We start from the raw sequence: 70843 nt of genomic DNA, 5'->3' as shown, positions 1-70843 counted from the left end.
ACAGTGAAAGGCCCGCGCACCATGATGAAGAGTGGCCCCTGCTTGCCTCAGCTAGAGAAAGCCCTCGCACAGAAACGAAGACCCAACACAGCCAAAAATAAATAAATAAATTAATTAATTCAAAAAAACAAAAAAACAAAAAACAGTGGCTCAGGCCCATCAGTCCCAGAGGTTTTGATCTGGACAGGGGCCCAAGATGTGTATTTGAGGGGGAATAAAGGAAATTAATACATGTAAAGTGCTTAGAAGGGCTCCCATAAGCACTCAATAAATCTTAGCTGTTTTATTCATTAGTTTCCAAAAAGCCTCCATATTTTGAGTATCTGCGCTGCACTGGAAATGCCAACACTGATAAGCCAACCCCTCTGCCAGCTTACAGAAGGAGAGATTGAAACTAGGGAATTCAGGGAGTGCTAGATCCAACCTTTCATCGAGGCCTGTCTTTCCTGCCTCCAGACCCATCCACTGCTCTCCATCCGCATCAGGCACAGCCATGGTCCAGGCCAGCGTCCCCTCTCACCAGCATGGCTCCGACAGCCCTCTGCCTCACGTCCTGCAACCGTTCATCCAGAGAGATTGTCTAAAGGCACGTCTTCCTCCTCTCCTGCCAGCCCCCACATCTCTTCTAGAGCATTCTGCCAGGAAACAAAACAAGACGACCAAACTGGGGTGGATTAGATCTTTCTTTCATCAACATCAGGCTTAGTTGTGCAGTTCCAGTGATGCATGTGTAGGGGGTGTGTATTGGACACCATCTAGTGGACAGTAGGACAACCTATTTCCAGGCTATGGAATGAACTCCCCAAGCCCTAGTCAGACTTCCTAATATCAAAGATTTAGGACATAGCCAGATTTTCAGAGCAAAGATTGCTTTGGCTCCACAATAAGGTCAATGTAGCAAAGGTGACTTACAGCCTTCTTGGAAGGCCCTGGCAGTAGCTCCAGGGAAGGGAAGATTAGGGTTGTTCCACACAGAGGGTGACCTGGCCTCAGGGCTGGCTCTGCCTCTAAATGCCTGACCATGAGCAATTTTCCTAGTGCCCAGGCCCTCCACTGCCTCATCTGTAAGCAAGCAGCTTATACTAGATGACTCCAAAATCCCTTCCAGCTCTAACAGCCTATGGTCCGATGAGATCACACTCCTCCTGCCAAGCACAGGTATCCTGGAAGTGGGGTGACCATACCATTTATCATCCAAGCCAGGACAGTGTCTTCCAAGAGAAATGCTAAACCAGATGGACACCAGCACTGCAGGTATAAGTTGGACTGTCCTATGCAAACCAGGACGAATGGCTGTCCACTTATAAAGAGGCAACTCTTTGGAACCGTCAGTCATAGGATAAGGGCATACACTCATAACCTCAATACTTTCCATGCTTGTCCCAACGATAGAATGAAGAGGGAGAGAGTCCCTCTTTCCAGAGTGCCTTGGTTTGGGTTCCCTCAGAAGCGAACCTGACACAAGGATTTGGGTGGTGGTTTATTTCGGAGTGGGAGGGAGGTGGGTACGAAGTGAAACAGAAGAGGGACCATCACCAAAATAGGCTGCTTTAGGTTCCCTCTGAGGGCAATTGAAGCTTAATCCGGATGGGAAACCCTGGGAGCTTCGGAATGATCCCACCCCAGGGCAAGGGAGCTGGGGTATTTCTAGTCGTCAACCAGAGCAGATCCCAGCTGCTGGAATGGAGGTGGGCGCATGCTGAATAGAGGAGATGAGGGAACGTGCTGGGAGCACCCCCAGAGTCTACTACACTGGGCTTTGGGGACGTTTTCATGGTATATAGGCAATGTTTTCAAGAGAAAAGAAGGAAGGAATAAGAGATAGCTTTGCCTCATACTTATTTAATAAAAAGCTGGGACTCATAAATGTACAATGAACCCATGAGCATCCCCAAACCCACCACCATCACTGTTAAGAGGGAAGGATTCTTCCTCACTCCTGATGGGAAAGATTTTCTAAGCACATTCTTGGCCTTTCTTTCCTCCTTAAGGATGCTCGAAGTGGTCCTATGGGGTGATATCTGGTTCCTCCTGGGCCAAGGACACCTGCCCCTCCATGTCCTTGTTTACGCTACAGACAGACCCCTGCAATCAGAGGGACAGCACTCAACAGACAGGCACTGAAATGGATAGGGTTTCAAACCCCAGCAGACAAACCCACTACAGGTAGAGTCAGACTGTTCAAGGGCCATGGGCTCCCCAATAGGTTCCTTCCCACTTCTGTGGATAGACTGGGTCAAAAGTGTTATGGAGAGCTTCCATCTAGGTTTGTTTGGCGGTGGTGTGTTGTTTGAAATTGTTTATTATGAACTATGTGAATGTGTACATTATGTGTAACCCTTTTAAAGAATAATAATAGTCATGTACTCATCATCCAGCTTGATAAATAGAATTACACCAATAACTTTGAAACTCTCTGAGTTGTGTTTCCCTCTATCTTCCCAGAAATAACCACTATTGAATATGTGTTAATCATTTCCTTGCTTTTCTTTAATGTATCATAACATATGTGTGCAATATATTGTTAAACAATATATTGTTTAGTTTCCCACTGTTTTGAATTTTATATAAATGGATGCAGTCTAAATGAATTATTCTCTGACTTTTTTCACTCAGCATTGTGTTTTTGAGGTTCATATATATTGATACGTAGGCTGTAATTCATTCAGTTACATTGCTGTATAGTATTCCATTGAAAGATGGGTGCTTTCCATTTGGGACTGTTATGAAGAATCCTACTACCAACATTTTTGTAATGTTCTAGTCTTCCTGATGCTCATGGGCAAGTATTTTTCTAGCAATGGAATTATGGGTCAGAGGGGTGAACAAGTTCAACTTTATTAGGCAATGGCTGGTTGTGGTTTTATTCTGCACTGGGATTGGCTCTAAATGGGGCAGTCACCGTTGTTCATTTATTTTGCAAATATTTGTTGAGTTCTCTTTGTGTCAGTCACTGTGCTAGGTAGAATTTCAAAAATGAGCCAGATACTGCCTTTGTCCTCAAGGATTCACAGGTTAGAAGGGAAAGCCAGCTATGTGAGCAGATTATTATAAAACAAGATTCAGCACATGGTTAAGGAGAGTCCATGAGTTTAGACTCTGGGCAGCTTTGAGAGAAGCCCTCTTTGGTTGTGTCTCCAGGGCACTGTCCCTGGGTCTGGAGAGGGGCTTTGCCCTCCATGCCCCATCTATGGTATAATCCAGGTGACCAAGCCTGTCTTGGGGTTGACCTGGCTTCCTGAGTCTCCATCATCACTGGTTTGCTCACTGCTGCTTCTTTATACCCTTGCCCACACCTTTGTCTCGCAATAAGAGAATGCTTCTTTCCAGAACACTAGCCCTTGACTCATATAAATTAATCTTGTTCCTTACTGGGGCAGAGTGGGGAAAGCCTGGCTGGAACAGCTGTGCTCTCTCCACTCTGCCCTCACTAGCTGGGTGACCTTTGGGAAATCACATTACCTCTGGCCTCAGCTGTAAATCCAGGAGACCAGACACAACTCCAAGATCCCTCCCTGTTTAAAAAGTCTGGGGGTGGAGAGTGGGGCTGTTGGGCTGCTATTAATGTATTCCAGGGAATTAAATTCCACTCAGTTATTTCTCAGTAAGTCAAATAACAAATCACACTACAATAGTGTTCTACTGTAATTCAAACAACCAAATCTTAAAACATTAAATTATTTGTGTGTATTTAGTTCTAACTAAATTTTCTGCCCTCTGAAATTGTACAGAAAGGAGAATCACTGATTTTGATGCTATTTTTTAAAAAAAATAGTTATTGAACAATAAATCATAACAGTTGAAAGGCGCCTCTGTGTGAACGCGGTTAGGAAATCTGCACTCTGATGAGAATTACGCAATGATTTCCAAAGCAGCTCTGTTTCATAAACACAAAGATTCCCAACTGCATCGTAATGTAACTGTGGCTTGGGGAAGCTATTACCCTCTTGAATTGGGAAGCTACCCCTAACTTTAATTTCTTCCCTTTCCTCCTTTATATGTTTTGTAAAAGCACAAAGGAGTAAAATAAGATCGGCTTAGTCACTAAGAGAACAGGGACAGAGATCTTCAAACTAGAAACAAGGGAATGAAAATGTACATTATTCGTGGCTTTGCTCTCACTCGAGAAATGAGCTTGCTGCCAGCTCTTAAGTTCCTGCATCGGCCCCAGACCTACAGATCAAGCTTTGATCTTCATCTTTCTAGAATATTTCAGTCCATCCCAACAAAGTCCCGTTCTTGACAGAAAATCAGCGTCCAGGACAATTGCGTGGGCTTAGCAGGGAACATAATTTTCTGAGGCAATTGTGAGTCTCTTTATGTCAGCCTCGTGGTTCAAAATAACGAGGCTTATTTCCTTTGTGAGAAATGCGCTCAGGAGACGGGCACAGGCCAGGGCTCAAACCCGCCGGCTGAACTGCATCCTCCTCTGGCGGGCTCTGCTTTTCACCAGGCCCTGTTGGACTTGCCCTCACTTCTTTAAAGGCAAGTCAAAATAACTTTTTTTTACATATTTATATATGTATTCAATCATTGATTCATTCATTCAGCAAAGGTTCACTAGGTGCCCACCATGTGCAGATGCGAGGCTAAGGGTAAAGAATACAAAAGAATTCATGTGTTAAAGCCTACCTCTGCTGCCAAGTAGGAGAGCTGTGTTATTCACTCACTCATTCGTTCATTCATTCATTCACAGGGCACCGCGGGTATAATATGAGTAAGACTCTCAAGGAGCGAGTGCCAGTCCTCAAAGGATTTACAGTTTAGTAGGAAATGCGATTGGCACGATGAGGGTCACTGTAGGGGGGCTGCCTTCCATTCATTCATTCGTTCACTTCTAGAGAAGTTGTTTTTTCTAAATTGCCTGACCCAGGTGTCCCTTTGGAATAATCTGTGTTATGTGTTGCCAATCACTCAAAAAGTCCAGAGCCCCCCATTACCCCTTTTTGAGGTGAGGCCTCCAAGTGTTCCCTGCCTAGGACTCCTTGGTGTGCGGATCTGGTACTGGGGGGTGGGAGAGAACAAAACTGCAGAGGCCCAAGGAGACTCTTGGGAGAAAAATGCAGACCCCAACCTCTCCACCCACTCATCAAAACTTCTCTGACTGATTGAAATGGTTCCATCCGAGGTCCACAGCAACAATGGCCTTGAGGGCCCCGAAGATGCCAGGGCTCAGACTGATGGGGAGGGGTACCGGTTACAGCACGACTGTGGACTGTATATTAAACTAAACAACTAGTCTCTCATGGAGATTCCCTGTCCCCCACCAGGGGCCCCACGAGGGCTCCGGGCTCAAGGTGCTCCTTCAGCTCAAACTACACGTCTTCCTCTTGCGCGAGGCTTAGGAGGAAGTCTTCAAAATGAGGGGGAGCTCTGAAGTCATCCACGTCGCCGCATTTATGCCAGGCACTGCTCCAGGCGCCAGGGGCCCAGCAGTGAACAAGAACCAGATGCACAGAGGGCCTGCCCGAGGGCACCTCCTTCTGGGGTAGCCATCAAGACGTTAACAGAGCAGGAGTCTTGCATCATTTCTCATCCTCGAAGTCATGTGGCTTTGCTTTGCTTCTACAGGCTGCAAGTATTACTTATATAATCAGGAAAAACAACAAGGCTGTTTATATTGTGGCTTTTTAAAAAGGAAGACAAGAAAAGGATGGTGAGGCCACGTGTGGTGGAGGCAGCCATGGAAACAGCCCTTCTCCGCCTCTCACTCTGCACAGACCCCTGGCTTCAACCGCCCACCCCAGTCTCCCACCATCATTTCTGTCTTCCCTCATCATGCAAGAGCATTATTTTCCTCTAGTCTCACTCTGTTAATAAACCAGGCAACATAACGTATGGTAAAGAGCATTTGGAAGTTAAGAACAAACAGGGAAATAAAGTAAGACATGTTTATATCATTTAAAAAGAACTATGACTCTTAGAGCAAACAAGGTGGGGAATATTTTTTAATAGGCAAAAGGTAGAACAAGAAATTCACAGAAGAAGAAATTGAAACAGCCAACGAATATAAAAAAGATATTCAACCTTACTGGCAATCAAACGCTATTTAAATAAAAATAATATTAAAACCCGATAAGAGCACCAAAAGATATGTACATTCCAGTGGATGGTAATGAGATTTGAACCAGCCAAAAATATTCTAAATATCCATCAACAAAAGAACAGAAGTACATCGAGGTGTGGTCACCCGGTGGAATAGTATATGGCAATCTGATGAACAAAGTGCAAGCACACACAACCATGAGGTGAATCTTAACAGACGTAATGGTAAGCAAAAGAAGGCAAGCACAAAAGAACACAGAGTGTATGTGCCCATTTGCATGAAGCTTAAAAGCAAGCAAAACTATAAAGATAGGATCTGAGCAGTGGTTGGTGGGAGGTGATAGCGGGGAAAGGGCATGATGCTTGTAAGGGGCTGCGAATGTTCTGTATCCTGAATTGCGTGGTGATCATGCAGGTAGATTCACTCAGTAAAATTCATCAAACTGTTCGCTCAAGACGTGTGCACGTCACTGTATGTTGTTCTTCAGTAACATCATTACAAGCAAAACCAGGAAGTCATTATATACTCAGAATTTAATGGATTGTGCATTTCCCCACACTTTCCCAATTTCCAGTGGATATTGTTAGTCTCAAGCACTGCTAGAGGAAGTATAAAGCGGTACAGCCTCCTTGAACAGCAATTTGCCAGAGTCTCTAAAAATGTTTATTTCATCATTCCACTTATAGGAATTCATCTCAGAAATCATAGCAGGGGTGTACAAAGACACACGTGTAAAGGTGAAAATGGCAGCATTATTTTTAAACCAAAAAAACAACAAAAAAACAGTAGGCAACCTAGGTTTTTATAAAAGCCAAGTGAATTAAGGGGAGACAGACTGAGTGCATGTCATCTAATATCCGTCCCACCCCAAATCCATGAAGTTGGAGAAGAAATATTTTAAAGTAATGAATAAGCCCATAATAGCACAGGAAAACAAGAAAGCGTGCTGTCGGTGTATTCTTTTTTTTTTTTTTAAATGGTAAGTTACCTTTTTATTTATTTATTTATTTATTTTTGCTGTGTTGGGTCTTCGTTTCTGTGCGAGGGCTTTCTCTAGTTGCGGTGAGTGGGGGCCACTCTTCATCGCGGTGCGCGGGCCTCTCACTGTCGCGGCCTCTCTTGTTGCGGAGCACAGGCTCCAGACGCGCAGGCTCAGTAGCTGCGGCTCATGGGCCTAGTTGCTCCGTGGCATGTGGGATCTTCCCAGACCAGGGCTCGAACCCGTGTCCCCTGCATTAGCAGGCAGATTCTCAACCACTGCGCCACCAGGGAAGCCCCCACTATCGGTGTGTTCTGATCACCTCCTCATCACCCGATTGGTGAAGGAGGGATCCCCTGCCCTAAACAGTATGAGATGGCTAAACATGTGACAGCTGACACTGGGCAGATGAGGACGACAGCAGTTTATTAATCACCTACATCACAGCCCGGGGTGGAGGACACCCCACACCAGGAAGGGCCACGCCGGGGCTGCACTCGGGAGCAGAGTGAACAAGCAGTGACTGTCAGAGGCAGGCTTTGTAGTGACAAGAAGGTGGGGTGACCTTTGGTTCCCATGCGAGAATGTGATTGGCTTATCTGAGCAAATTTTCAGACTGTCAGGAAGGTGAAACCCCTTAGCGTGAGGCTGTGGACAAAGAATATCGCCTGCCGTTTCGGTAAACAAGGATGTTGTAGCCTTCAAGTCCTCAGCCACTGCAGCCACCCCTGATGGTGCACCCTGAGGGGATTCAAGATGGAGAAAAACAGGATACTGGCCCTAGGGAGTTAAGGCGCATATCAAAGGCATAATTTCATTAAGCTCCGACTCTTGCATCTTCCCAAACATAGAAAAGTACTAAATTCATTAATTTGAGATGTCTGGTTTTTCTTTAATTAACAGTAATCTTTCTATTTATTTGTTTGTTTGTTTGTTTGTTTTTGGCTGCATTGGGTCTTCATTGCTGCACGTGGGCTTTCTCTAGTTGCGGCGAGCAGGGGCTACTCTTCGCTGCGGTACACGGGCGTCTCATTGTGGTGGCTTCTCTTGTTGAGGAGCACGGGCTCTAGGCGTGCAGGCTTCAGTAGTTGTGGCTCGCCGGCTCAGTAGTTGTGGCACATGGGCTTAGTTGCTCGGCGGCATGTGGGATCTTCACGGACCAGGGTTCGAACCCGTGTCCCCTGCATTGGGCGGCAGATTCTAATCACTGCACCACCAGGGAAGTCCCAGCAGTAATCTTTTGATGTTCAACTACCTGTTTTTTTGGTTTTTGTTTTGTTTTTTTTCAAAACCCCCTATATATCCTGGCTCCTCCCTTGTCTCTTTCGAACAGGCCCTCAGAGCTATCTGAGGGAGGCTGGCTGCCTCCTGGGCTTGAGTCCTCAGTAATGCAGCAAATAAAACATAATTCGCAACTTGTAGATTGTGCATTTTTTCCAATCAACGGGGTTCAGGTGGGTGGGGTACTGCTGGTCCAACTGATAGAGGAACTAGCTAGTGGGGAGCCTTTCTTGTCTTGTGGGGGACACATTGGTGAGAGCCGGGGAACTCAGGGTTGGGCCCTGTGAGGCCCAAAGATGGCAAAGCAGCATGTGGCATCCCAGGCCTTACAATACACAGTGGGCCAATACCTCAGGAAATCCTGAATGGTAGAGAGCAGGTAGGGTAGGATGTGTGGGGAGACCCGCAGATGACACCGCAGGAGAAGTTGCCGCAGGGGCAGGACTGGGTGTTGGAGGCTGGAGGGAATGACAAATGCCCACCGAGCTGAGAAGGCATCTTGAGACTGAAAGAATGAGGCCCGCAGCTCCATATTATAGGGTCACCTACTCACAAGGTGGGATCAGGACCGAGTAGACAACAATCAGGAAGCATTTGCAGCTGCACTCTGCACCTGGGACAATTTTATAGTGAACCTAGAGAACGGAGGTAGGTGCTTGGACACAGGACACGCATTCCTAAGTCAAGATTTACAAATGGGTAACTAGTCTCGTGGGCGCCAGGAATATATCAGCGAAGGTTTTCGTCATTGTCTGGGGAATAACAGAGCATAGAGGCTACCTGGTCCTAATGATTATTAAACAATATCTATTAACTGAGAAGCCCTTGACAACAGAGAAGTGATTCACTGCACAGTACAGTCCTGAGTAGGATCAGCAGAAGGACAGGAGAAACTGTAAGTGCCCAAGATGGCGTCAGTTATGCTAACAGCCATACAGTGGGTAAGGAAAGCTGCACACCCAGACAACAGCTGGGAGGAGGAAGAGGGGTTCAGGGGCATTAGTCAAGGCTATGAGGGCACATCTAGGGTAGATGTGGGGACTGGAGAGGCTCTCATGGCTCCAGGCTTCTGCTGGCCCCCGGAGGGGTGTGGGAACTCCTGCAGGCAGAAGACAACCCATGAGCACCCCCATCACAGGAGCATGCACCCACCCTCACCTCCCCCACCTGCTTCCCACACACAAAATCACCAGTCATGGCCATGGAAGACAAAACCGGAGATGAACATATATATAACCTCAAATACACAAATCAGCAGATGACCAAGAACCATTAAACGTTTGAAGACTGCCAACACTACGAAAGCCACACACAGGAAAACCCAGTGACAGCTCTGGCTCAGAGTTCAGGTGATTGGTCATGGTGCCCTTCTTCCCCATGCCTTGATTCTCTAATAGGGGCAAGATAAATCTTAATCTTTGGAGGAGATGGAGGTCGGGGGCATGGAGGAAAGAGCAGCCAGGTAAGGAAAAGGCAAGTGACCCTCTTCAGAAGTGGAAGGCAGAGGTTGGATCCCTCTGTCCCAAGTATTCTTCAAATCCAGATTTCTGGATCAGACTGACAAAAGAGGAGATTCCTGGAAATGCTGCAGCTGTCCAGAAATCCCAGGCAGTTGCAGGACCCGAAACTGCCCTATCAATATGTAAGCCAGAGAGGACAATTGCCACCAGCTGGCTATAGTTGAAAGGCTCAGAGCAGTCCTTTTATTAATCTCACGATTATACAACCTCAACGTTTTACCACTTGCGTTTTTTTGGGGGGACCCTTCCTGGGGTCTATAAGTACCAAACTTAGCAGAAGAACTAACACCTAAAGAAACACTATTAAAAAAGCAATAAATGCAAGAGTATATCCATAAAAACACCAACTAGAGATACTAGAAAGTAAAACGTGTAATGGCTAAAATGAAAAAGCCAATAAAAGGTGGAGTGGAGAGCACAGAGGACACAGCTGAAGCACTCATTAGTGAGCTGGGAAACTGAGCTAAGAAAATCTCTCACCAACCTGCAACAGGTTAAGGAAATAAACAGAAAGTTTTGCAATTGAGGGGATATTTCCAAAATGGAAAAAGGTAAATAGTCAAAGCAATGATAGGGAAAATATTTTCCCAGAACTGAAGACCCAGCTTTTTAGATGCAATGGCCACTTCATACTAAGAAGAATGATTCAGAATGAAACTGTAGCAGACACTGCCGGTTGTCCACAGAAATCTGTTCCGGCCTTCTTTTGGGACCCAGGCTAGACTGCATCCCCACCTCCCTTGTACCTAACATGGCATGTGACTAGTGGAATGGGAACCAAGTGCATATGTGCAACCTCTGCCTTGCTTGCTTGATAGGAAATCCCTGGGTGGGCTTTGGGCCCCCTTTGCAGTCAAAATCCACACCACTATATACAAAATATCTAAACAACAAGGACCTACTATAGCACAGGGAACTATATTCAATATCTTATAATAACCTACAATGGAAAAGAATCTGAAAAGGAATAGATATATATATGTATATATATAATTGAATCACTTTTCTGTACACCTGAAACATTATAAATCAACCATACTTCAACAGAAAAATTAAAAATTTAAATTAAAAAAAATTTTAATTGTGTTTCTGTGTGTCTTCTTTCATCTCTTAATCAATTCTGACAGAGTGTTTGATTTTTTAAAAAACAACTTATGAAAAAGAAGAATAAAGTTGAAGTTCTCACACTTCTTGATTTCAATACATATTACAAAGCTACAGTAATAAAAACTGTGTGGTACCAGCTTGAAAGCAGACATACAGAGCAAAGAATAGAATATAGAGCCCACAAATAAATCCTCACATGTATGGCCCAATGATTTTCAACAAGGATGTCAAGACCATCATTCAATGGGAAAAGAACAGTCTCTTCAACACATGATGCTGGGTATCCACATGCAAAAGAATAAAGTTGAACCCTTCCCTTATACCATATACAAAAATTAACTCAAAATGGATCACAGGCCTAACCATAAGAGCAAAAACTATAAAACTCTTCAGAGAAAACATAGGGGAAAAGCTTCATGAAACTGGATTTAAGAATGATTTTTTGGTTATGACCAAAAGCACAGGCAACAAAAGTAAAAAGAGATAAATTAGACTACAACAAAATTAAAAACTTCTGTGCATTGAGGACACATCCAACAGAGTTGGAAACCTATAGAAAGGGAGAAAATATTTGCAAATCATATATCTAATAAGGGAGATAATATTCAAAATATATATAGAAGTCTTACAACTCAACAGTAAGAAAACAACTCAACTATAAAATGGGCAAAGGACTTGAATAGACATTTCTCCAGACGTACAAATGCTGACAAACATATTAAAGGATGCTCAACATTACTAATCATTTAGGGAAATACAAATCAAGACCACGTTGAGATACCATCTCACACCCTTTAGGATGACTACTATAAAAAAAAAAAACCCCACAGAAAATAACAAGTGTTGATGAGGATGTGGAGAAATTGAAATCCTTAAGCATTGTTGATGAGAATGTAAAATGGTACAGCTGCTGTGAAAAACAGTATGGTTGTTCCTCAAATTTTTTAAAATAGATTTACCATATATACCCAAAATATCAATATATATTCTGGGTATATACCCAAAATAATTGAACATAGGACCTTGAACAGATATTTGTACACCCATGTTCATAGCAGCATTATTCACAATAGCCAAAAGGAGGAAGCAACCCAAGTGTCCATGGACAGATCAACAAAATGTGGTATATACATACAATGGTACATTATTCAGTCTTAAAAATGAAGGAAATTCTGACGCATACTACATTACAACAAGGTTGAACCTTGAGGACACTATGCTGAGTGAAATAAGACAGACACAAAAGGACAAATGCTATATGATTCTACACTTATATGAGGTACCTAGAACATACCTCCAATTCACAGAGACAAAAAGTAGCATGGTAGTTGCCAGGGGCTAGAGGGCTAGAGGGAGGAACAAATGGGAAGTTGTTGTTTAATGGGTATAGACTTTCAGTTTTACAAGACGGCAAGAGATCTGGAGATTGATTGCACAACAACATGAATTTAACACTACAGCTGAATACATTCTCTTTTTTTTATTAATTTTTATTGGAGTGTGGTTACTTTACAATGTTGTGTTAGCCTCCACTGCACAACAAAATGAATCAGCCGTACACATACAGATATCCCCTCCCTTTGGACTTCCTTCCCATTTAGCTTACCACAGTGCATTAGGTAGAGTTCCCTGTGCTGTACAGTATGTTCCCATCAGTTGTCTATTTTATACATAGTATCAATAATGTATATGTGTCAATACCAGTCTCCCAATTCCTCTCCCCCCACCTCTTTCCCTTTAGTATCCATACATTTGTTCTCTACATGTGTCTCTATTTGTGCTTTGCAAATAAGATCATCTATACCATTTTTCTAGATTCCACGTATATGCATTATTATATGATATTTGCTTTTCTCTTACTTACTTCATGCAGTAAGTATGATACTCTCTAGGTCCATCCACATCTAATACATTCTCTTAAAAATGGTTCATATGCTTAAAAATGATTAAGATGGTAAATGTTATGTGTATTTCATCACAGTTAAAATAAATTAAAAAAAACCAACTTTTGGCTAGCTGATATTTTCTATTTTACCTTCATTTTTTATTTCACTGATCACTGATTTCTGCTCTTGTTTATTGTACTCTGTCTTTATACTTACCTTGAGTTTATTCTATTGTTTTTTGTCACTTCCCTTTTTTTACCTATTTTTTTAAATTGAAGTACAGTTGATTTACAATATTATGTTAGTTTCAGGTGTACAGCAAAGCAATTCAGATATATATATTATTTTTTTTCAATTCTTTCAATTCTTTTCCATTATAGGATATTATAAGATATTGAATCTAGCACCCTGTACTATCCTTGTTGTTTATTATTACTTTTTAAAAATCTTTGTTGGAGTATAGTTGATTTACAATGCTGTGTTAGTTTCTGCTGTACAGTAAGGTGAATCAGTTATACACATACATATATCCACTCTTTTAGATTCTTTTCCCATATAGGTCATTACAGAGTATTGAGTAGACTTCCCTGTGCTATACAGTAGGTCCTTATTAGTTACCTATTTTATATATAGTAGTGTGTATATGTCAATCCCAATCTCCCAATTTATCCCTCCCTCTCTTTCCTCCCTGGTAACATAAGTTTGTTTTCTACTTCTGTGACTCTATTTCTGTTTTGTAAATAAGTTCATCTGTATCATTTTTAGATTCCACATATAAGCGATATCATATATTTGTCTTTCTCTGTCTGACTTACCTTACTTAGTGTGATAATCTCTAGGTCCATCCATGTTGCTGCAAATGGCATTTTTCATTCTTTTTTATGGCTGAGTAATATTCCACTGTTATATATACCCCATCTTCTTTATCAATTCGTCTGTTGATGGACATTTATTATCACTTCTTAAATATGGACATTAGCTCACTCGTTTTGAGGCTTTCTTCTTTTCTAATATAAGTATTTAAGATTATAAATTGCCCTTAGAAGGTCAGTCTTGCTGGATTCCACAACTTTGAAACAAAATGTTTTCACTATCATTCAGTTCTGAGCATTTTAATTTTTTATTTAGTCTTTTTTTTAAAAGAATAACCATTTAAAAAAAAATCAAGGTAGGGACTTCCCCGGTGGCGCAGTGGTTAAAACTCTGGGCTCCCAATGCAGGGGGCCCAGGTTCAATCCCTGGTCCGGGAACTAGATCCCACATGCATGCCACAGCTAAGAGTTCCCATGCCACAACTAAGAAGCCATCTGCCACAACTAAGTCCCGATGAGACCTAATTAATTAATTAATTAATTTTAAAAATCAAAGTATAATTTACACACAATAAACTACACAGATCTTAAGTGTTCAGTTTGGTGAGTTTCAGCAGCTGTAAACCCCCAAGTTATTAAAACTCAAAACAAGATGCAAAACATTTCCATCACCCCAGAAAGATGCCACATGCCCCTTCCAGTCAATACCTGCCCACCCACTCCTGCTGCAATTACTGTTCTGATTTCTATCACCAGAATCATATAGTATTAATACTTTGTAGTTGGTTTCTTTTACTCAATATGATGTTTTTAATATTTGTCTTTATTGTTATCAGTAGTTTATTGCCTTTTACTGCTGAGGCATAGTCCTTTGTAAGAATACAGTATAATTTGTTATCTATTAACCTATTGAAGGGTGTTGGGTGGTTTCTAGTGTTTGGCTACTGTAAATAAAGTTGATATGATTCTTTCAGTCTTTTTACGGCCCATGTTTTCATTATTCTTGAGAATATAGGAATGGAATTCCTGGATCATGGCATAGATGTAAATATATAATTTATAAGAAACCGTCAAAGAGTTCTCCAAAGTAGTTGTTCCCTTTATAATCCCACCAGCAATGTAGAGGAGCTCCACTTCCTCTACATCCTCATCAACACTTGGAATTGTCAGCCTTTTTAATAGTAGCTGTTCCGTTGGGTATGAAATAGTATCTCATTATGATTTTAATTTGCACTTCCTGCTGACTCATGCTCCTGAGCTCCTCACATGTGCTTATAAGACATCCACACATTTTCTTTTTTTTTAATTAATTAATTAAGTTATTTATTTATTTAGGCTGCATTGGGTCTTCGTTGCTGCGCTCAGGCTTCCTCTAGTTGCAGCGAGCAGGGGCTACTCTTTGTTGTGGTGCGCGGGCTTCTCATTTCAGTGGCTTCTCCTGTTGCGCAGCACGGGCTCTAGGTGCGCGGGCTTCTGTAGTTGTGGCTCACTGGCTCTAGAGTGCAGGCTCAGTAGTTGTGGCGCACGGGCTCAGTAGCTCCGCAGCATGTGGAATCTTCCCGGACCAGAGCTCGAACCTGTGTCCCCTGCATTGGCAGTCAGATTCTTAACCACTGCGCCACCAGGGAAGTCCCATCCATACATCTGCTTTCCTGAGATGTCTATTCAAGTCTTTTGCTCATCTGTATTAGGTTGCTTGCTTGTTTAATATTAACATATAGAAGCTTTTTATTGATATATAGTCTGGATTCAAATTCCTCGTCAGATACACCTGTTGCAAATATATTCTATAACTTGTTTCTTTGGCGTCTTAATAATGTCATTTGAAAAGCACAAGTTTTAAATTTTGATGACGTACAACTTATCAGTGTTTTCTTTTACGGAAGCTCTCTTGATCATATAGACTGATACTTTTAAAACATAACTCACATTCTTTCTCTATGTCCTCACATCTTTGTCTGTGTTCAGACCCTCCCCAAACTCTACCTCAGATGTTTCTCCAAGTTGAAGCACTCTAAATCATGGGTGGCTCCTTCAAATTGGTGCTTTTTTCACTAGCATGTGGGTTTTTAAGTATAGTATTATTATCACAAGAGGGTTCCTTTGCCAGGCCCATCAGGATGTGCAGTTTCCACTTCCACTGACACCTCAACTCTCTCTGTGTTCTTGCCTTCTTTTTTGTGTGTGATCAAAATGTGGAAAGCCCTCTGAGGCCTTGCCTGTTTTCTCCCTATTTTGTCTCTTTTTCCTCATAAGGTCTGACTAACGTCTACGGTTTATGGTGAATGTGTTAATTTGCTAGTTAATCTTGAGGTCCGTATCTTCTCCTATGAAAGATATCTTTCCCTCTGAAGTCTCTCTCTGATCAATACTACACCATTTTGCTGTTGGAAAATCTGATGGCAAATTGATTCTTGTTTCTTTGTGTGATCTTCTCTTTCTTTACAAAGGTTTTTACAATTTTCTCTTTATTTTTGGTATTCTTACACTTCTGTATGAGTCTATGGGTGGGTTTTTCCTTTTCTTTTCTCTCTGGAATTCTGTGGATCTTGCAACTGAATGTCTTTCATGTTGGTTGCCTTTTTTTTTTTTAATTTTGAGGAATTACCTTCATTATGTCTCGTTTCCTTTCTTTAATTTTATTTTTTTTATTGAAGTAGAGTTGATTTACAATGCTGTGCCAATCTCTGTTGTACAGCAAAGTGACTCAGTTATACACATATAGACATTCTTTTTTTAAAATATTCTTTTCCATCATGGTTTATCACAGGATATTGAATATAGTTCCCTGTGCTATACAGTAGGACCTTGTTGCATTATTTCTTGAAATATTTCCTTCTCTCCATTTCCATTCTTCTCTTTCTGGGATTCCTATTATTCAGATATTAGCATTTCTACTTCTGTCTTTAATTTGGTAGGTGGCAATGCCAATATCCAAAACAATGCATTCTGGAGAAGGATCAGGGTTGTGGAAAAACAGGAAGAGTTCACTGTCTTTATTTTTAAAGTCTTGTATTACTTGTTTAATTTAAAGCAACTCTATTTGCAATTAAAGTATTTATGGAAAATAAGAGAATAAACTTTTTCAAAAACAAACAAAAGCACAATATACATACAAAATCTGAAAAATATAGCAAAAACATAACTCAGGATAAAGTATATAGCCTTAAATACACATTGGAAAAAAGAAAAAAGTAAGTGACAACTCAGGGAGGGAAGGAGGTTTGATGATGAAGTAGAACTTTCATCTTTTGTTCTGTACATGTTTGTATTCTCTAAATCAACTCTGCCCAAAAGAAATATAATGCAAGACACGTATGCAATTTTTAATTTTCTACTAGCCACATTTTATTGTTTTATTGAAATATAGTTGATTTAAAATGTTGTGTTAAGTTCTGCTGTACAGCAAAGTGACTCAGCTATACATATACTGTATACATTCTTTTAAAATTTCTTTTCCATTATGGTTTATCACAGAACACTGACTATAGTTCCCTGTGACTACTAGTCACACTTTAGAAAAAGAAACATAAAATTAATTTTAATAATATATTTTATTTAACCCAATATTCCAAAATAGTATCATTTCAACATGTAATCAATATAAATCATTACTAATGAGATATTTTACTTTATTTTTTTCATACTAAGTCTCCAAAATCCAATGTGCATTTACACGTACAACACATCTCAGTTCCAACGCACTGCATTTCAGGTGCTCGGTAGTCACATGCGGCTAGTGGCTGCTGTATTGAACACAGGTCTAAATATTTTACAAAAAGAATATGTTTGTATATCATGTGTGAAATATGAAAACTCAGTATAGACAAAATAAATATAAATAACATTGTCATCTCTCCAAACAAACCAACAAAAGTATGGTTCATCTATTTTATAAATTTGCCTGCAGCCATTGAAAGAAGTATCTCTGGGATATTAAAAAAAATGTAGAGTACAATATGTACATAATATGATCTCATGTGTGTGCATGTGTGTGTGTGTGTGTGTATAGAGAAAGAATCTGGCAGGATATAGGAGGAACTGTAAACAGTGATGAGTGATGACCTCCGAAGTGTGGGAACAGGAACAGGGAGGGATTGATTAAAGGCTTTCACTCTTTATTCTATCTATGCCTGTATTAGTTAATTTGTTGTTTGTTTTTGTTGTTTAGTTTTATCAAAGGAAAACCACAATAGATCCCTTAAGCTCAGTCCCTCACACACACACACCCTTCCCCCACAAGACAACAATATGTGGCCTCAGGGGCTCCTCAGGCATCTCTGGAGGTCCTGAGAGGTGGTGAGCAGGTGGGGACACATTTCCTTACTCCTACTCAGTTGCCCATCCCCACACACACCAGGAACTGGGGTTCCTTTGGAGCTGGCTAGACAACTAAGAGAAAATTGAGGGTGCTTGAAAAACAGGGATCTGATTAAATAAACATCTTCTGAGGGCTACTAAATGCCAGGCATCAAGCTGGCATAGAGAAAAAGAGTTGGGCAAAACAGAGTCTCTGGGCTTCCCTGGTGGCGCAGTGGTTGAGAATCTGCCTGCTAATGCAGGGGACACGGGTTCGAGCCCTGGTCTGGGAAGATCCCACATGCCGCGGAGCAGCTGGGCCCGTGAGCCACAATTGCTGAGCCTGCGCGTCTGGAGCCTGTGCCCCGCGACGGGAGGGGCCGCGATAGAGAAAGGCCCGCGCACCGCAATGAAGAGCGGTCCCCGCACCGCGATGAAGAGTGGCCCCCGCTTGCCGCAACTGGAGAAAGCCCTCGCACGAACCGAAGACCCAACACAGCCAAAAATAAATAAATAAATAAATAAATAAGAAAATCCTTTAAAAAAAAAAAAAAAAAAACCAGAGTCTCTGCTAAGGAAGAGCTGAAACCTAGCGAGGGGCCAGCTCTGGCCACAGCTGGCTGCAGTACGAGGAAGGGCCTAAGACAACAGAGCTTTCAGCACAGAGAGAAGGATGGAGGAGACAGCAGCTTAACCTGTAAACTGAGAGGGAAAAGGCAGAGGTTCAGTTCTCTTCCTGGCTTGAATACCAGGTGACCTTAAGCACATCCATTCATCTCTCTGTGTCCTCGTTTTCTTACCTGAAAATGAAAGCATGTAACTTAAACAGTGAACCCAGAGCACTGAGCACAGGATTGAGTCTGCCCTGAGACGGGACGGCAGCTGCCACGCTGCGAGGGAGCCCAGGCCACGTGGAGGTGTTTCAGCTGAGAGCCCCAGCTGACATCTCAGCCAAGAGCCAGCTGCAGCCACCAAAGGGAGCCTCTGAGAAGACTTCAGCCTCATCCCCCTCTGACTGCGACCACCTGAGACCCTGGGTGAGACGCACCTGGCTGAACCCAGCAAACCCCCGGAAACATGACAGGTAATGATCATAAATGACTTTTATTGTTTTTCACCTCTTAGTTTTGAGTGGTTGATTATGCAGCAATAGATAACTACAACAGGGAAGTAGCAAGAGGTCAGAGGACAGCAACAATTGAATACCCCATTTAAAAGAGCAACCTCCATTCAGCTCCAGCCAATTGTTGCCACGTGAGAATGTAAGGGCCCAGTGATCCCACATTTCAACATTTTCAAGGAATATGTTGAAATCCAGGCTTTTATGAGAAATATCCAGGTTTTGAAATGTTGACAAATAGTTCAAAACAATTTTAAGCCTATTCAAGACAATGTCGTAGGCCGAATGTCCCCTTCAGGCCACCAGCTGTCTGGGTCTGGTTCGGCAAAGTGGAGTGACTATTGTCCGTCTAGCCCCTTCTTTCTCTGGGGACATCCCTCACCCCATCCACATGGCTTTAGGAAAGCCCCCATGTTCTTACATGACTGTACCTCTAGGTCCCTGTTCATTGGTCCAGGGGTGGGCATCTGACCCACAATGGTTTCATCAGAATTCTCAACTGGAATGTCTTATGCAAAACAGAGGAAAAAAGACCCTCCTCCTCGTGGTAGGAGCCATAAAAAAAGAGAGGTCAAGAGACATCGGTGGCCTTGATCTCTGCCGTATGTGGCAGAAGCCGGTCTCCTATGAGATAGATACTCTGGAGAAGCAGAGACAAGAAGCAGACAGAGTCCCAGAGGCATCTCAGTCCCTAGATCCCACCATCTCTGCTGTCCATCTGCATTTAGTCCTTCCCATGGTCTGGTTAATTCTTCCTTCTGTTCTGTAGATACCCCAGTATACCCCCTCCCCAAACCCCCCTTTTGGCCTATCTTTTTTCAAGCCGGGTTTCTGTCACATATAATCAGAAAGTTTTAACACAGGGATTCAACAGAGGGGTTTGAGCAGGGTAGAAGTCATGACCAAACTTGTTTTTAAAAAAGATAACTTTGGCAATAAATGGACATGTTGAAAGAGGGGTGAGAAGAATAATGCTGCGGGGCGAGGTGGTGAAGACAATGGCAGAGGGAGGGAGAGGAAAGAGTTAGGAGAGGCAGCGGACAAGGCTTAAATGCCCAAGGGATGAGCAAGTCTCCAGACCTGTCGGGTTCATGTTCTTACGTGAAAACGGGGATTAAAAATACCTAGAGACACTGCCAAGGCAAGTGAGAGCAAGGGGCGCCGAGCAGCTCTGTGCCTCCCTGAGGAAAAATAACTAAACACGGGCAGAGGAGGTCCTAAAAAGCCTGAGGCCAAATGGCATCATAGGCACTCTGGGTAAACTTGCTGGGAGGAGCTCAGGAAAAACCATCCAGATGCTTCGGTCAACTTCTCAAGATGTTCTTTAAAGTGCTCGGAAAGGTGGAAAGCTTTGTCTGCCAAAGAGAAAGGAAATTGGAGAAATGTCAAGAGTGGACAAGGCCCCTTATAAAACAGAAATGAAAACTTTTATTCCTCCCAAAATGGAAACCAAAAGAAGTTCAGGGATTTCAACCACCCAAAAAGCCTCCTTTGGCCTCTTTCTCGTCTTCTGAGTACCACCCCCAAACCACAGGAGATCCTGGTCTGTCTATTGGCAATGATGCAAAGAAACTGGGAGAGATGTGAGTGACAGTGCTGAGGATGGCAGGCAGCCTGAAAAGAAGGCTGTTCAGAGGAAGGAAAAGTACCGAAAGGATCTTGCTGCATCCTGAGCCAAAGGAAAGGTGATGTGGCAAAAAAAAAAAAAAAAAAGGAGGCTGTCAAGGCTGATCCAGACAAGAATAAAAAGGTAGAGGAGAAAGAGAAAGAAGGAAAGATGAGGAAGAGGAAGATAAAGACAACAAAGTTGAAGATGATGATGATGAATGAAGTGGTTCTAGGGCAGCATTTTTTTTCTTGTCTATTAAGCATTTAACCTCCCTGGACACAATTCATTTTTTTTTCATTCCTTTTAAATTAAAAAAAAAAAATTGAAATGTAAAGCTGGGTAAGATTTTCTTTTAAACTGCCCCTTTTTGGGGTGGGGGGTTATTGTTAACAAGAATTCCCAAATAATTTTTTATACAACCCTGTCCTGGTGATATTTTCCAAGGCCACTAACCTTACCTGGTATTGTATACGGGTTGTCACCCAGCATGGGAATTCAAAGCAGGTTCTTGTAGGTGCACAGGACAAATTAATTATATAGGGGCACTGTCATTTTTTCAGTTGTCTTTCATGCAGCTTATACGAAATAATTGTTCTGTTACTGAATTCTACTCTGTAATTAGGGGTCGGGGGAGTTGTAACAGTTTTGTAACAGCCTGAATGCTTCTAAGTAAATATAATAGTTTATTAGTTTTTTGAAAAAAGAAAACTATTTTACAGCATTATAATGATAAGCAAACAAAATAATGTTTGGGAAGGCCCATTGTACAACACGAAAATCTATATAAGTGTGAAGGAACCTTATTATTAAGCAGGTGGGAAGTGCCAAATGTGGATTCATTCATTCATTCAACAAAATATTTTGAGTGCTTGGCACTGTTCCAGGCACTGAGACTATTACTACATGCAAAACTGATAAAAACCCCTGCCCTGGTGGAGCTTACATTTTGGTGAAAGAGACAGACAATAAACATATACATGTGTATGAAATATGCTTAGGAGTAATTGCAAAGAAGTTGCAAAGTAAGTGCAAAGAAGAACACAAGCAGGGCAAGAAGTTGAAGATGGCATGCAGACGAAGCATCTTAGCTGGGATCATCACAGTGATCTGTGAGCAGAAGCTGAACGAAGAGAGGGAGTGAGCCCTGCACTCACTGGTAACGACTGTTCCAGGAAACGTAAATGCAGATCTCCGAATCTCCAAGGTGGGAGTGAATTTGTGGCGTTTGAGGAACAGGCAGGAAGCCGGTGTGGCTGGGGCAGCTGGAGCCCTCAGGAGACGGTGGCCATGAAGTCAGGGTAGCAGACAGGGTTCAGATTCAACCACAGGAAGAATTCTGGCTTTTATTCCAAGTGCGATGAGAAGCCTTTGAAAGGTTTTTTGTTTTGTTTTGTTTTTAATTAATTTATTTATTTTTGGCTGTGTTGGGTCTTCGTTTCTGTGCGAGGGCTTTCTCTAGTTGTGGCAAGTGGGGGCCACTCTTCATCGCGGTGCGCGGGCCTCTCATTATCGCGGCCTCTCTTGTTGCGGAGCACAGGCTCCAGACGCGCAGGCTCAGTAATTGCGGCTCACAGGCCCAGTTGCTCCGCGGCATGTGGGATCTTCCCAGACCAGGGCTCGAACCCGTGTCCCCTGCACTGGCAGGCAGACTCTCAACCACTGCGCCACCAGGGAAGCCCCACAGCAGGTCTCTTTACCGCAATTTAAGTAGTGATGAGCTTAATACTGAGTTCTCTCCAACAGTCGTAAAGTGATACGAAAGCACCTGTGGTAACTATTGCTGACAAAGTCAGGTATTGCGAAGACTCCCGGAATCTGTATCCATGCATTAAAATTCATAATGAAGGCGATGCTAGATTTCAGTTAGTATTGGGTCCCAACGGTCTGCGGACTGCAGTTAGAAGGTCCGCCGAGGGCCAGCCCAGGTTGACCTCTCTTTGGCAGATCAACCACATTCCCGAGTCAGCCCAGCGCCTTCGAGACCTGTCCGCCCTCAGGGGAGAGAGGATACACGTATTAAAAAGGGATGAGGGTGGAATTAATTGTGAGAGCATGTAACCCCTCCTGGGGGCAAATGGTTAAAGGGGTGGCGCTTCGTCCTTCAAAGAGCTACAGGCGCTGGATAAGCCCGGCTTCGGTTCGCAGCAGCCAGGGTTGAGCTCCCGAAGCCTCAGGCGCAGCGGAAACGCCGCCCCACTGCCGGCAGGGGGCGCGCGCGCCGGCGGCCCCGCCCCGTAAGCGCGGGCGCCGGGGCGTGCCCGCTGCCAGGCATCAGCAATCTATCCGGAGCGGCGGTTGGCCTACGCGGCGTGCTCGGAGGCGGCGGCGGCTGCGTCTCTAGACGCTCGGGCGCCAGCGGGGAGCGGACCGGCGGGCGAGGCGGCGATAGCAGCAGCGGGTCTCCAGGTAGCGGCGTCGGGCTCCCGGAGCTGCAGCAGCTCGAGGAGGAGGATGGCGGAGTCATCGGACAAGCTCTACCGGGTCGAGTACGCCAAGAGCGGGCGCGCCTCTTGCAAGAAATGCAGCGAGAGCATCCCCAAGGACTCGCTCCGGATGGCCATCATGGTGCAGGTGCGGGCGGAGAGGCCGCTTTGTGCGAGACTGGGGCTTCCGCGCGTCCGGGGAGGGTGGGGGGAGGGCTGGTCGGGAGCTGCAGGCCGGGCCGGCCCCTCCGAGCCCGCGCGGGGCCTGCGGGCGCAGCTGCTTCCTCTCGTCCCGTGTATGGCCCGCCGGGTGGACCCTTCTGGAAGGTTTTGCTGATCTTGCAGCAAAAGCCCGGGAAATACGGTCAGGAGCTGGTGATGCCTTTTACTTTGTAAAAATAAGCAGCCGCTTCTGTCCTCATTTCTGGGTTTGTTTTATTGCCATTCGCCTTGGGAAGAAAACGTACGCGTGGTCTTTTGAAGCTAGTCTGGTTTTGACCTACCTTATTCTTCTGGAAGATTTTTGTCCTACATTGATGGTGGCGACTGGCAAGTGAGGGTTTTCTTTTTTTTTTTAAATCTATTTTTGGCTATCATTTCAACACTCGCTCACTCTCATTTTTTTTTAATTATGCAAAACTATGCAAGTTGGTGTCATTTCAGTACAGTGCATTCACTTTTGGCTTAATTTATGGTTTAACATTTTCCTCAAACTTTCCAAGTTCACAGACACGTCCTCCTGATGCCTTTGCAGCTATCTGGTTTGAGTAAGAGTGGCTCCTGGGGTTCCTCAACTGGGCTTCTTGACAGAGTCGGGATTTCCCTCCGGTGGTCCCTGAGGCTTGCCAGATGGCGGGAGGGGTGTTGGAGTGAGGTAGTGTGTCTGGAGGTTCCTGCCTCCTGTCTGCCTGCCTAATCAGGGTTCCCACCTGCCCTGTCTTCCCCACCCCCAATAGAAAGCTTTTATCCAAGCTTAGTGCTCATGGTCAAGGTAACTTGATTTTCCTTTTCCCTCCGGGCGGTGAGGCAGTATGTGTTTTATGAATGACCGGATGGTACTGCTGGATTTGCAGCAGTTACTGGGTGGAGGGGAGTGGGTACCATAGTGTACTCAGGCTGTCTCATTTCATACTATGGCAGGGACTGAGGTTGTCATCTTGGAATCATCCTCAGCGCCACCTAGCTCAGTACCTGGCACACAATACTTATTCGTTCAGTAAACACTCGCTGAGCAGCTGCTAGGTTCTGGGCACTGTGTTAGGTACTAGGGGCACAAGGAGAGACTCCACCCCTGGGAGCTTCCAGTTTGGTTAAAGGGGTGATGACTGGTAAACATTGCTGTACAGGGGTGGGTGCCACCTGATGGAGCTGTGCCCTAGGCATGATGTGCCCAAGATGGGAGCTCACCACAGAAGTGGCAGGAAGTTGAGGATGGAGAAGTGGGCAAGGCCTACCATTTGAGGCGCTATATCTCCCGCAGAGCATCTTTTCACCCTAATGTTTGGGCCGCCGATCGTATGAAGTTGCCATTATTGCCGGGGCTCTTAACCTGGAGTCTGTGGGATGGCAGATAGAACTCAAGAGGTCCGTGAGTTTCAGTGAGAAAAAATATGCATCCCTATCTTCACTAGACTTAAGTTACAATTCATTACTTCCTACAATTATGAATGTAACCTGCAAAGCAAAGGCGCATTAGCAGTACCTGTGATTTTTGTCATCAGTAGTAGTTACTGTTATTTTCACATCACTTTACAGTTGTTGGGGATTTCTTAAAATAACCATTTACATGCATCACTACAAGATCACAGTAGTTACTAAAGTGGGTACTGTGTCTCGTTATTTAATGCTTTAAAGCTTGTAGATGATTGTATCCCAGTAAATGTTTTAAATGTTTTGATAATTATTTCAGTATAGTTGATTTCCTTTGTGAGCCTATGTATTTTATCATGCATTTTAAAAAGTTAGTCTGAGAAAGGGACATGCATAGCCTTCACCGGACGGCCAAGATGACCCTGTTCTATTGGGAAAGACAGACAGAAAACCTCAGTCCAGCCAGTGTGTGGAGACGAGGACACTGGTGAGGAATGAAGAGGTGGGTTGGCTCTCTCTATCGGAGTCCAGGCGGCAAGAAAGTCTAACATTCTGGATCCTCCCTCTGCGATAGTGAAGGAAATTATTATTAAAATTAAGTGTGGTTTTCTCTGTCATTGGGGGTGGAGTTTTAACTCAGAATGTAACATTGGTCTTGTAGGCTGCGCTGGCGAAGGCCAGAAAGAAAGAAGCCATTCTTCCCCGCCTGCCCGCCCCGCCCCGCCCCGCCCCACTTCCCTTGGATTTAAATACCTTCTTTTACATTTTGTATGGGAGGATTGTTCTCTGAGTATCAAATACCTGATACTTTAGCTGGCATGCCCTGGGGCAGCCTCGAGGGGATGAACTGGGCCTTCCAGCCTTTTGACTTGTTGGTGTTCTTGGGAGGGCCTGCAGCAAATTGCATGGTGACTTTCTTCGTTATAGTGGTCATTCCCTCCTTTTATGGCCCGTTTCTCTGGAAACAGACTGAGAGTGGCTGGGTGAGGACCCCGGTGTGTGGTAGGCGCTCATGTTTGCTGATTGTACAGCCAAGGATTCTGCTGCTTGCTCGAGCCTGGTAGCTGCCGAGTGGAGCCAGTCGTCTTGTGCCCTTGGTCCAGTTCCCTTCCGGCTGTATCATTCTCAGTCCTGAGTTCTAAAGTAAAGCCTTGCCTTGGTTAAGGGGTCTTTCCTCTTTTGGGGGAGGACGGGAGCCCTGACAGTCCCCCACGCCTGTGCTGTGAGTACACCCTTGTGCAGGCCTCCTCTCTGGTGCCTGGCAGTGCGCCAGTGGTTGGGGGCATGGCACCCAGACCGAAGTTTAAGGGGCAAGTGTCAGGCCCCAGCAGAGCCGGGAAGAAATGTCACGGCCATGAGTTCCAGTGGGGGGGCAAAGCCACTGAGCCACGTGCCCCCCTTTGCTCTTAGAGCAGGCTTAGACAGGGGTCCCAGGGCAGGAAGACCCAGGTCGAGGCCACCACAGATGTTGTAGCAAGACGTCCAGACGCTTAACGATGTGTCGGCTGCCTTGGTGAAAGTTTGAGAGCCAGGGCACAAGTCTACTCTCTGAAATGCCGTTTGTTGTCTGGTTGGGGGTGGGGAGGGCTGTCTTAGGTTTGGAGGGAGCGTCTTTTCCACGGCAGGAGTTCCTCCATCCCACCTTTCTTCCCTCTTCCCTCCAGACTTGGGGCACTCCACAGACACTGTTTGAGTGCCTGCCGTGAGCGGGCGTTGCCGGTTGCTAGCAAGACAGGCATCGTGCCTCTCTGGGAGCTTCTAACCCAACGCAGGACACAGACATTGATCAGATAATAACCCAAATGGATCTTGACTCTGGGGGGGCCATGGGAAGGGGTGTTATGGGACCTGAGGAAGTGCCGTTCGCCCCAGGTAGGGCTGGGGCACGTTCTGGGCCCAGCGAACGGCCGGTGCTGCTGTAAACCCAGGCTGCTTGATGCTGAAGAGTCCTTGTGCCCCAGCCTTATTAACCCTACACTTTATTTAATACCGTATATTAAATCCAGGGAGAGGCCGCTCACCTAGTAGGAGAGGGCCAGTTGGGAGATCTTGTCACTGCTTTTTCAGAGTACTTCCCCTGTCCGCACGACTCCATCCTGAAAGTTCTGCATGGTATTTATTTTTAATGCTGTTTTATGCCATCTGCTTGACATTTAGATTTATGTTCTATCAAAGCAGATGTTTGGGGCCTTTTTTGCTCCGGTCAGACCGTTTGTATATTTTTAAGTACCTCTTCCTGCCGAGCAGTGTAGTGGAAAGAGGAAAGAACCAACCGTGGTCACTGTTTCAAGTTGAGGCTGAGTCACTTGCTGCCTGTCTGACCCCCACCCCCATGCAACTGTGAAATAAGGGCGCTGGCTCCCCAGAGGCAACTGCAGGGTGTCCCCTGGTGGCTGGTGAGGGGCAGGAGGGACCTCCCAGCTGCTGGGGGTGAGGTGACCCCCCCCCATCCCTCTTACCCTCGTAGAAGTTCTCCATCGCACGCACATCTGCGTGGCTCGCTGCCGGTGTGACACTTCTCTGACACATTTGCTCGGCCTGGCGCCTGAGCTGGGACTTGTTCCGCATTGTTCTAAGTGCACAGAGCTCTTTGGGCCTGGCGGCCGGGCCTGGAGGTGGGGTCTGTCCGCGTGTAGGCGTGCAGGACGCAGGACTTGCGTCTCCTGTGCCCTCACTGAGCTCTGGGCTGAGCCTGTGACTGAAGCGTGGCCGCGACTTTGGTAACAGTACGCTGAACTCTTAGCCGAAACGCCGGTCAGTCCCGAGGGACGTCCTGGTCCCTGTCCCCAGGACGGGCTCGGCAGCAGGCGCGGCAGCTTTCATAGCTGAGGGGTGGGTGCTGATTGCCCATCCATTTGCAGCTTTTCCCCTGCGACGTCGGGGAGTGGAGAGGAGGCTACCCTTGGTTTACGGGTAAGCAAGCGGGGGCTAGGATGCCAGGTGCTGAGGGCCGGGCCTGAGGCTCACTGCTCTTTTCCTCCTCTGGTTCCGCCCCTCTAGTCACCCATGTTCGATGGGAAGGTCCCACACTGGTACCACTTCTCCTGCTTCTGGAAGGTCGGCCATTCCATACGGCACCCTGACGTCGAGGTGGATGGGTTCTCCGAGCTCCGCTGGGATGACCAGCAGAAGGTCAAGAAGACGGCCGAGGCTGGAGGAGTGACGGGTGCGTGCACACCGGGGAGGTGCGGGGGTCGCCCCAACCCCGGAAGCTTCCTGGGTTGTCGGGGGGAGGGGGAGCTTTTCTGTGGGAGCAAAGGAAAGGTCCTTCAGCTTACCCCTCTGTTATTTCAGCAGCGCTTCAGTGACCCAGTGTTCTGTTTGGTGCAGGATATTATTTCTCCAGATGCTTGAAATGTAGCCTTTAAATTTGTTGCGGTTGTTGTCTTTAATAGACCTTGTTTTTAGAGTAGTTTTAGGTTCACAGCAAAATTAAGCAGAAAGTACGGAGTTCCCATGTACCCACAGAGGCATGACCTCCGCCACCATCAACATCCCCCAGCAGATGGTCCATTTGTTACAGTCACTGACCCTGTACTGATACATCATCACCCAAAGTCCATAGTTTATATTAGTCATCACTCGTGGTGTTGTACGTCTTACATGGGTTTGGGCAAATGTATAATGACATATATCAATCGTTATAACGTCGTACAGAGTATTTCCACTCCCTTATAAAATTCCTCTGTGTTCCACCTGTTAATCCTTCCCTCTCCCAACCACTGACATTTTTCCTATCTGCATAGTTTCATCTTTTCTAGAATGTCACATAGTTAGAATCAAACAGTATGCAACCTTTTCAAATTGGCTTATTTCATTTAGTAATAATGCATTTAAGTTTCCTGCATATCTTTTCACACCTCAATAACTTACTTCTTTTGGGCACTGAATAATATTCCATTGTCTGGAGTTACCACAGTTTATCCATTCACCTATTTAAGGACACCGTGGGTGCTTCCAAGTTTTGGCAATTATGAATAAAACTGCTATAAACATCCATGTGCAGGGTTTTGGGTAGACCTAAGTTTTCAACTCATTTGGGTAAATACAAGGCACACAATTGCTGGACTGTATGGTAAGAGTGTGTTTGTGTTTAGACTGCGAGCTGTCTTCTAAAGTGGCCAAACCATTTACATTACCACCAGCAATGGATGAGAGTTCCTGTTACTCCACGTTCTTACCAGCATTTTTTACCAATGTTTTGGATTTTGGCAATCTAAAATGTTCGTAGTGATATCTCATTTTAATTTGCAGTTCCTTAGTAGTATATGATGTTGAGCATCTTTTCACATGTCTATTTGCCATCTGTATATGTTCTTTGGTAAAGGGTCTGTTCAGATATTTTCCCAATTTTAGTCAGGTTCGTTTTACTGAGTTCCTCATATAGTTTGGACAACAGTCCTTGATCAGATGTGTCTTTTGCAAGTATTTTCTCCCGGTCTGTGGCTTGTCTTTTTTATTCTCTTGGCACTGTCTTTCACAGAGAGACATTTTTGATTTTAATAAAGTCTAGCTTCTCAATTATCTCTTTAATGTACTAGATCTGGTATTGTATCTAAAAAGTCATCACCATACCCAAGGTAATCTAGATTTTCTCCTGTGTTATCTTCTAGGAGTTTTATAGTTTTGTGTTTTATCAATACATTTAAGTCTGTGATCCCTTTTGAGTTTATATTTGCGACAGGTTTAATCTGTTGTCTAGATTAAATTTTTTTTTTTTGCACACGGATGCCCAGTTGTCCCCGCACCACTTGTTGAAAAGGCCGTTCTCCACTGTGTTGCCTTTGCCTCTCAAACATCAGTTGATTGTATCTGTGTGGATGTACTCCTGGGCTGTATTCTGGCATATTTATCAATTTGTGTATTTCACCAGTACCACACTGTCTTGATTTGATTATATAGCTTTATAGCAAGTCTTGCAATCAGGCAGTGTCAGTCCCCTGACTTTGTTCCTCTTCAATATTATATTGGCTATTCTGGGTCCTCTGCCTCTGCATATAGGCCTTGGTCAGTTTGTCAGCATCCGCAAACTTGCTGAGATGCCTTTAAATTTTAAACAGTTTTTTTTTTTTTTTGTCCCCTTTTGAAGGAGATCTCCTGAGACTGCATTCTCATTTCTCTGCCTTGCTGTGAACTGACCCAGTTTAACCTGTTGTTGTGACTCCAGGCTGTTGATGAGAACAAAAAGTTAAATCGTCCCAGATCCTGTAATTCAGAGAGAACGATCATTAATGTTGCGGGTGTCTTATTAGAAAATTATGTTCTATTCAAATATTGATGCGTGTGTGTTTGTGTGTTTTCATTCCTGCAGAAGTGGGATTCTACCTTAAGTATTAACTTTTTTTAATGTTCAGTCACCTTTTCTTGTGATAAAGTATACATAACACAATATTTACCATCTTAACCATTTTTTTTTTATTAAGAATTCTGATATTTATTGATAACCCAGAAGAGGGGTTTTATTGATTTCATGTCTACTAGCTGTTTATGAAAATGTTCTTTTCCCACACACTCATCAACATTAGGCATTATCATTTAAAAAATTCCCTTATACTCTTATTTTTTATTTATTTATTTATTTTTTTTTTGAAAAGAAGCATAGGAATTTATGTGAAAAATGGTAAAATCAAATTTCAGCATATATGATAAAGCAAGTATAGGTAAAATGGATTCATTAATAGTTACAGGTCAATAAGAATTAGTAAAACTCAAGTCAATAGTTGGGTTATGAGTAATCATAAGCAAAGCAACTCAGTCATCTTAATGAGAAAATGTTAAACAACAGTCACCAAGTGGTGCTCATCAATTTACATTTTCTTAACTAATAATTTATTTACATCTTAACCATTTTTAAGTGTACGTTTCAGTGGTATTAAGTGCATTCACGTTGTTAATACAGTCATCACCACCATTCATCTCCAAAACTTTGCCATCTTCCCAAACTAATACTCCATACCCATTAAACAGTAATTCCTCATTTACCTCCCCCCAGTCTCTGACAACCACTCTTATTTCTGTCTCTGTGAATTTGACTACTTCTAATTACTAAGTACCTCATATGGGTGGAATCATACAGTATTTGTCCTTTTGTGTTTGGCTTATACTATATTTGTCCGTTTGTGTCTGACTTATTTCACTCCACATAATGTCTTCAGGGTTCATTCATGTGGTGTGTGTCAGAATTTCCTTCCTTTTTAAGGCTGAATAATATTCTGTTACATGGCCATACCAGATTTTGTTTATCCATTCATTCATTGATGGACACGTGTGTTGTTTCTGCCTTTTGGTGATAGGTGAACATTGGTATACAAATATCTGTTCCAGACCCTGCCTTCTGTCCTCCTGTGTATATACCCAGAAGTGGAATTGCTGGATCGTATGGTTATTCTATATTCAATTTTTTGTGTAAACTGCAGTACTATTTGCCACAGCAGCTGCGGGATTATACATCCCCACCAGTAATACATGGGGTTCTGATTTCTCCACATCCGTATCAACACTTTTATTTCCTGGATTTTGGCGGGTGGGGGCGGGGGGTTGGTTTTTCAGGATTTTTTTTTTTTAAGTAATACTCTTCCTAATGATTTGAAGTGGTATTTCACTGTGATCTTGATTTGTATTTCCCTGTACGTACCTATTGCATTTTACAACTTAATATTTACTCTTCATGTTAAAAGTTACAGATTTCCATCATTATTGTTAAAGGTACGTAGTATTCATTTCTTGAGGTCTTGCTAAATTTTGTGCATCATTCAAGTATTTGACATATATTAATTTCATTGAATCCTTGCCCCAGCCCTTTACCAGTTTTTCCAGTTGAGGAGCTGAGACACCTAGAGGTTAGGTAAGTGGCCCAAGGTTACGCTGGTGGTAAATGCTCGAGCTGAGATTCAAGTTCAGACTCTCTTGCTTTTGAAACTAGACTTTAAGCCATTTGGCTCTATTACACATAGGGCTGCCGCAGATTTCTGGTATATCCTGGGCACCTGTCCATTTTTTTCTTTAATTCCAAGAGGGGGAAATACTGCTGAAAGAGATGAAGTATTTGAAGGCCTTCTGTGTGTGTGCCAACTTGCCTTTCAGAAAGGTTGTATCAGTTCCACTTGTACCAACAATATGAGATGTACCCATTTCTCCACTTCACACCATCCCTAAGTATTCTCATTCCTTTTCATTTTGCTCCTAGTGACATGGAACGTTTTGTCATGTGTTGATCAGTCATTTGTGTTACTTTAATAGTTGTGTGTGTCTTTTCCTCATTTTTCTCTTAGGGTATTTTTCTTTTCCTTAGTGAAGTACAAAAGATACTAATTCTTGGTCTCATGTTTTGCAAATATTTTTCCTGGTTTGACATTTTTCTTTTAGATAGGTTTATTTTCTGTTTCATCGTATTGAAGCTTCATCTTTGACTAAATGTTCTTGTTGTCATATCTGTTTTCTCACTTAAAGTATCTGTTTTTGGTATTTTGAATAAAGTATCTGTTTTTGGTGTTTTGAAATCTTTCATCCGGAATTTTAAAAATAATGTACATACAGTTATATGCACAGACTTTACGTGTACAGTTCAGTGAGTTTTGACAAATGCATACACACATCTAATATTCACCCCATCAAATTTCTGTACCCGCCACCCCCAGCAAGGTCCCTTATGCCCTTCCGAGTCATCCTCCCCCTCAGCAAGGTAACCACTGTTCTGATTTCTATCCCTTTGGATTAATTTTGTGTGATTTAGAGTTTCAGGGAAAAAGGAATAGTATCTTTTTCTCTCGTAAGCTGCTTTCGCTCAGCATAATGTCTGTGAGACTTATCCAGGTTGTCTCATGTGTCATCAGTTCTTTTTTTATTACTGAGGAGTAGTCTTTTAGTATATCACACTTGGTTTATCCATTCTCCTGTTGGTAACTTTTAAGTTGTTGACAGATTATGGCCATTACAAATACAGCTGCTACGAACACTTGTGTACAAGCTCTGTACGTACATGTGCTCTCATTTCTCTTGGGTATATACCTAGGAATGGAGTGGTAGGTCATACGTTAGATGTACGTTCAGCCTTTTAAAGAAAGTGCCAAACAGTTTTCCAAAGCGGTTGTACCATTTTACGTTGCCACCAGCACTGTTTGAGAGTTCCTCCACATCCTCATCAGCACTTGGTATGGTCACTCTTTTTGATATTAGCCATTCCAATAAGTGTGTAGTGATATCATGGTTTTAATTTGCATGTCTTTATTATTGAGTTGTAAGAGTTCTTAGAATATTCTAGGTGTGTGTCCTCTATTAGATATAAATAATGCAAAAACCTTCTCCCAGTCAGAGGTTTGTCTTTTCATTTATTTACTGACTTTTTTTTTATTTAATTTATTTATTTTTGGCTGCTTTGGGTCTTTGTTGCTGCGTGCGGGCTTTCTCTAGTTGCGGCCAGTGGGGGCTACTCTTCATTGCGGTGTGCAGGCTTCTCACTGCAGTGGCTTCTCTTGTTGCGGAGCAGGGGCTCTAGGCGCGCGGTCTTCAGTAGTTGTGGCTCGCAGGCTCAGTAGTTGAGGCTCTCGGGCTCTAGAGCGCAGGCTCAGTAGTTGTGGCGCATGGGCTTAGTTGCTCCACGGCATGTGGGATCTTCGCAGACCAGGGCTCAAACCCGTGTCCCCTGCATTGGCAGGCGGATTCTTAACCACTGCGCCACCAGGGAAGCCCTACTGACATTTTCTGAAGAGCAATAGTTTTTCGTTTTGATGAAGTCCAATTTGTTGTTTTTTTGTGGGTTTTTTTCTCCTTTTTTGGGTAGTACTTGCTGTCTCCTAAGAAATCTTTGCCTACTCTTTAAGGTCATTGAAGGGTATACTCCAGAACTACTAGGAGTTTTGTAGTTTTAGCTTATCTTAAATTATTTAATTTTATTTATCTTAAATTAACTTTTGTGTTAGGTGTGAGGCACACGTTTTTTGTTTTTTTTCCCACGTGGCTGTTAGTTTGTTCCAGCACCATTTGTTGAAAAGACTTTGGCTTCCTTATCAAAATCAGTTGATGATAGGTCTGTATCTGGTCTCTATTTGGTTCCATTGATTTATACTACTCCACTGTCTTAATGATTGTAACCTTAGAGTAAGTCAATGAAGTCTTATAGTGTAATTCCTCTAAATTTGTTTTTTGTTTTTTGTTTTTTTAATTTTATTTATTTATTTTATTTATGGCTGTGTTGGGTCTTCGTTTCTGTGCGAGGGCTTTCTCTAGTTGTGGCAAGCAGGGACCACTCTTCATCGCGGTGCACGGGCCTCTCACTATCGCGGCCTCTCTTGTTGCGGAGCACAGGCTCCAGGCGCACAGGCTCAGTAATTGTGACTCACGGGCCAAGTTGCTCCACGGCATGTGGAATCTTCCCAGACCAGGGTTCGAACTCGTGTCCCCTGCATTGGCAGGCAGATTCTCAACCACTGTGCCACCAGGGAAGCCCCCTAAATTTGTTTTTTTTCAATGGTATTTTGACCTTTCTAGGTCCTTCGTCATCGCCTTACAAATTTTGTGGTAAACTTGTCAATTTCTCCCTCAGAAAAGCTTGCTAGGATTTTGATTGGCATTGCATCAAATCTGTAGATCAAATTGGGGATTATTGACATCTTAGTAAATAGAGTCTTTCGGTCCATAAACATGATACTCAGTTCTTCTTTAATTTCAGCAAAATCTTGTAGATTCAGTGTAGAGAGAGATCTTGTATGTCTTATTGTCTTATTAAATTTATCTAAGTATTCTGTGTATTTTAATGCTGTTTAAATAGTAGTGTGCTTTTCTTTAGTGTGGTTAAAAATTTCTTTTTCCAGTATGTTTATTGCTAATATATAGAAATGTTTTATATTGACCTTGTGCTCTGCAAATTTGCTAAATTCACTTAATAGTGCTAGTAGCTTTTTTGTAGATTCTTAAGACTAATCCCAGTTACAATCATGTCATCTACAAATAGAGATGGCTTTACTTGTTCTTTTCTACACTTACGCGTTTTGTTTCTTTTTCTTGCCTACTGCACGTATTAGAGCCTCTAGTACGGTGTTGTCTGTGGTAAGAGAAGACAGCCTTGCTTTATTCCTGATCTTAGGAGAGAAACATTCAGTCTTGGAGTTTATTTTTATATAAGAAAAGAATCTAGTTTTTGTCCCAAATGGTTGGCCATTTTTCCCCAAGATTCTTTATTGAATGATTCAATCTTTCCCCGCTAATTAGGAATGCCACCTTACCACATATTTAATTTTTGTTTTCTCTTGATTATGGAGGTTTTTTTGGTTTTTTGTTGTTGTTTGTCAGCTCTCTTGTTTTTGTTTTTTTTATTGAAGTATAGTTGATGTACAATAGTATATAAATTACAGGTGTACAATAGAGTGACTCATGTAATATATTACATTTATATTTATAAAATATTGGTTATAGTCCCCGTGTTGTACAATATATCCTTGTAGCTCCACATATTTAATTCTTACATATACTTTTATCTGTTCCTATATCAAGATAGTCCCTTTAACTCAACACTCAACTTTGATAATGAAAGTGTAATGGAAATTAGAAGGCAGTGTTGGAATTTAGTATGGTACAAGGTTTTCATAGTAAGCACTTAAGTTCTTTCCAAAGTGAAGAAGGGGGCTACAGAGGAAATAGAGAGAGGGGGACAGTGAGACCACCACCAGCTAACATTGTGCTGTTTCCAGGAGGCTGTCTGAGAAATTTTTTTATTTTATTGCCAGAAAAGAAGCTCTGTTAACCAACCACAGTGGTTAGAAACAAGTGTAGATGAGATGGACCAGCTGTGGTCACCCAGAACACAAGGTGTCCTGGTAGAGAAATCCCAAGAGGTAGAGGAGGAGGAGACGGGCTCCTTGGAGCTGCGTGGAGGCTGCTGAAATGAGCGTGGCTGTGTTTCATGCTTCAGGCAAAGGCCAAGGTGGAGTTGGCAGCAAGACGGAGAAGACACTGGGCGACTTTGCGGCAGAGTACGCCAAGTCCAACAGAAGCACGTGCAAGGGCTGCATGGAGAAGATCGAAAAGGTGAGAGCTTTGGACTTCACCTGTCTGACTTTCTGGATTTCTTGTGTTGGATGTCATTGGATATCTCAAAAAAAAGAAAAAATAGGGGCTTTAGGTGCTGGCTCAACACTAGTGGTTAAAAAATAAAGTGAAGATCTTAGTAGAGACAGGAGATGACAGTGACTTTTCTTCCAGGCAGGTCTGGCCCTGATTATTCATGGTCCAGTCCATGTACGTCTCTGCATCTGCTTTTAGGAAACCTGGGAGAGTTTGAAAAACATTTACACAAGGGCTCTCTCCTGGGCTCTGCAGTGGCTGGGGGAAAGCTGTGTTTTATGGTAGGATTAAGTTTAAGGAGTGTGTTTGTTCCCTGGTATGAGCCTCCCAGGTTTCTTCCCCTTAATCAGGAACTTCATTAACCACCCTTCCCTACCAACTCTGATCCCTGAAGAATGACAGCTGGTCTGGCAGAATGACGGCTATCTGAGTAGCAGGGACACAGGTGGAGGGGTCGGCCTGTGCCCTTTAGCCTCATTACCCAAGATGCTCTGATCTTAGGTAAACATGCTGGTTGATTAATTCAAGGCATTGATTAAAGGTTTCTACCTCCTTGGTATTATACAGGAAATTGAGGTGAGTCAGTGGGTGTTTAGAAAGGAAAAACGTGAAATTGCTAGATCTTTTCCAGCTACCTTCAACCACAAGAATTTGAGGCAAAAGTTAAGGTTCCAAAGGGAATGCCTGAGGCTGCGTGCTGCTGAGTGTTGCTTGGCCTGAAGTGGAGTAGTGTCAGTGCTCCTTGTTCCAAGGTTTCCAGTCTGGGCTCACAGGCGTGAAACTCACTCAGAATGTCAGGCCTGGGAATTGTAAACCTGGGGAGGATGGCAGGACTTAGATTCTAGCTTATAGATAGTTTATTACTGCATTTTAGGGGGTCTTCATATGTGTAAAGAGACTGAAGAGTCTGGTTGGGGGGATTGCAGAAAGTCCCTGCTAGAATTGCGGCCTGCACTGGCTCCTTCTGAGCCTGCAATATAGCAACCCAGGCGTTGTTCTTAGGTCTGCACCAGGTCAGCACAACGTCCTCAGGGTAATGCTGTTACTTCCTCACTTGCACAGGCAGCTAGGTAGGTGGGTAGCTGGTTGGACTTAACCCCTTCTTAAATGGGGTGCTGAGGCTTGAGGGTAACACAATCCTTGGTGGCATAAAAGAGCCAAAACCTCCCAGCACCCCTCCCATTGCCTTCGGTGTGGACCTGGTCACCCCTGGCCCCCCGATGTTTGACCATCCTTCCTTGTCTGTCTTCGGTAACACATGTGGATTCTCCTACAGGGCCAGGTGCGCCTGTCCAAGAAGATGCTGGACCCCGAGAAGCCCCAGCTAGGCATGATCGACCGCTGGTACCACCCAAACTGCTTTGTTCAGAACAGGGAGGAGCTGGGCTTCCGGCCTGAGTACAGCGCGAGCCAGCTCAAGGGCTTCAGCCTCCTCACCGCAGAGGACAAAGAAGCCCTGAAGAAGCAGCTCCCGGGCATCAAGAGTGAAGGGTGGGTGCAGGGGCCGGCAGGGTGGAGGCTTCACACAGGCCCAGAGTCCATATCGCTCCTGTGTTCCCCTTGCTGCCCGTCAGAAAGCTGGGGGGCAGCACAGCTCCGCCCCTTCCCCAGCTGAGGCGGCGGGGGACAGAGCGGGAAGGACTGGGGAGCCTGCGGTGTGGTTTCCTGCCGCTCCTGGTGGCCTGTTCCCTGTCCCGCATCTGACCTCCGTGGTCAGGCAGAGAGCACATCCCACTTCCCCCTGCTCCGTCTGAGCGTTCCCCTAAGCGGGAGTCCGCCACCACCTTTCCTCTGACCCCTGCATGACCCACTTTCACGTCCCCCTCATGTCCTCGTGTGTGGATGTGTCCCTGTGTGTCTGGGTCTCTCTTGAGAACGGCGCTGGGAGAATCTTGACTATTTTTAAATAGGGGGGTGGTGGGCAGTCGATAAGTTATCTGGTTGAGAGTTCAGAATGGTATGGGTTTCATACGGTGCTAACATTTAGGTCTATGTTGATCCTGTGGACACTTCCTTCCTGTGTTCCCTCTGCTGGTCCCTCGGCCGCAGTCTAGTTGCTTGGTGATGAGCCCACTGAGGGGGGCGTGGCAGGGCTGTGGTGTACACTGTGCTCCTTGGACAGTGTAGGGTCGGGGTGACCCCACCTCCCCATCATCAAGCGGCCTTCGCGCAGTATTTCAGTTCAAAACGCACAAGTTTATTGCACCGCACACGTGGCTCTGGAATGTGAAAGAAAACTGGAAAGTCGGACCCACAGATTTAAAAAGCCTCAGGGTGCTTTGACATGGGGTGTAGGTGTAGGAGTGAACAAGCTCACATTTATGCTGTAACAACCAGAATTGGTTGAGCACTTTTGGTGTGCCGGGCACTATGCTAAGCCTTTTACAGAGGATATTTCATTTAACCATCACCATGATCCTACAGAGTAGATGGTATTCTTTTCCCTGTTTTTACGGATGAGGAAAAATGCAAGGGTTTGATCTCAGGCCTGTGTGATGGCTGAAAGTGAGTATTAACCACCGTGGCTGACCTGCCCTGTTTCTAGGGCCTACTGATGACCCTCAGTGCCCTCTCTTAGGTCAGGAGTGATGCTGCTGAACTTGGTCGGCAGCGTTTGCTGACCCGGCTGAGGCGGACTGGTTGGCAGCGCCTAGACCACCGCTTCTTGTTGGGCTTTAAATGGCAGCACAGCCTCCCCGGTCTGAGAACAGCCTCTTGGCCTCAGGAGCAGCCCTGTGTCTTAGATTGAAAGCCTCAGCGCCTGGCACTGGTGCTTTGTCTTTCTGCAGTCCCTGCCCTCAGCTATGGTCTTACCTCTGGCATAGTCCCTGCCAGAACCTTCCAGGCCATCTCATCTGTGCTGCGCCGGGTTGTTCCAAGGCCCTGGAGGGACCGCTGGCCCCTCCTGGCAGCTGTGCTTCCTGAAATGGATGATGTCAGCCACAGACACTGCCTGAGCAGAGGGCCAGCTCCTCCGTGGGCAGGGCCTGGCTGAGCCGCAGGAGAATGGCCCTAGGATGCTGTGTCGCCAGAGCTGTTGGCTTTCAGGGCTTTAATGGCTCTGGTTCTTTCCCTTACATCCTTCGTCTCTTTCAGAAAGAGAAAAGGCGACGAGGTGGATGGAATGGAGGAAGTGGCCAAGAAGAAATCTAGAAAAGAAAAAGACAAGGAGAGTAAGCTTGAAAAGGCCCTCAAGGTGAGTCCCGAGCTGGGCGTCTCCTCTCGCCATTCAGTCTCAACTCTCTTCCTCATTCTGGGAAGAAAGTTCAGGGAGGTGCGTGTGTCCTGCTTTAATGAGAGCCTTAAAAATTCCCAACTTGATATCTGTTGTTAAATAGCCTGGCTTTTCCCCCAGGTTTTCTTCCCTCCTCCCAAAGCAACAGTTCTTATGCGAAAGCACCCACAGTGGGCTCTAGGCGCCAGAGCAGCAGTAGGCGGGCTCGGCAGGAGCTGAGCTGTCGCTTCCCGCTCGGCGGCCTGACGCTGGGGTGGGCACGTCATGCTTCAGCCACACTGTGCGTCACCGTGCCTCCCGGGCCTGTAGCACGTTGGAAACTGCGTATTGAATTCAAGGATGCCACAGGTTCTTGGCACAGACAATGGCTGGAAGAGATGAAGTTCCATGTTTTTTAATGAAAATCTCTTGTTAAAAAAAATAATAATAAAAGGCATGTATTAAGAGGAGCAAACTGCCCGTTAGATCAGCGGTCATAGACCAGAGAAATTTGTCACTGTGTTGGTTACGTGTGTGTCGAAACGAAGTAAAAATTGTTAACCAGAGAAAGGTGAGTGTTCGGGAAACTCGGGGAGAGCAGTCGGTCTCTTCTTGGGAACGTGATTTCCATGAGCCCTCCGCTGCGCTCTTGCGTGAGTATCCCGTTCTTGCCGGTGGTGTAAAACATTAGAAGCGTGTTCTGGCGTGGTTCCAGCTGCTTGATAAGAATCACAGGTTCGGTGTGGTTGTCCTTCACTTAAAAATGTGTCGGTTTGGTGCCAACCCCAGCTGCCGTGGAGCTGGGGTGCTCTTTTGCATTTGCCCTTCATGCCCATCTTCCCCGTCTCCAGAGTTGTCAGAGGTAAAAAGAAGGTCAGAAGCTGGGAACGCTGCCCGTGGTCCCCACCCTGGTGCACCCATTTGTGCTGGCCTCCCATCCTTGGTCGCGCAGATGAGATAGTTCTGCTTCTCTGATCTAACCTTATACCCTTAGACTTTTGCCTCGTGCTCCCTCATCTCCATCACCAGTGGCCCAGCACGTGGCGCTGCAGGCAAGGATGTTATTGAGAGGCCCTTACAGAGGCTGGGAGAGGGCGCGTGTGTGTGATGACAGTTGTTGTCAAGCGAGTTAAACTCCTCCTCGCTCGGTGCAGAGAGGGCCGGCATTTTCATGTTTTGCAGAGGTGGTGGGGTCTGAGACTGAGTCGTGAGTAACTCGCCCACCACCCTCAGACAGGAGGAAGCTCTTCCCTGCCCTGCCTCTGATGTCGGGAGGCTACTGCCTTGCTGGCCAAGGTGGTCGTGAGAGTGCGTGCGATGGCGTGAGAAGTGTCCCACGCAGAGTAGGCGTTGCATGAATATTACCACCGAGGTTTAAAGTTCGTCTTCAGAGGAGCTTAAGTCTGTTCCTCCGCGATTCTGAGGATTGAGGAGGTGGGAGGTGTTTGGGGATTGCCCCTGCTGCTCGCTTTCAGGTTGTCGAGGAGCCGCCCCTTCCTCCCTTGGGGGCCAGGTGCTGGGGCAGATGAACCTGGTGCTTCGGGCGCGTTCCTGTGTGTCCTGGGATTTGTCTCTGGGGGGCTGGTTCCGGGGACCCGGGCGCCTGGGCCGTGGCCTCCCCACCTGCCTCGGCCCTCCCCGAGCACCCGCGCCCCAGGCCGACGCCGCGGCCGCGAGCTGGGAGCACAGTCCTGGGGATGCGGCAGCCCCGGGGCAGCTCAGCTGAGCGCGGGGCTGTGACTAGAGGCAGAAGCGAGCCAGGGTGGAGTCTTCCTCCAGTTGGGTTTCTTCCTTTGAGAAGGGCTGGTCTCTCAGCTGCTGGCTCTCGTGCACAGGCCCAGAACAACCTGATCTGGAACATCAAGGACGAGCTAAAGAAAGCGTGTTCGACGAATGACCTGAAAGAGCTGCTCATCTTCAACAAGCAACAAGTGCCCTCCGGGGAGTCGGCGGTGAGCTGCCTTTGTGTTACGGGCACCGGGAGCCGAGCGGCCAGGCCGTGCGCGGTGACTGTCCCGGTGGAGTGTGGGAGCCCCTCCGGGTGAACACCTGCTGGTATTAATTGGGAGTGAAATTCCGTAGTCATGTTGCATGGTCATCGCCATCGAGGTCGCCGTTTGCGGGGGCAGGAAGGGGCAGGCGCTCAAGGACCGAGGTGGGCTGCACATCTGCCTCGTGTGTTCATGCCACAGACTTTGGCCCGAGGAGCCCTCTCTGCTGCCTTCGTCTCACAGACTCCCCGAGGGCTGCGAGGGCTGTCTCCCCTGCAGGCCCTGCCCTGCCTTCCCTCTGGCCCAGAAACAGTGGATGTTCTGGGTTCTCCCTTTATTTCTAAGTCACCGAGGGGAAGGGGAGCTGCAGGAACCCCTCAGGCATGGAAATAAGGTCTCATAAAGCACAAAAATGCAAGCTCCAACTGTAAACCACCTTCTCCAGGGAATGTTAGGAACCTCAGGGCAGTCCCTCCCTTCTTTTTTAGCGAGTGGAGTCCATGCAGATTCTTCATCCCACATTGGTAAATGTCCTCTCCTGTAGCTGCTCCTTTCCTCCTTGACTTGCTTCTCTTCTTCACTGGCTTCAGATCTTGGACCGAGTGGCCGACGGCATGGTGTTCGGTGCCCTCCTTCCCTGCGAGGAATGCTCAGGCCAGCTGGTCTTCAAGAGCGATGCCTATTACTGTACCGGGGATGTCACTGCCTGGACCAAGTGTATGGTCAAGACACAGACGCCCAACCGGAAAGAGTGGGTGACCCCAAAGGTAAGTGGGGGTGTGGATCCTGGGATATATTTGCAGAAAAACCTGGTCCCGTCTTCTGGGCTTGTCCACACGCCACGTCACCACGACTGCAGAGCAGAGTTTCTCAGACCTCTTTACATCGAGGCCATCGTCATAATCAGATTATAGAATTATGTCCTTGGTTCTGTACATTTACAAACTACACAGATGTAGTACCAAAGCACTTCCAACTGGAGCACAGGTTTGTCCAACTGGTGTAAAATCTTCTTGCTTGCAAAGACTGTGAATTACTTTTATTTCTGTTCATCAAGTGCCTACCCTCTGCCAGGCACTGTTCTGGGCACAAGGGACATGGTGGTGAACAAATGGTAATTCCTGCCTTTATGATGGGAGAGTGTTTCTCAGAGCAAGACATTTCCTTGCCTTGGAGCTAGATGGGGAGTTGGGTCCAGAGTTCATGTCTCCTGTTGATCTCTCTCTCTCTCTTGAATTCTCAGAATGTAAAAAACCTCAGTTGGGGGACCTTGTTAGGAGCCGCGCTGTTGGGGGAGCCAGCAGTGTCTTGGGGGGCTTGCCGCTGGAAGGACTCCCCCGTGCCCTCAGACTCGGTGCGAGCTGGCGCCCCACCACCTGGGGCTGTCGTGGGCTCCCTGGGCTTGGGATTTGATGTCCGTCAAGTTCCCTCATCGCCCGTGCCTTCTTCCCGGGTGGTTGAGCATTTGGACCAGTGGCACATAGTAAGCGCTCCATAATTGTTGCTTATGGGTCCTGGTGGCACTACCACCTCAGCATCCAGAGCTGAACTCCACTTTCCCGCTTGCCCCTTCCACTCATTCTTTCCTTGCCTTCTCTGTTCACTACCATAATTACTGTATATGTATCTCTATACTTCTGCTTGCTCGGTTGCTCTACAACAAGTCTGACCTTGTCCTTTCCCCACCCTTAAAACCTTAGAGTGATTCCCTATTTCTTCTAGAAACATTTTCCCAGTTTTTCTGAGAATGCCATTGTTACAGGCCCGTTTGTGCTATTTGTATCCCTTTTAATATCTTAGGTTAGGAAAAAGTAAGATCGTGATATGAACTATTTAGTATTTTATATGTCAGTTGCACTGCATCTATGTGTATTTTTAAAGGGTTATTTTAAAACGGTACCTACAGGTGCAAGACATTTTGTCAGGTGGACAGTGCTTGCTGCCCATGCAATTTCATGGATTTACAGACCATGGGTAGGGACTGTGCTGCCCCCAGGGGCTTGGATCACAGAATCACGGTCATCTCCTTAGCTTGAACTCCCCTCCCCCAAAGCCCTCCATGATCTGGCTCCAGCTACCTTCTGCAACCCCTCTTTCTGCCACCTTTTTTCTCCTCACATACCACTCACACCACCCCTACACATACTCACACTCTCTCCCTCCCTCCCTCCCTCCCTCTCCCTGCCCCTGACTTGGCAGGTCACTGCCTCCGAGGAGCCCTCCCAGCATTCCCAGTATTGCATCGCTTCAGCACGCCTCTGGTTTAGAAGCTAGCTCCTATGTAGAAGTTGCCTTCGTATATCTGACTATCGGTCAAGACTGAGCTTCTTTCTCAAAGGCAGAAACTTTTTCTAAACTCACTGTGATGTGTGGCACTGTGTTAGATGCCCAGCATACGTTTTATCCAGCAGGCAGTCGTTGACCATGGATCTAGCAGGGAGGGGCTGTTTCTTGATGGGAAGAAGGCTTAGGAGGGTAGGGACCTGGTCCCTGAGCCTGGTGTATGTGATGTTTATTGAGTGACCACTTAGAGCACAGCCCATTGTGAATCACCTGGAATGCAGGTGGACCGTGCTGGCGGCAGAGTTAATATTGAACACTGACTGTTGATGGGCTCCCTGCATTCACGGTCCTTTCTTCTAGGAAGGGAAGGGAATTGCCCTGATTTCCTTTCGGGTCATAATCTCTCTCTCAGGCTCTGAGGAGTCTGGGGGGGCTTTTGGTCATGGAATGGACATACGACCCCAGGAAGAGGCCTCTTCATTCTTGAGGGGAACAACTCCAGAATGAGGCCTGGGGGTTGTAATCAGGTTCCAGCAGTGGTTCCCTGACCAGATTATCAACTGGGTTTTTTTGTTTGTTTTGTTTTTGTTTTTTTAAGGAAAATATTTTTTCTCTTCAAACATCACAATACCAGCTGTATTATAAATGTAGAAGTACTGCAAATAAGCACCATATCAACAGTAATACTGTGTTTCATACTAAAAGCCTCAAATTTTCCTATTTTGTGTTATTCTTTATCGTAAGAAGAAAAACATTCTTAAGTTCTTTTCTCTATCGGGTGGTTATTTCAAGGGAGAGCTGGTTTCTTAACTAAAACTTACACTCCTTAGGAATTCCGAGAAATCGCTTACCTCAAGAAATTGAAGATCAGAAAGCAGGACCGTATATTCCCCCCAGAGACCAGCGCCCCGCTGGCGGCAGCACCCCTGCCCTCTGCAGCCTCAGCGCCCGCCACTGTGAACTCCGCTCCCCCAGGTGCAGCTCCGGGCCAGCCTCGGGCCGGGGGTGGGGGGGGGGCGGGGGGCGGGCACTGGGGCCCTGAGCTTAGGGTGGAGAGGGTGTCTGTCTGGGTTCTTTGCTGGCTGATCCTGGGGGGAAGTTCTGCCCTTGTTCTCCCCATCCCACCCCCAGCAGGAGGAGGTAGGTTGGGGAGGGGGCTTCTGAGAACGGCCAGGGAGACAGTTACCTGCGAGGGGCGTTCAGACCCTCCTGGCTGACTGCGCTACGCTACAGAGCAGCATTCCAGGGCTCAGCTTCGTGCTTCCGGGCAGCCCTGCTCTCACCAGTCATCCTGAGCCTGATGTGATGCTGGGTCTCTGTCGACTGCAGAGACCTGCCGTACGTGTTGTGATCAGTGTCAGCGAGAAATACTCCACACCAACAAAGACAGTGAGATGAGTTTGTGTTTTTGTGGCAGAAGATACTGCTGTCTTTGTTTACTCAGGGACATGTGGCGTAGTCTAATGGTTACGGCCACCGTGTGCTGGCTGGAGGATGAGGATTCTTCCGTGAACGTGAGCCCAGCAGTGACCTCCCTCCATCCTCTGGGGAGGGGACGTGTGGGCGGTCATCCCGAGTTCACCCTGCTGCTTGCAGCCTGGGTCCAAGAGCAAGTGTGGTGGGCCAGGCGGGGTCGATGCCCGGGCCCTGCCCTGAGGGTCCCTTCTGCTTTCCCCACACTTGCAGTTCACAGCTAAGTGATTCCGTTCCCTGCGGAGACCTCGGCCAACTTTCAGTTAAACCCTACGGGTATCCCTAGTTGTTCTCCCTCACAGGGACAGCTTAAAGGACTCCTCCCCACAGCATCTCTTGTGGAAATGTGTAACCAGCTCTGTATGTTCCCGTTTGCAACAAACAGAAGGCACACCCCTGACCCAGGTCTTTCTGGCCGTGGTCAGTGCTAAATACCTAAAATGCCAGGGTTCTTGGTGCCTGAATCAGTTCTCTCAGCTCAGTGTGGTCAAGCTGACCAAAGCTTTCAGTGACTGCCCTGGACAAGGCTACTTTTTTATTTTATTTTATTTTATTTTTATTTTTTTTTGGCCACGCCTCACGGCATGCAGGGTCTTAGCTCTCCAACCAGGGATCGAACCCATGCCCCCTGCAGTGGAAGCGCGGAGCCCTAACCACTGGACTGCCAGGGAATTCCCCAAGGCTAGTTTTTTTAATGGGGTTGATTAATAAGCATCCTGTGAGAACTGTAGTTTGCTTTTAGGCATGGGGTGGGAACAGAATGACAGAAGGAATTGGGAGTTCACACGACCCCGGCGTCCCACCCTCTGGCCAGCCTCCTGGTCCTTCCTCGTCTGTCTGTGGAGCAGACCCAGGGCGCCCCTGGCCGCCTCTGCTCGAGGCCTGCTGTGGAGAAGTGTCAGTGCAGGGCTTCTCCCTGGCCGGTCCTTTCGGTGCTGAGGACTGGGTACAGGTTGCTGTCCTGTCCTCTGCTTTCCTGCTACTCTTACTCTTTTCTTCTGTTTACGTGGACTTCTCCTCAAGGAGATCCCTTTCTTCCTGATCAAAGAGGGTGCTGAGGCCATTTGGGGGCCTTGCAGCCGGTCTGGCTTTTCCCTGGGAGCTGCCACCTGGTCTCCTGCTCCCACCCTCCACCCCGGGCAGCAGCCCTGCCTAGTGATCCTTTTCTCCCATCCCAGACAAGCCGTTATCCAACATGAAGATCCTGACTCTTGGGAAACTGTCCCAGAACAAGGACGAAGTGAAGGCCGCAATCGAGAAACTCGGGGGGAAGTTGACAGGGACCGCCAACAAGGCCTCCCTGTGCATCAGTACCAAAAGTGAGTTCAATCTGCCTGTGAACCAGAGGGATCCCTGTCTCTTGTGGTTGTGTTGAGAATTAAATGAGGTGAAGTGCCGAGCGCAGTGTCTGACACACAGAGGGACCCCAAAAATGTGTCTCTTATCATCGCTGGCATTGTTCAGGTTCTCTGTAAAGGGATGTGGGCACTTGTACTTGGCATTGCTGCTCCGTGTTGTGGTCTATATTCACGTATCTAAAACTCCCAAGTAAAGACTGTAGCCTACTCTTCTCACCTTGTTCACAAGATGTTGGTAGGTTTGCCTCCAGACAAAAAGTTTGCAGCTTAAGCAGGTTTGGAAAATGCAGAGTTAAACAAAGGCGAACAGGTTTCTTTGCAGGCTTAATATGCCGACGACCATTGTAAGTCTCCAAGGCCAGAAAACAGTGCACCGCTCTTCCCATGTGAATCTGACTTCGTTTCTCTGTGTAATACCTGTTAACATCTCGTTCTGTAGAAGGGTTTGGAGAAAGCAGCTCTCACTCATCACACCTTAGAAAAAGGGGGATGTTGCTGGTGAGAGACGATTGTCGAAATAAACCAAGGCCCCAAGCACTAGATCTTGAAGGAGAGGAGAGCTGTGGGTAACGAGGGTTGGGAAGTACCCAGCAAGTAATAACTGTGTAGTGATTTGAGATTTCAAAGTTCTTTTCCCTCCCAACAGAGGAGGTAGACAAGATGAATAAAAAGATGGAGGAAGTAAAAGAAGCTAACGTCCGCGTCGTGTCTGAGGATTTCCTCCAGGACATCTCCGCCTCGACCAAGAGCCTTCAGGAGTTGCTCTCAACCCACCTCTTGTCCCCCTGGGGGGCCGAGGTGAAGGCGGAGCCTGTTGAAGCCGTGGCCCCAAAAGGGAAGTCGGGGGCTGTGCTCTCCAAGAAGAGCAAGGGCCCCGTCAAGGAGGAAGGTGAGGCCCCGAGCTGCCCCGCCCTGCCGTTGGCCCCATCCCGCCGGGGGCCGTGGCCTCTGCCAGGCTGGCCAGGTCCGCCTGCGCACAGCCTCTCCCTTGGCGCCCGAATGGTCTGTTGAACGCTGCCAGTTTTCTCATTCGTTTTCCCTGGGCGCAGGATGGTGCGAGGCAGCGCACAGATGCCATGTTGACATCTGACACAGGTGAAGGTGACCCACTCGCCCTGCCTGCCACCTTCCCCTTACTTTTTATTTATTTTTAATTTAATGTTTGCATTTCCCTATCCCCTTCCAAGGTACCAACAAATCTGAAAAGAGAATGAAATTAACTCTTAAAGGAGGAGCAGCTGTCGACCCTGATTCTGGTAAGGAAGCGGGAGTGAGCAGAGTGAGCTGTGGGCACCCCGTTGGTGAGGGAAACCGTGTGGGACACGGCCGCGCCTCGCCCCCCGGCCTCAAGGCTCCCCGGTCCTGAGAGCGCACACGTCTTGTGGGGAACCTGCAGACCCCCTTCTCCCTGTGGGAATCGTCACAGGAGCTCTGTCCGTGACAGGTCTGGAACACAGCGCACACGTCCTGGAGAAAGGCGGGAAGGTCTTCAGCGCCACCCTTGGCCTGGTGGACATCGTTAAGGGAACCAACTCCTATTACAAGCTGCAGCTCCTGGAGGATGATAGAGAGAGCAGGTGCGCCGGGGGCGGGAGCGGCCAGCAGAGCTGTGCTGAGAGGCTCTCAGTGCTCCTGGGGAGCCAGCCGCCTCGTGAAGGGCATGGGTGCGTCGTGAGGCCTGCAGTGAGGGAGGGAAGAGGCCCTCGCTCCGGACAGCCTTTCTGTCCTCACTCATCAGTGTTACCTCGGGCTCCCCAGTTACTAAAGGCGCTTGGGTTTGCATCTGTTTGTATGTTTTATTTGAACATAGTGGAGGCAGGTAAGAGCCAGTTCTGGGGTGCTGAGGGGCTGGGCTGGCTTGGCCACGCACACTTTTCTAGTAGGGGCAGTTCTCTGCCACGTCGATGGGCCCTCATTGCAGCCAGCACAGAACAGGAGCTGTATGTAAGTGGGGAAGGTGTGTTCAGTTCTAAGGGTCGGGGGGAAAGCCCTTTCATATATTAAACTGACCTTTCCTTTTTAGCAAATGAAAACAATTTACACATTGGAACTCCAGGAGATCGAAAAAGCTTTCCTCGTTAAAAGGCAAACCCCTGTGAGAGTGGCAGCCCCCGGGGGATAGTCAGCGCCCGGTGCATCTTGGCCAGCCGCAGGTTGTAGGCAGTGGCAGGCTCAGGCTCTTCACATCCCTCCAGCTTCTCACCAAACCTTGCATTGAAAATGTGAATGTCAGAAGTGACCCTTAAAAGAGCACACAGTATCGGTGTGGCTACTTAAAATTTCTGAAGAAATAAAATCCTGCGTCGTTTAGTTTACTACCTACTCTTGTTGGAGATTTGAAGGTCAAAGTAGGGTATCTTGCTTGTCAAACATACCTTCCAAAAGCTAGATGTGTATTGGAGTGCAGGAGAAGGGATAGGGTTTTTGTGGAAATGTGCTGAGTGCCAGAGTGTGTTAAACAACAGGCAAATGAGAACAGATTTGTCCACCTCCAGCAAGCAAATTCTAATGGTGATTTTGGACATGGGCGTTATTCTGGTGGCCTAGATTTATTGGTTTTTAGAGGGAAAGGACAATGTGGGCTGTTAGAGTCAGAAGGTTTTTTTCAGGATAGGTCAGCGTGGTGTCTTCCAAACATTTCCAGAGGGAAATAACCCAGCAGAGAATGAATTTGTATTTCTCTGGGCAGTAGCCCAAAAAAGCAGCAGGAAGCCCCAAATCTTCTTTGAAATCTCTGGTTTTATTTTTAAAACGCATCCGAATCTTTCTGGGTTTCCAATATATCTGTGTTTATTGTGATGTAAAATTTAACTTATGCATGATTTCCACTAAGAAAAATGACCTCGCCCAAAGCTAGGCAGCACAGCCCGCAGGGTACCCAAGACTTGGCCCTAGATTGAGATAGAAACTGAAGATGCTAGCTGGGTCTCTAGGTGGCTGACCCTGCAGGCCAGTGGCCCGCCCCCTCCCATTTCATCACATCTCAGCCTCTGATCTGAGCCAAAGGTTCTTCATTATTTTTAATACATGTCGTTGATGGTTGCATCACCTTGAGCGCCTGACTTCCAAGTGTTACTTGCCGTGTTTCTTTGGGGAAGAGAATTGGATATTCTTACGTGAAGGTCTGTAGGCCTCAGGATTTACTCCTCAATTTAGGCTGCCAGATCCAAGGTTAACCTGTTCTTTGGTACTTTTTATAGCCCATTTGCCAATATGATTTGGAAGGGCATTTTTTAATTACTTTAAACTTACAACGCTCAGTTTAATAAGAGTAAAATAAAGGTCCTTCATTGTAATACCAGTTCCTTTTGTTCCTCTTTGTCAGTCACCATCATTTTGGGGTGTTTGCAGTTGTTTCTCCCTCAAGGGGAATGGCAGGGAAGGGAAACTCATTCTGAAATACAACAGGCTGACCCATGAATTTGTATCTGATGTTCCTCCTCTCCTCCCACAGGTATTGGATATTCAGGTCCTGGGGCCGCGTGGGCACGGTAATTGGTAGTAACAAACTGGAGCAGATGCCATCCAAGGAGGATGCCATTGAGCAGTTTACGAAATTATATGAAGAGAAAACCGGGAATGCCTGGCACTCCAAAAACTTCACAAAATATCCCAAAAAGTTCTACCCTCTGGAGATTGACTATGGCCAGGTAATCACTTAATGCTCTTACACCTTCTAGTTCTGGTAAAAGGAACGGACACTATTCTTTTAAAAACATGCCATGGATCAGATGGCATCATTGGTGAATCCTGTCAAATGTTTAAAGAATTAATACTGGTCCTTTATAAACTTTTCAAAAAGAGAGAAGAAGAGGGAACACTCTTCAAATCATTATGTGAGACCAGTATTATCCTGATACCAAAGACGAACAAAGACATCACGAGAAAACTCCAGTCCAATATCCTTATAAATATAGATGCAAAATCCTCAACAAAATACTAACAAACTGAATCTAGCAGCACATGAGGATTTATGCACCATGACTGAGTGGGATTTATCCCAGGAATGCAAGGTTGGTTCAACATGCAAGTCAAGTCAATGTAATACAACATGAATAGAATAAAGGACAGAAGCCACACAGTCATCCTAGTAAACATAGAAAAGGCATTTCATAAAATCCAGCACCCTTTCATGAATAGAATCTACACCGTGAAGTATGAGATGGCGCTTAGATGAGAACAGTGTGAGCATTTGTAAGACTGTCAAGGAGGAACAGTCTTTGAAGTTGCTCCCTAAACACAACAGGGAGTAATTCACAGATTCCAGGTGGTTTCTTATCTGAAGCTATGTTGAATCATAGATCACGTGACTTGCTTTATCATCAAGATAGAATTATAGTGATTTGACGTGCTCCAGTAGGTCCCAGTTTTTAGTCCCAAATTATTTCCTAATAATTTCCCATTATTTATATTTGTTGCTTGACTATCTGCCTATATATTACCAGACAGCCTTCCATTGTCTCTTGGCTGATACTTGTGGCCATTGGTTTTGACAAAATGCTTACCTTGTTTTTATTTTATTTTATTTATTTTTATTTTTGGCTGTGTTGGGTCTTCGTTGCTGCACGTGGGCTTTCTCTAGCTGCAGCGAGCGGGGGCTACTCTTCTTTGCGGTGGGCGGGCTTCTCATTGAGGTGGGTTCTCTTGTTGCGGAGCACGGGCTCTAGGTGCGCAGGCTTCAGTAGTTGCAGCACGTGGGCTTCAGTAGTTGTGGCTCGCAGGCTCTAGAGCGCAGGGTCAGTGGTTGTGGCCCACGGGCTTAGTTGGTCCGCGGCACGCGGGATCTTCCCGGACCAGGGATCAAACCCGTGTCCCCTGCATTGGCAGGCAAATTCTTAACCATTGTGCCACCAGGGAAGTCGCACCTTGTTTTTATATGAAAACTTACTGCTTTTATAATGGGGGGTGGTGCACGCTTATTTTGCAGAAAGAAAGAGATTTGTAGATGGTACAGATTTTTTTTTTTTTTTTTTTTTTTTTAAAGAGTTAATCATGCCTCGTTTTTTATTTTTTTTTTTTTTTTATTTATTTATTTATTTATTTATTTATTATTTTTGGCTGTGCTGGGTCTTTGGTTCGTGCGAGGGCTTTCTCCAGTTGCGGCAAGTGGGGGCCACTCTTCATCGCGGTGCGGGGACCGCTCTTCATCGCGGTGCGCGGGCCTTTCACTATCGCGGCCCCTCCCGTCGCGGGGCACAGGCTCCAGAAGCGCAGGCTCAGCAGCCGTGGCTCACGGGCCCAGCCGCTCCGCGGCATGTGGGATCCTCCCAGACCAGGGCTCGAACCCGTGTCTCCTGCATTAGCAGGCAGATTCTCAACCACTGCGCCACCAGGGAAGCCCGATGGTACAGATTTAATTCCAAATTTTTGAGCCCTAACATGTCTTAAAGGGGGAATTCTCTAGTTTATAGAGAGTGTCATGAGCTCTACCATTAAAAATAGAAATTAGCTCTTATATAATGTTGAGGTGGAGAACTTGGAGTTTAGAGTTGCACAGACTTGGTCTAACTCAGCAGTGCCCCCTACTGAGTTTATTTTTCCCATTTCAAAAATATATACAGTTGAACAACACAGGTTTGAACTGCATGGGTCCACTTATATGTGGAATTTTTTTCATTAGCAAATACTACAGTTCCACACAATCTGTGGTTGGTTGAATCCACGGATGCAGGGCTGAGGATAGGGAGAAGCCAGGAATATGGAGGACCAACTCTTATTCTCGGATTTTCGACTGCACAGAAGGTTAATGCCCTTAGTCCCTGAGTTGCTCAAGGGTCAACTGTATTTGTTTTAGAAAATTTTGAGAAAGACAGAGGCACAAAGAATTAAAATCATGGTATATGTCTTTATATACTTCTTTCACTTCACAGCTACTTTTCTCCACTGTAACACTGGAGTCTTTCCTTACATACTGTGTTGCCACCACCAGCTTTTGGCCTTACTGTTCTAGGAGCATTTCCTCATGTCTTCTAGAGCAATGCTGTCCAACAGAGAGAGCTAGGCAGCCACTTAGGCAATTTTAAATAGTCTAGTAGCTGCATTTTAAAAAGCAAAATGAAACAGTGAAATTAATACTAGTTATGTATTTAACCCAGAATGTCCAAAATACTATCATTTTGATATATTAATATCATTGAGATATTTGTACCTTTTTTTTTTTGACTGAATATTTGATAGCTGGTATATTTTTAGCTCTTACAACACAGCTCAATTCAGAGTGGTCACATGTCAAAACCAGTGACTACTGTATTAAACTGCACTGAACTAGAGCATCATTTCTTAAGTCTGTATAGAATTCCATCCTGTGGGTGGCCATTATTTGTAATTTACCAAACAACACTCTCCCATGCCCCAATTAGATATTTAGATTATTTCCAGGTATTTGCTATAATGATGCTGATATACTTATCTCTGTGCTTGTTATCATTAGAGATTGAGCTGCCAGGTCACAGAGTATATGTATTTAAATAAGGCTTTTTAACATACTGATAGTTTGCCTTCAATGAAGTTATAACTAGAGCAGGGGTCCCCAGTCCCTGGGCCACGGACCAGTACCTACTAGGAACCGGGCCGCACAGTGGGAGGTAAGCGTCAGGCGAGGGAGCCAAGCTTCATCTCTATTTACAGCCGCTCCCCATCGCTCGCGTTACCACCTGAGCTCCACCCTGTCAAATCAGCGACAGCGTTAGATTCTCATAGGAGTGTGAACCCTACTGTGAACTGTGCATGCGAGGGATCTAGGTTGCGCACTCCTTATGAGAATCTAATGCCTGATGATCTGAGGTGGAGCTGAGGCGGTGATGATAGCGCTGGGGAGCGGCTGCAAATACAGATTATCATTAGCAGAGAGGTTTGACTGCACAGAGACCATGATAATAAATCAGTTGCTTGCAGACTCATATCGAAACCCTATCAATGAGTGGCAAGTGAAATCAAGCTCAGGGCTCCCACTAATTCTGCATTATGGTGAGTTGTATAATTATTTCATTATATATTAGTGTACTAATAATAGAAATAAAGTGCACAATAAATGTAATGCGCTTGAATCATCCTGAAACCATCCCCCCACCCCCAGTCCGTGGAAAAATTGTCTTCACAAAACCGGTCCCTGGTGCCAAAAAGATTGGGGACCGCTGAGCTAGAGGATAAGAATGCATTTAAGACTTGTGTTGAAAACTTGTGTTTCAGCATTAAGAGTAGATGTATTGTGCCCCTGACAGCAGCAGCCCTGAACACTAGCACACAGGTTCCTCTCTGCAGCTTTGTTAAGCCAAGCAGATTCCAGGCTCAAGGCCCAATGCCAGTTACCTTCATTCAAAACAAATACCAAACACCGTTAGCTGTTAGGGACACCGTGATAGTCATAGTCCCTGCCCTTGCGGGTTCAAAAGTGAGAAGGGTTAAGGCGTTTTCCGTATAGCCGGGTCTTGGCTCAGCCTGGATTCCCCAGATGGCAGGGGTAAAGGCCTGTGCTAGTAGAATATTAGGAAGAGCAATCCCAGGGAACAGGGGTGAGGGGTGCAGACTTGGGAGGGTTGATGCTAGGATGCGCTTTAACACTGTCAAGCTGCGTGGCAGGAAGTCGGACTGTTAGCTTGGTCCTCTGGCACTATAGAGAAGGCTGTGTGGATTCAGTCTTGGGGGAGGCAGGGCAAGAGAAGAAAGGAGACAAGATTTGTCCATCAGTCCAGTGTCCCCTGGGTCCAAGATCACCCTTATAGCTGCCCAGCACTTCCAGGTTGGGCATGAGTGGGCCCCGGGCAGGTTCCCAGTCCCAGGGCACCAGCAGCCCCGGCATGGGAGGCAGTGAGGGAGGAGGTGAGGGCATGAGGGGAGTGTGGGTGTCTGCGGGTCTGCCTGTACAGAGCTGGATGCTTCAGTGGCGTCTAGAATAAGAATCTGGAGCAGCCAAGAGGACTTGGAGGGGTGCACAGGAAGTATCTGATCCTGTACACATTCATATATGCTTCTCCTGGCAACTAATGCCAAACCTTTTTGATTAACAGCTTTTTTTTTTTTTTTTTTTTTTTGGCTGGTGGCACTCCGTCCTGTGTCCTTTCTCTGCCAAACACCACCACCACTTTGCTTGGGTTGTTTAATTGTGTCCCTTCCTGATTTTCTTTTTCCCTAAAGGATGAAGAGGCAGTAAAGAAGTTGACGGTAAACCCTGGCACCAAGTCCAAGCTCCCCAAGCCAGTGCAGGACCTCATTAAGATGATCTTTGATGTGGAAAGTATGAAGAAAGCCATGGTGGAGTATGAGGTTACTGCACTTTCGTTTTATTTGTGAGCGTTTGCTGGGGTTGATGATTTGAGTGCCGAGTTGGCAACGAGTTTGGTGGCTGGTCTTCAGCCTGAGACATGTGGGAGCTCTGAGGCCCGGGGTGCTTGCTCTTTTGCAGAGGATCGTTGGCCTGCTGTGAAATAGATGGTGTGTTGTCCCCTGGGTCCCTAGACCCACTTGCACTTTTCCCCTTGTTGCCATGATGGAGTGTGGACATGGTCTTTTGTGGCCCAACCAAGCGGGCCACCTGGAGCTGTCATGGGAAGTCCAAGACATAGCCCACTTACAGTAAAAGAACTGCTGTAACCTGCACTGACAGAAGTGCAGAGAGCTTCTGGCACTTGCTTCATCAGATAAAATTCATACCAGCTGTTTTTAAGAAGAGATTGGACTGGGTGGGATGGGGGTGATGGAAATGTTTTTGTCCAGGAAAAGTGGCGGGGACCCTGGCCAAGGACAGGCGTTTTCAGTTTGTTTCCCTGGGAAATGAGTGCAGAAGGGCCCCTTGTTCTTGCTGCCTCTGGCATCAGAGCTCTTGAGTGCTGACCCAAGGGGCAATTCCCACAGAGGTCGTCCAGGCGCTGCTGGTATCTGGCTGGCAAACAGACTCTCCCCTCTTCTCCAGCCACCGAGCCCAGAAGCTTCAGGCTGCTCTGAAAAACAAGCAGGGACCAGCAGAGAGAGCAAGAATTGCAGATCGGCCTTGGGCATTACGCCCCTTCGCCGCTTGCTCCCTCCCTGCTTCTTCCCAGGGCCTTCCCAGAGGCTCCAGGCAGCCTTGGAGGGGGGCGGGACAAATCTGGGTGGTATAAACCACTGGCAGCCTCTCTTCCTCAGCCCCGTATCTCCCTGTCTGGAGCTCAGCCTGGCAGGACTGCTCAGGCTCCACTGTTGTTAGAAAACAGAGTGTTGGGTCACCTCCTAGGAAACCCCTAATGGGTTTGAAGATAGCCAGGGCTTGTACGGACGTCTTGTTCAAACAGATAAACAACCCGACTTCTGTCTGGGAGGTCTGACTAGTTTGAACAGCTTGTGGGTGGGCTCACCAGGAATGCTGGCAGAGAGATGTGCGGGGAGGCGGGGAGGAGGGCAGGAGGCATCTTCGTTTCATTAACGTTTCAAAAGAAATGTCCCACGTGTCATTTCCGGCTTCCTGTGCTGTGGCTTATCTGTGATTCATAGAATTTCTCAACTGTGATCAGACCCAGTCTCTTTCTGTGAAAATGACATTTTTTTTTTTTAGCTTGTTTTACACTCAAGACAGGGAACTAGTTGATTAGCAGGAAGCAGAGGGCCAGGGGCCTGCTGCTGGAAGGCAGCCTGTGTTGAGAATGTGGAGGGTGGGGCGCCCACTCCCAGCCTGATGGGCTCTACGTGGGATTGGGTGGCCAGGTAGATGAGTAAACATGGTACCCAGGGGAACTGAGCGCTCCCTGTGAAGCAGGTGAGTCCTGAGCCCAGAGCAGAGTCCCAGCTGAGGCTGGGAGGGTGTGTGCTGTATCCAGAGTCCGGGCTACATCTCTAGAAGCCTCCCTCTGGCTGCAGCTGTGGCTCTCAGGGCCCTGACCCCAAGGCATCTCTCCCACTTTTCACTTTCTCCCTAAACGCAGCTGCTGTGGAGCCCCTGCCCCCAGCCCACAGTCGGGAGTGGAGGCAACTTGTGTTGGTTGAGCCCTGTTCCTGTTCTTGTGGCCTTTGTGTGTGTGTTGAGGGTGTCGGTTAGAGAGACCAGGTCTTTTTTTAAATAAACACCAAAATGAGACAGCTCAGGGAAAAATCGCTCCCCTCAGAGCATGTGCTCTCCCTCTGGTCACACTGCCCTTGGTCAGAGCACCTTCCGGAGTTCCTTCTTTAGAATTGCTTTCGAGCCAACTCACGGTCCATGCTAAGGTCACTCTGTTCTTTTATTTTACTGTGGTCTTGGCTCAAAATACATTATCCACCTTCTTCCCCGGACTGAGCGCCAACTGTTTAACTCCTCCCAGAAACCGGCTCTCCCCTGGGGATGGACAGTACGGAGGGTACAGAGACGCTGACATGCCATAGCTTGTCGTCATTAGACGCTGTCACCTCTGGCCCGTGATTGGTTCCTGATGGGCTGTGAGCACTTTCACATCCTGTTTCATTTAATCGGCCTAGTGGTCTCATCTCTCAAGTGCTTGTCCAGCTCAGTCTTTGTTCCAGGCCCCGCAGGTGCTGGAGATGTCAAGATGGGCAAGGTGCAGTCCTGGGGCCGGGAGCTCAGAGGGTCCACTGGGAACAATCCTGGAGACAGTGGCTCAGGTTTCAGAGTGAGGGGCCCCATGCGGCACTGAGGCGGGAGAGGGGCCGAGCCAGCGTTCGGGCAGGTCACTGCCACAGGAGCGGGTGCCTCGCTCGCTAGCTGGCGACCAGACCTCGGCCCCCAGAGTTCATGCTTCTGCCGCGGCAGCCCGCTTGCCGCCTCCCTGGATGCTGGTTCCCAGGGTATTGCGAGCAGCACTGTCGTAGGGACAGGTGCTTAACCTGTGGGGTGACTGACTGGAAGGGCACACTGTTGATTTGGTATAAGCATGTGTGTTCAGGAGTGTGTCCTTTTAAAAATCACTTTCACTGCTTTATGGTTCTTAGTTTCCGGGTGGGAATGGCCTTGGCTCTGAGACCCCAGGGAGGGTGCACCTTCGTCCTCACTTTGGAATTAGATGGGAGTCCTGCTGTGTCACCTTCTTCCAGAAGCGTGGGGCTGTTTCAGGCTGAGTGCAGGGGTGGGCGAGCCCTGCTTGGCTTATCCCTGCCGTAAATGCAGTGAGCCGGAATCTGCCCTCACAGACTCCTGTCCCCTGCACTGGGGGCGAGGCTGCAGAGCCTGTGGAGCTGGGTCACCGGGTCTCCCCGGGAGGACCGGAAGGACTTGTGACTGCTTCTGTAAGGGCCCAGGAGGCCTGGGCTGCTGCTTGGTCTGGCTCTCCCGTCATCTCGCTGCACAGTGCTTTCAAAGGGAAAAATACCCCTGTCTCCTCAGATTGACCTTCAGAAGATGCCCTTGGGGAAGCTGAGCAAAAGGCAGATCCAGGCTGCGTACTCCGTCCTTAGTGAGGTCCAGCAGGTAAGCGAGGGTCCAACCTCTCCTCCAGCTGCCCGGGGGGTCTCCTGGCTGGCCTGTCATGGCAGGGGGCGGTGGAGAGCATGCAGCAGTACATTTACTCAAGATTACCTGAAATAGACGTACTGATTCATGATGATTTAGATGTTTTCAATTCAACAAGTATGACAAGTGCCTGCCACTTGCAAAAAGATGGTCGCAATACTAATGAATTAGCGGTGTTTTCAGTTATCAGCTATGCAGTAAACTCCCTATACACCTAATGAGGAATTTCATTCTCCTGCCTCATAAAAATGTTCTGATTTTATTTTGTGTGTCCTTAAGAGAAGCTGAGTTTATTTTGCAGTTACTAGGAAATCATCAAATAGGAAGTTAAATGTTGTCTTTCTTTCATTTATGTTCATTCACCATCAATTTGCTGAGCATCTCCAACGTCCCCCAGTCCCCGGAGCCTGATTTAAGCCTCTGCCCTGAAGGGGCTGGAGGGTTCCACTTGTATTTGGGAGTGGCGTGTGAAAGAAGAAAAGCACACAGGAAGCTGAAGTGGGACCAGGGAGATGGGCTCTGGCTGGTGCTGGAGAGGAGGCCCTGAAATGTAGCAATTAAATCTGGTTACAGCCGGTCCTGAGCAGTGACCCCTTTCCTCGTTACCCACTGCCTGAGACCTGAAAGGCTTTTCTCAGCCCAGGCTCTTTCCTGTTCCAGAATGCTCAGGTGGAGGGGCTGGGGTGGTGTCCTTTGCCCATAGCACAGAGCAAACTGCAGCACAGGCAGAGGTTTATGGTGTGGACAAGCCCGTGTCACAGTGAGAAGCAGACTTGGAGCTTCGTGCCTGCAGGGTGCCGAGTCACTGCCCCTTTACCGTCCTGTGGGCCCCTAGGGTGCCTGCCAAGTATGCAGTGACTAGTGCAGCTCCTCCACTGCTTCGTGCATTTACTGAGCACCTTCTGCGTAGAGCACTGATTGGCATTGCAGCATAGGGAGGGGCTCGCCTTTCTGCGCCTGGCCCTGGCCCAACGGGGGCACCAAGGACGAATTCCCCACCTTACAGATGAAGGTCAGTGGCCAAAGGGGCCTGACTGAATTTGATAGCAGTGGGGTTTTTTCTCCCTTTCAACATTTTATTATGAAATGTTTACAAACATACAAAAAGTTGAAAGCCATGAGCCCACCACCTAGATGCCGCAGGTGACGTTTTGCAGAGTGGTGGAGGTTTATGTGTCTATAACTACACAGCTCTCTGTACAAATGAAGTTGTGTACAAGAAGCCCCGTGTGTGCCAAGCCGCACAGTTTGAGGATGAGATCCTGCCACCGCCCAGTTGAGTGACACCCCAGGAAGGAGGTTTCCTGGCCTGTGCGCACCGCAGGCTGCCTCGGGACTCGGCTGCAGCACCCAGCTTCCAGAGGAGAAAGCCCAGCCAGGTGCTGGGGACTCAGTGCTGCTTCAGTCTGTTCCCTCTGTCCCCTCTCCTGAAGGCAGTGTCCCAGGGCAGCAGCGACTCCCAGATCCTGGATCTCTCCAATCGCTTCTACACGCTGATCCCCCACGACTTCGGGATGAAGAAGCCTCCGCTCCTGAGCAGCCCAGACAGCGTGCAGGTAGCACCGACGCTCAGCAGGGGCCCCGGGCCCCGGGCTCCGCAGGGCTGGGTGTCGCTCGCATGCCACTGCCCTTCCGTGTCCTGATTCCTGAAGGCAGCGGCCAGTGCCGGAGGCCCACCACTGGGCCCTCGTTTTGAGGTGGGGTTTCTACCCGTATTGGGAGCCTGCCCAAGGGTAGAACGGTTGGCTTTTCCTGCCCTTGCTGGACCACGTCAATCTGGGAGAAAGGAGCCTTATGAGAGGGGGAGCGTCTTCCTCCCTGCTTTCCCTGCCTGCTTCATAAGGGAGCCAGTGATCAGTCCCCACCTGTCAGCCAGTGCGTGCAAGAGGAAAGACAGTTCTTACCATCACCGTATGGCTTCTGCCTCTTCTCCCCCAGGGAGCCAGCCTCCTTAGCATTCCAGAAATCCTTAGGAGTGTTCACTGTGAACGGATGACGGGCTGTCCCTGAGCAGCTAGGAGGCACCTCTTCACTGACTGTGTTGGACGTTACCTGGGTGAGTCTTTCTCTCTCACCTTGGTCCTTAGCTCAGGGTTTTTCTTGTGTTCCTCCAGGCCAAGGTGGAAATGCTGGACAACCTGCTGGACATCGAGGTGGCCTACAGTCTGCTCAGGGGTGGTTCTGATGACAGCAGCAAGGACCCCATCGATGTCAACTATGAGAAGCTCAAAACTGACATTATGGTAACAGGGCCCGCCCTTTCTGAAGCATCCAAACCCTTCGTCCCAAGAGCAGTGGTCCCCAAACTTGAATGTGCGTCAGGATCTCCTGGAGAGCTTGTTGAAACAGATTGCTGGGGTCCGAGGATTGACCGTCCTAACAGGTTCCCAGGTGTTGCTGCTTGTGGTACTCTGAGAACCTCAGAGCATTTCACCGGTAAAGAAGCACCTTGTTTGCGAGGCAGGCTTCCAAGTCACGGCCTCAACTTAGTGTAAAGACCTGTTTTTGTGGGGCCTTAAAGTTTTGTTTTTCCCCTTAATCTAGAGAGGGTCTCTGTTTTTGGAGGTTGTTGAGGTGTGAACTCTGCAAGGTCTGTTACTGGTATCCTACTTCAGACGTAGAAGCGCCTGATGGCAGCTGTAATAAAACTGTGGTGCCTGGGTTCATGTCCTCTGGAGTCGAAGTGGCTCTGTTGGTGCACATAGTCCTTGAACTTGGGTGTGCTGGAGGCTTGGGCAGCAATCACCCTGCCTAGGCCACCCGGTGGAGAAATTTTTGCCTCAGCTCCGAGCTTGCCCTGGCCTTGAGCCTAGTCTCACATCTCCCGTGTGCCTCTCACTTCCTCAGCCCCTGTGTCCTTCCCTGCAGTGTTAGGAGGTTCAAGTGCACTAGGATCTGTTGAGCCTGGTGTTGTGTGTTTACGTCACTAGAAGAGTCTTTGCTTCGTGCTTAGGACAAAGTATCAGTCTGTGGGTGTGTGCAGGGTAGGACACCAAATGGCCTGGTTCCTCATGAAGGGATTGTTATTCTCTCCATTTATGATTCTGAAGCCGTTTAATTAAGAGGCAATGAGGAAGACCAGAATTCCTGAATTCTCTTAACTTTGGATAAGAATATGAAAATGTAAGAGAACACACGTAGTATTTCCCATAACACACTCATTTATTTAGGCAGAGATTGCATTATTTGATGGTTATTTGGCGGGTGTTTGCTCTGAGCCATGATGTGCATGGCCCTGAGGATTCAGAAGGGATGGAGCATTCATCCCCATCATCAAAACCCCTGTAGTCTGTCGGGTCCCTGCTGCTCTTCATTGCAAGTCTTGACTGCAGGGTGTCTCCTGGCCCCGGTGTTTCAACTCATGGTGAGCTGGACCGTTACCTGGGAGCCAGCTCCTTGTTCTCGAGGTTCCCTGTTCCCAGACAGTGAGCCCCGTGTTTCTAGCTTTCCTGATATCCCAAAGCACAGGGTTTTAAGGCGGAAGGAACACTGGGCTCATCCAAATAGGTGATGCAGAAGCCGATGCCTGGGGAAGTGGGGGCACTGGCCTGGCGCCTGCCCCGGAGCGAGCGTGGTAGGGCTCGGAACACAGGCTGGCTCTGCTGGCTCTGTCCCGCCCGGGCTCCACGTGGGCTGTTTATTTCCTGTGTGCATCAGCTGAGCCTGTGATTGCTCCTCCTGCCTCTGTGCGGCTCTCTTGGGGTCTCCCTTGCTCTAATTTCCAGACGCCTTTCTTCTAGGTGGTGGACAAAGATTCTGAAGAGGCTGAGATCATTAGGAAGTATGTTAAGAACACTCACGCGACCACACACAACGCATATGACTTGGAAGTCGTCGATGTAAGGCTCTCTCCTTCCTCTGCCCCCTTTGTATCCTGCCAGCTCTTCCCTGCTCATTCCTCCGACCTGGGCCTGGGTAGAAAGGAGCAGTTAACTTTGCTTTAAATCACCAGAGGAAGTGACTCAGTTGTTTGTAGAACACAAAAGTTCATAGTCCTATGGTTTGGGGTTGGCTTTTTATTCTGTTTTTAAAAGACATTTCCTACCCCAAAACCTAGTTTTGCAATCAGAACTGTTATCAGAGATCCAAAAGAGCCTCAAGTGTGCATCTACACGTAGCATTAATTTTAATAGCTAGTCTCTGCTAAATGGGACCTTGACTAGCAGCGTTGCTCCGTCCCAGCCTGATTGAAGCACCTTACATACTGCAAAAGGCCTTAACGTGTTCCAGCTCTGGGGACAGCTGGTCGGTTCTCCTGTGTCCAGTCAGATCTTTCAGTTAACCAGAGTGACAAGTGGCTCCTCCTGGCCTCTCTCCTTTATTCAATACTCCGACCAGATCTTTAAGATAGAGCGTGAAGGAGAGAGCCAGCGTTACAAGCCGTTTAAGCAGCTGCATAACCGAAGGTTGCTGTGGCACGGGTCCAGGACCACCAACTTCGCTGGCATCCTGTCCCAGGGTCTCCGGATAGCCCCACCTGAAGCACCTGTGGTATGTGCCTGGCCCGGGAGCTGTGGGGAGAGAGGGGTGGGCAGTGCCTGTTTCTGCTGCTGTCTCCACCAGAGCTTTGTGGGTACTTGCGTGAGAAGTGCACATGCCCCGGTGAATAAGGGGCCTTGTTTAAAGATGTAAGTGTAGCCATGGTTGATAAGGTGAATGTTGCCAGATGCCCCTCTCCTGACCCTCACTATCGAGAGCATAGCTGCACACGTATCAAGCACAGTTTCTGGAACAAAAGAAGTAAAGTGTCCAGGCCCTGCTTTGAATGCTAATTGGGTGTGTTGACTGACAGAGAGCAGACTTTGGCCGCAGGCCAGGCTGAGTTCAGACCTGCCTCTGCCACCTCCCAGCGGGGGACCTCCTTGAGCTTCAGCATATGCCTCGGTGAAATGTGCTGATAAATGAGTAGAGCCTGACCCAGACCTGAGCGATTGCTGTGTCACCTGCTGGGTTATAGACGTGACCCACCAGGCAGGGACTTGGGAGTAGTCTTCCAAGCCCCTCGTCTTCCAAGCCCCTCATTTTGTACTTGTAAAAAGAGGGGAGCAAAGAGGCTTAATGACCGGACTCATGAGTGCTGTGTGGTAGGTAGCAAACGCCCTAACCTCTCTGAACCTCGTTTTTCACTTACAAAAAGGAATAAATATAATAGCCATGTTTACTGGGTGTTCACATGTGCCAGGCCCTGGTCTAAGAAGCTGTTATTAACTCATTTAATTTTCACAGCAGCCCCCTGGGGTACTTTTCCCCAGTTCAGAGAAGGAAGTGGGGTCCAGAGAGATTAGGTAACTTCTCCCAGCCCCTGGGTCCCCAGCAGAGCTGGGGTCTGAACAGCCTGCTCCTGAGCATGGGCCTCTACCGTCTGCCGGGGGCGCTGTGGGAGGGGGGACACGCAGTCAGTAGGTGGTGCTGCTAACTGCCCCTGAGGAGGTTCTCAGCTGCCTGTCCCTTTTCCGTCCCTCCAGACGGGCTACATGTTCGGTAAGGGGATCTATTTCGCCGACATGGTCTCTAAGAGTGCCAACTACTGCCACACATCCCAGGGAGACCCAATAGGCTTAATCCTGTTGGGAGAAGTTGCCCTTGGAAACATGTGAGTAACCCTGGCTTTGGGGCTGGTGGCACTTGATGGGGGTGGATGGGGTGAGCTGTAGGAAGGAGAGCTCCCCTTGGCTGGGGGTTGATCCTGAAAATTCCCCACCATGATTAAGAGGACCCACCAGTTAGGCAGTGGGTATCAGACGCCAGTGCATGTTAAGCAAACAAGATACAGGAACGCCTCACAAGCCCAAGGACAGGAATGCAGCCAGGCCTCAGGAACTGGCAGTGTCCATTCTTTCTGTGGACTGCGAAACAGAGAGGTTGACTTGCACAAAGGATGGCCACCTCAGGGCCCCTGTCCCCCTGCTGATGTGTACATTTTCTGTCTGAGACCACCTCAGATTGAACTGGCATCTCAATCCCAGTTCCAGATTCCCTGCAGAGAAAGTCTGATTGGCCCAGCTTGGATTGATTGTCCACCTTGGTCCTATCAACCATAACCCAAAGAGAGCGGGGTTATGGAACAGACCAGGAGGGGTCCCAGGTTCATGAGCTGGACAGAAACCTCCAGAACGGCCAGCCACACCACAGCTCTAAACGGGCCCTTTCCTGAAAGCGGCCCCATGGCCGTGATCATGGGCATAAACCATTCAAAAGGGGCTGCGCCCTCAGTTTCTAGAACCAGAGAAGGAGGGAGTTCCTAGCAGGGAAGGCGGACTGGGTTCTCTGAGTGTTTATCTCAGCAGCTCCCGTGGCCTTGCTCGGCTAGTCATACTGTTGGTCTGAGAGCCCAGTGACCTTGGGGGCTCTTCTGAACCTGTCTTCTCTTAAATAGGTATGAACTGAAGCACGCTTCGCATATCAGCAAGTTACCCAAGGGCAAGCACAGTGTCAAAGGTAATGTGTTTCAGAAGCTTGCTGCTGCAGCCCCAGGCACCCTGGATGGCGCAGGGAGGGGGCTTTCTTTCCCCCAAAGCCACAGTTCCTGTGGCTAGCTATTACAGGTTCATTTAAAAAAAAAAAAAAATGACTCTCTGTGGCTGCCACTAGTATCGCAAATGCCATGGAAGGGTCCTGGTTGGAGCTCCAGTAACCAGGGGCACTGGCTCTGGGTTTTAACCTGACTGTTAGCTTCAGCATTGAGGGACCTCTGGTGGCATAGTGGTACCTGGAGCTTCTTGAATTGATGCAGCTCGTAGCCCGTGATGATTGGGACCTCCTACCGCCTAGTTGAAGCGAGGGCTTTGGAATTCTGCTCAACAGAAAGAGGGGCCGGGGCACTACTATGCTTATGAAAATCAGTTAAGGCTGATACCCTGGAACTTGATAATGTACCTACAGCTTTATGTCTGGAAGAAGGATGATGCAGTACGGGATGGGATTTGTGTGTCTTTTACATGAACACATAGATCTCATCTCTCTGGAGCATTTTCAACATCTGTTGCCACAAATCATATCACTTCTGCCTTCTGTTTTGCAGGTTTAGGCAAAACTACCCCTGACCCTTCAGCTAGTATTACTATGGACGGTGTAGAGGTTCCTCTTGGGACCGGGATTTCATCTGGTGTTAACGACACCTGTCTACTGTATAACGAGTATCCTTTTGCGAGTGTGCTGTGTGAGCCCAAAGGAATGTTCTGGGGCTGTGGAGTCACTGATACGCAGCCAGTTAACCTGGGGTGGGCTGGCTAGAGGCTATCCTGTGGTGTGTCTCATGGTGAAGAGTTCCTCTCAGTGGTCTCCCTGCTCGGGGTGAGAGACCTGACCACCCCCCCACCGCCACCCTGTGAGGGTTTGCAGGGTGTGGCCAGTAGGCCGGCTTAGGGGCAGCAAGCGCACTCTCCGCGTGGAACCGTTTGTACCTTGACATGCTTCCCCTCCAGGTACATTGTCTATGATATTGCTCAGGTCAGTCTGAAGTATCTGCTGAAGCTGAAGTTCAACTTTAAGACATCCCTGTGGTGAGCTGTGAGGCGTGGCAGCCCAGAGACTGCGGTGTGAATTCGCCTGACGTGCTTTGCACCGACTGACCAGGCAGAAACTTCAGCTGAGTTGCCGAGGGATAGTACCTTCACTAAACCTCCTTAGAAGGGATTTTATACGACACTAGGTCACATGTTAAATGATTCTCCCAACTTTTCAAATCCCTTGTTTGTGTTGCTGGGGGGGGCGGGGCACGGGGCGGGGGGTTGCTTTGGGTTTTTCTCCTGCCAGCCATAACCCTGGTAGGTACACCTAACAATAGAGGAAAAGTTGGGGAGGGTTTTTCTGTGTGTCTAGACTAGTCCAATGAAAGAACCTTGCAAGCCACGTTAGAACGTCTGCCTTACCGGTTTCCCCAGGGAAGGAAAAAATAATCTTCCACCCTTATTTCTAAGTGTTCATCTTTAGTTTTGGAAAAATGTTAAGCATTTATTTTGAGGTTAAAATAAAAACTAATTTCATACTATTTAAATTTCCTTTTTTATTTTGCATTTGTTGTCATCCTTTTAGCTTTTTGTTGGTGGTGTTTGGTGAGGAGTGTGAGGAGACCAAAGGGAGGAACATGAACAATTTCTCATACTTAGAAACGAAAAGTGCTTTCCTTTTCTAGAGACGCTGGAACGTGGCAGCTCTCAGAATATGTAGTGTAGTAATTTTAAGTTGCATTTGAAATTCTCAACTTCCCTCTCAACAATTTTGTCTTCTAACTTAAAACTATATCACCAAAATACCAAAGGGCTAATAGTAATTCTGAATTAAAATTGAAATGGCTTCTGTACTTGTGTATTGTGTGTCTGGTCTCATTCTGAGTGCAGATCTTTTCATCTTCACAGTGCAAGGTCCACAAAGACTGTAGGGGGATTGTTTGTACCCGTATCTATGAAACCACAGAATGTGCCAGGCAACAAATGGCAGTGCCCAGTAGGAATGCCCTGTCTGAGTGACAGAAGACCAAGCATAGGAGGGCATTCTTCTTTTTCTTCAGTTTATCAGATACTTAGTGGTGATAAAACACATGTCAGCATGTTGTTCTATTCTGTGGGGTACTATTTTACATATACTATATTGCCTCATACTACTACTGTATATTTGACTGTGGTGCTTATTAAATATTTACATTTAAGTTCCCTGAAAGCCAGGATGGTATCTTATGACACTTTTGACCTTTTACAGAGGAGAACAGGAAGTGTGGGCCAGAAGGTAGAGTCACAGGCAAGAGAAGGCAGCAGAATGAGCTGTTGTCTCAAACCCAAAGTTGCACCGGAATCTTTGGTCAGAGAAACAAAGGACAGACATCATTCTAGACAGGAAAGAAGAAAAACACATTTTCTCTGAGCTGAGCTACATTTTAGTGATTATAATGGCAGGTGCAGTTTATGAACTGTGGCTGTGTCCCGTCATAGGCATGTTTGTGACTTTCTGCAGTCAGAAACCTGCAAACTTTGAGGGCCACACAAACCCAAGTTAGGGTGTCAGATTTCAGATACGGACAAATCAACTTGATAACAGTCTCTGTGTTTTTTCAGTGTCCTTAAATTTTGATGAAAATCCTTAGCACCATTGACCTGAGGGCCCCTCTCCCGATCAGCCAGCCATTCAGTAATTCTCTCAGGCTCCATAGATCCTGAATATTCTGTATTCTTCGCCTTTTTTATCAGCACAGAGAAAGGCAATTACCCCCACCTGATTAGACAGTATTTTTAGGTTGGAGTGATTGCTTAATAGGTTCTCTGTAATCAAAACTGATTTCTTTCTTAGAGAGTCACATCTCTGATGCCGTATTTTTCTTGTAAAAGAGGGAACCTGCCATGTTATGATTCAATATTCATATTTTGGTTTTCTTTCTTCACTTTGTAAAAATTCCGGGTAGCAGCGAAAATGTGCGCAGTTAGTTTAAAATTTAAATCATACAGAAGCACAGGGTGCCCGGTGAGACGAGGTACTGCCCTTGGCCTCTCCTGGGAGCTGCCAGCCCTCCTGCCTTGGCTTGGAAATGCCCTTGCACGACAGCCGCGTCTGCCCAAGGCAGCACGTGGCTCACGTTTCAGTCCACACCGTTCCACACCGTGTAGTGCACGCCCGAGGTTTAAACTTTCTGAGCAGAAGCACCCCCCCCCCCCCCCCCCCCCACTGATCCGATGTGTTAGCCAGTGGGTTTGGCATTGGCTCTTCTCTCTTGCCGCTCTCTCTTGGAGACTGAGAACAGTTCCTCCGACAGCCCGGAGGACTCCTGTGAAGCTGCTGTAGTGGCATGACTGGAACTTCGCTCTGGGGTGAACCCCAAAGCACTGTGCTTTTAGGGAGTCCCCTGAGTGAAGCCCGTGGCGTGTGCAGAGCGTGTGCTCCGTGTGTTCAGTGTTCACGCTGAAAGCCCTTAGACCTCGTGTAAGGTGCTCCAGGCACCTCGTGTCTTCTCTCCACGGAGATCTGAATATCAGGAGCGGTTATCTCCAACCTGCTGGGCTCCTTGTCACCCGGCTACTTTAAGGATTTCACATTTCCAAAGGGGCCTCACTTCCCTTCCCCTTCAATTCTGTGTTTCAACTCCCCAAAGATCGGGAGTTGTTTTTTTTTTTAAGGAATAGTGTTTCTACCACTTCAAACAAGGCCTTTTATATTGTGACTTACTGGGGGTTAATAGCCAGTTTTGAACCTCTGCCTGGAAGATGGGACAGCAGCCTCAGTTTGCCCGTTTCTCTGGCTTAAGAGAGCAGAGCCAAGCCAGGATCTAGGTTATAAGCAGGTAGATTTGGGGACACTCGTTTTGAAAAGTAAAAAGAAAACAGGGCCTGCAAACGTTTTCCTCAGGTACGAGGTTGCCGACTGGTGGGCAGTGCTGGCGATGGGGACACCTGGACTTTAGCCCCGCTCCACCACCACGCTGTGTGCGCAGCCTTGCTTCTGGGCGAGGGGCTCATCCCAGCACAGGTGGTGCGTGCAGCAGTGGCCTCGTGCCCGTGAGTCCCCGTGTTTTGCCACAGTCGCCGTCCCTCGGAAGCGGCCTGACTGAAGGCGGAATGGCTTCTGACGTTTCGGCTGTGAGGCAGCACCCTGAGGGGATGGGCCTCGAGCTTCTAGGCCCCGGAATATGCTTTTTTTCTTCTTTATAATTTTTATTGGGGTAGAGTTGATTTACAACACTGTATTAGTTTTCACGTGTACAGTGCAGTGAATCTGTTATACATATATCCACTCTTTTTAGATTCTTTTCCCATATAGGCCATTACAGAATATTGAGTAGAGTTCCCTGCGCTATACAGTAGGTCCTTCGTTATCTATTTTCTATAGAGTCATGTGTATGTGTCAACCCCAATCCCAGGATATGCTTAAGATCAGAGACCAGTCTATGGTCTGGGAAGCAAGGGATGGTGTGGGAGTAGCTCCTGGCTCTTGGCACATATGACTTCCCCTGGAGCTCTGCTGGTTTGGAAGTCCAAGGTCCTGAGGGAGACATGCTTCCCTGGGGGCCACAACAGTGGTTCCAATGAATTGGAAGATAAGGCCGCCACCTGGCTGTTTGGGGCTCCTGAAAGGCCACCATCCCCACAAGCAGGGAAAGGGGTTCCTCTACTGGCTGGAGTGACGATTACCAAGTGGGAAATCGGGATGCTGGACCGTAGAGGCGGGAGGACGGTGTCTGCAACCCAGGTGCTTTTCAGCCTCACCGCGTCCATGGGGGCTGGTCAGTGGAAGTCAGCAGCTCATGACAGTGGCGGGGCTTTTGAGGACTCAGACCCGCAGGAACGAAGGTTTGGGCACTTCACCAGGTCAAAAACTGATCAGCTACAGTTCTGGCTGAGGGCAGAAGAAATAGGCAATGGACAGTTGAAGAAGGAAGCTACGGGTAACAACTGTGGCTTTATGGCCAAGTATAGAAATGGTTGAAGCAACCAGATAGGGGGCTGGAGACAACTGGCCTAACTGGCCTGAGTCCAGGATTTGAGATGTTGGGTTAGAATGGCTATAAATATAAAACTGGACTCTTGTTTATGAAGTGTCTATAAATGTCAATATAGGTTACATTTGTAACCCCAAGCTCCCCACCCCGTACGTAGTTCAGTGGATCCTGAACTCTGAGGGATACTGTTGCCCCCTCTAGAGAACCGATGATGGGCTCAGCTTGGGGGAAGGGCCCAAAGGAGAGAGCCCCTGTATTCCCAGGGTCATCTGAGCCCTTTCAACCAGGGCTCTTTCTCTTCACCGCAGAAAGATGAATCAAGCCATTCTGAATCCCTGCAATCTTTCGGTACCTACCTCTGAGTTGCTCTGAGAATGTGTGCTAATTCCTGTAAAGTACTTAGCGTGCTTCCTGACCTTGATATGCCCTCAGTAAATCTTGGCCATTATTGCTGAAATCCTAGAGAATGCCTTTGCTGGGGTATGAGTCAAAACAGGAAGCTCCAGGTAAAACATGAGAAACCAGGGACCAGGACAAAGAAAACAAATCCTGTGCTCGTTGGGAGCCGTGGGACAGTCAGGAGGAAGAGCCCAAGACTGTAAAGGTGACCTTATGCCCACGTTTTCAATCTCCTGTGAAACCTCGCAGTGACACTGGCCTCCCCTCAGTGTGGCTTCATCTTCCCGTCCCTCCCCGTCACCCACCTTAACTGTAAAGGGACAGACTCTCCAACAGTGTTCCCCCCAGGCCCAGCCCCACTTCCAGCCAGGCCTGCTGGGGCTCAGAATAGCCCAGCTGCTGTCTCAGCAGATGGCCAGGCTAATTTTAGCCGTGTGGTGCTCACCCAGAGACCAGGCTAGGCTTTTTAGATTTGAATAAGCCAGTGTGCAACTTTGGTTTGGAGCCAATAACAAAGCTTTGAGTTGTTGTGATCTGTGTGTCTGCCTAGCGCTTTACAGGCATTCCAGAAATATAATTTTTAAAGGATTTTGTTTCTCTGAAAACCAACAAGACCCCAAACTGTAGAGCCAGCAGGCAGTCCAGCCTGCGAGGTGCTGGGGACAAGCCAGGAGGACGGTGAGAAGCAGGTGATGACACCAGCTCCTGCCCTGGGCACACTTACCCCTGGCTGCTCTCTTGGTCCAAATGAAAGAAGAAACCTTAGCTTCCTGGTTCATCTCAGGAACCACTTCTGGTTGATGGGCTGCATTTTGATGCCGTGGAAGGACTGATCAGGAAGAAATTAACCACAGATGCAAACAAGAACCTACTTTGGCAATTTCACATACTGTCCCTTAAGACAAGGTAGCCTGAAGTAGCAGATGTGGAAACAGCGTCAGAGAGGTGAGACTGTCCCAAGTTCCCAACAAAGGTTGGAATCGAACAGGTTGAGAACCTGTATTTTCCAGCAGGATGTTTCTTACGCATCATCCCCCATATACGAAGACTGCCTTGCAAACAAATTCCCTCAGAAAATTAAGAGACAGCCCAGTGTGGCTTGGAGATCTGTGATCCAGCCTGCCTTTGCCTCTCTGTGGGCTGATGCTTGGTCACTGAAGGAAGTTGAGGACCTGAGAAGACATCGCTAGAATGATGAGACCAGACTCTAGTTCATGGCTTCCTAAGCTGGGTCTGTGAACTCTTCGAAGATGCTGGATGGTCATCAGGGAATCCGCTGTGTCAACGGCTGCTTTCAGCGACAAGAAAAGGAAAGCCCAACTAACAGCTGCTCCAACCATAAGGACATATGTAATCTCTGTCAAGAAGCGGTCAGTGGCAGGACTGGGTAATTCAGCTCTGTATTTCTCTTGGCTTTCCCTTCACAGTTGCAGGATGGCAGCTGGGCTCCTAACATCAACATCCAAAGGAGAGGGTTGCCCCCTCATCCTTCTCTTTTTACCAGAAAGACAGACTTTTCTCCATTGCTCCTAGTAGACCAGTCTCATTGGCAAGGGTTGGGAC

At 47.1% G+C, this 70843-nt stretch overlaps 1 protein-coding gene and 1 pseudogene across 1 annotated transcript; both read left to right on the top strand.

The window, feature by feature from the left end:
- Nucleotides 1-20317: 20317 nt before the first annotated feature.
- LOC102999305 (putative high mobility group protein B1-like 1) lies at nt 20318-20880 on the top strand (annotated as a pseudogene).
- A 2046-nt stretch (nt 20881-22926) lies between these two features.
- PARP1 (poly(ADP-ribose) polymerase 1) lies at nt 22927-65449 on the top strand. The gene is made up of 23 exons (XM_057555537.1): nt 22927-23230; nt 27673-27838; nt 35579-35694; nt 37007-37221; nt 38827-38926; nt 40780-40896; nt 41526-41702; nt 44049-44193; nt 45870-46010; nt 46696-46938; nt 47237-47305; nt 47494-47626; nt 49504-49699; nt 54183-54311; nt 57334-57417; nt 58893-59015; nt 59574-59702; nt 61200-61298; nt 61798-61950; nt 62925-63052; nt 63836-63897; nt 64481-64595; nt 64884-65449. Exons 1-23 carry the CDS (start codon nt 23111-23113, stop codon nt 64963-64965), a joined length of 3042 nt encoding a protein of 1013 aa, XP_057411520.1. The 5' UTR covers nt 22927-23110; the 3' UTR covers nt 64966-65449.
- The last annotated feature ends 5394 nt before the right edge of the window (nt 65450-70843 follow it).

Source organism: Balaenoptera acutorostrata, chromosome 1, assembly GCF_949987535.1.
Source record: "Balaenoptera acutorostrata chromosome 1, mBalAcu1.1, whole genome shotgun sequence".
Taxonomy (NCBI): Eukaryota; Metazoa; Chordata; class Mammalia; order Artiodactyla; family Balaenopteridae; genus Balaenoptera; species Balaenoptera acutorostrata.
The sequence above is the reverse complement of the archived record's forward strand: the minus strand, read 5'-3'. Positions and strand labels throughout refer to the sequence as shown.

What these genes read in the sequence shown, in the direction of transcription:
- PARP1 (XM_057555537.1), top strand. Translation starts at nt 23,111, where the DNA reads ATGGCGGAGTCATCGGACAAGCTCTACCGGGTCGAGTACGCCAAGAGC. An exon ending in CCTGTGCATCAGTACCAAAA is followed by an intron (nt 46,011 to 46,695) that starts GTGAGTTCAATC and finishes CCCTCCCAACAG; the next exon opens with AGGAGGTAGACAAGATGAAT. An exon ending in TGGAGATTGACTATGGCCAG is followed by an intron (nt 49,700 to 54,182) that starts GTAATCACTTAA and finishes TTTTCCCTAAAG; the next exon opens with GATGAAGAGGCAGTAAAGAA.